This window comes from Asparagus officinalis, chromosome 1, assembly GCF_001876935.1.
Source record: "Asparagus officinalis chromosome 1, Aspof.V1, whole genome shotgun sequence".
NCBI classification, from domain to species: Eukaryota; Viridiplantae; Streptophyta; class Magnoliopsida; order Asparagales; family Asparagaceae; genus Asparagus; species Asparagus officinalis.
In genome coordinates, this window is record NC_033794.1 from 104,949,820 (window position 1) to 105,021,908 (window position 72,089).

A 72,089-nucleotide genomic window follows, 5' to 3' on the forward strand; every position below is an offset into this window, starting at 1 on the left:
AGAAACTGTAGACAATATCATAGTATTATACTGATTACAAGACAAACACAAGGACATAAGAAACTGCAGGAGGAATTGAAGGGTAAAGAGCAGACATTGTCATTGCCTACCCGACAAAACCTCTAAAGTAACAAGAACAGAAACTGTTCAACATCATAAAGAAGCAAAGAAATAAGAAACCAAAATAAGACAATATCATAGTATTATACTGATTACAAGACAAACACAAGGACATAAGAAACTGCAGGAGGAATTGAAGGGTAAAGAGCAGACATTGTCATTGCCTACCCGACAAAACCTCTAAAGTAACAAGAACAGAAACTGTTCAACATCATAAAGAAGCAAAGAAATAAGAAACCAAAATAATTGTTTTTGATAGTATCACACAAGATAAGACCGCAATCCAAAAGAACCAGCAAAAGGGCATATTAAAGCAGTGGAGGTGCTAATTTGCTGAGAAATTCTCTCCCACAGCATATGTCGCTTTCTTCCTAGCGATCTCTTCAAACTTCAAATTTATCGCTGCTCTACGAATCCTTCTGGTCATCTTATCTTCTTGAGCTCCTGTCCATAAAAGAGAGTATCTGGCTACATTAGCTACAATATGTTCAGGAAGAGACTATACATCTTTAACAATAAGATAGTTTCGATTGTTCCAAATGCACCAACAGCAGCATGGCAGTAAGACTTTCCAAATAGTTATGATATCGCAGCTTATGGAATGAGTATCACAAAAGGAGATCATCTTACTTATGACTTGAGGCCAATTATATGCATTTTTGGCTAGGGAGAAGAGTAGACGAGACTACGGATGCAAAAGAACATTTGATAAAGAGTTGGTCCTGATTTTTCACTTCCATGTTGTAAAATGGACATCTAGGATCCCCATTCCAACCCTTAGAGACTAAATTAGCCCTAGTGTTAAGCTTACATTTGCTGACAATCCAAAAAAAAACTTTAACTTTCAGAGGGATGGGGAATTTCCAAATGAATTTATAATAACTACATGTAGGCTGTCTAAAAATCATAATGGATAGCTGATCCCCATCAGGCTATAACAAAGAAAGCTACAATCGAGGGACACCCCTATGGACCATGAAGAAATCGAGAGGTATAATTCATCCCTACAGTCGAAACACAAGTGGCTACGATCCAAAAGATGAAGCACTGCAATAGTTGCACCCTCAGTTATCAATACAGTTCCATGTTTGAGATTATTGATCTTGATGACTACGACAACAACATGACTAACGTTATATTAGCAACTATTAGAGATGCTGATGAGCAGTGTAATGATTTTAGAAAAGCAGGAAGATCTAGAGAACTGTGGGCAAATATTCGACATGCTGAGAAGTGCATGATTAAAAGCCATGCAAAGAGGTCTTAGTAGAGATCGTGATCCGCGGTTAGTAGAACGTTATTGTGGTGTCTCGAGTGTCACAAATAGCCTCCTCTACTTTGTAGTGGTGTCATCCATATATAAAGACAGACAAAACGCAGCTCAAATCAACCGCTGAACGCAGCTTAAATCGCCACCAGACGCAACTCTACTCGCTGCTCAACGCGGCTCTATTCGCTGCCCGATCCCGCTGCCAGACGCAGCTCTATACCGCTGCCTAACGCAGCTCCAACCGACGTCGAACGCAGTTCTATGCTACTGCCAAACGCACCTTCAAACATCGAAGAACGCAGCTTCACGTCGCTACAGAACGCAGCTTCACGTCGCTGCAGAACGCATCTCAACATCGTTGCACAACGCAGCTCAGCATTGCTGCACAACGCAGCTCAGCATCGCTGCACAACGCAGCTTGATATCGCTGCACAACGCAGCTCGATATCGCTGCAGAACGCACTTCCAGATGCTGCGTTCAAGAGCAGAATCTATGCCAGAACGCAAGTCAAAGTTCTGACCTGTTCAAACACGATCAAACTGCTCTTCACCCACGATTTGAGGAGTGGCTTACGTGGGTTGTTATAACCGATTAATGAGGCAACTAAACCCTCATTTAGGAGCGGATTATGGGGGCAGTTACACCCCTAATCTCCCTATAAATATCAACAAACTCAACAGAGTTCGAGGTTGGACTTTTGGAGATCAGATTCAGATAGTGAGAGTTGAAGGATCAGCCCCTTACACAGTCTGGGGAATCATCATCAACAGAGAATTCCAGGCACTCAATACTTGGCTTATTAACCGAATTATTTTCGGTTCTGTTAACTCTTTTTATATTAGAGTTTGTTACTCATTCTGAGCTACAATACTCGTCAAGGGTTATCAACCAGACAAGTCAGTTGTTCCAGTGAATTGAAGTTTTCGGATCGTCAAAATACTCGTCAAGGGTTATCAACCAGACAAGTCAGTTGTTCCAGTGAATTGAAGTTTTCGGATCGTCAATGAGAAGCAAACTCGACGCGAGCATTCAAGGGAAGCATCTCATCGCCGCCGTGAAGAACCCAGTTTTAAACAAAAGAGAGAATTTAGATCATTCTCTTCTCTTTTGTATTCAGGAAATCTAATTGTAATCGAGAGTTGAGAGATTTGTAAACATTCTTTTTCTAAGCAGTTAGAGAGAATAAAATCAAATACATTTCTTTCATTCATTTTTGTTACTATAAATTTTCCAACAAACAAAAGATGGCGACTCCGCTGGGGACCAGCTTCTCTGACGAGGAAGTGGTGACGCAATCCGACGTTCACCTCACTGGAACCACCGTCGAAACTCTGGTGGTAGAGTTTGACCAAGCCAAGTACGAGGAGGCCCTCTCCTCTAGAACGCTTAGCCCTAAAGCTAGGCGAGATGCCTGTAAGAGCTCTAAAGAGGTCTTAACTGCTGTTGAGACGCCAATGAAAGCCCTATCCTTTGGCCAAAGCCTCAAACCCGCTCTGCAAACTGAAGATCCCACGCCCATTTCGACACGGCGTGTACTGGGTTGTAAGAGGCCCATGACAGAGAAAGGCACAATCAACGCCGATGACACTGCTGCTAAGGCCTTGAAACAAGCCAAGAAAAACGCCGCTCGAAGACGAAGAAGATCCATCCGACGAGCACATCTCCGAGAAAATCAATCCCTGGTCTAACACAAGGATTGTGTTTCCGAAGCTCTGCCCAAGCATTGCGTTCATACTCCAGAACACACACTTCGAGGTAATGAATCCAATTATGAACCTCGGGTGATTCAACTTAAACGCGACCATCAGTGGTGCGTTGTCCAATCAAACACAGCCCTGTTAAGGGAAAACAGACACCTCACGAGTGCGTCCAAACAAAACAATACCCTAAGGGGTCTATTTCATCAACTAAACGCAGGCCAAGGCCTGGTGTTTATAGATCACAACGCAACCATCGCACTTCGACTCCCGAATGCGATGTGGTCCGCCAAGTTCAAGAGAGTCGACGTGGGTTTAAGATTCACATCCAACAAGAACCAGTTTTGTCCACTCAAGGACAGAGGGTCTCATCCCCGACAAAGAATTATCCCCAAGTCTTTGATTTGCGAGAGTTACTCTCCAGAGAAAAGCCAATGCAACGAGCGGCTCATTCATGTCATTGTGAGCGGCTTATTTCAACAGTCCTTTCCGAATGTCATTATTGTATGCCTGAGCCTCACAGGTCTGTATTGGATAGACTGTCTGATGTCGTAAGACCCACCAAACGACGACGTCAAAAGAAGAAAGTTTCTGAAGCCGAATACCCTCAGGTTACCATCAACATGACCAGCAGAGGAAAGGTCCCGTGTCCTAGTTCTGATGAATCAGAAAGAAGTTATTCCCCGACTGTTCGAGAAATTTGCGATGAGTTCGAAGGGGTATATCGACATACTCGGTCACGGACCGGAGCTATCCGCTCAGTAGACTATCGAAAGTTGGCCAAAGGGATTACGACAAGTGATGAACATTCGGCAATAGCTGAATCTCAATCTTCAAGCTCTGTCGGAGCACAAAAGGTTTCTGTTTACATGACGGGAAACCCCGAGGACATAGCCAAAAGAGTGGACGAACATCATGTCATGCTCCAGGCGCAACAGGAAACACTTCTCCAATTGAAGGACATGTTGGCCCAGTTTCTCGCTGAAAAGGGGTCAAAACCCGAGTCTTCCCGGAGGACAACGTCAAAGGGAAAGCAAAAAGCACACGAACATGCAGATCGTGAGACTCACAACTTGGACTCTTCTTCTGACAATGAGAAAGAGATGGAAAAAGAGCTGTATCCTCAGTCAACCAAAGTGGATGAGCTAGAAGCCCGCCTTAACGCAATGACCAACAGAAGCGAGCTTCGCGAGGAAGGAGTGATATGGCCTTACCCTGCAGAGTGGGATATAGCTCCCTATCCACCAAAGTTTAAGGCTCCAACGCTACAACCTTTTGATGGTACAGGATCACCAAATCAGCATATCTACTATTTTAAGTCTCAGACTGGAGATGTGGTAGCAAATGATGTCATCCTTACACGCTTGTTCATTAGCACCCTTAAAGGAGTGGCCTTTGAATGGTTTATAAAACTGCCTGCTGGATCTATCCAGAAATGGGTAGATCTGGAAAGGCTTTTCTTAGCCAGATTCTTCGAAGATGACACAGAAGTCTCGGTCCCTACCCTTCTCGCCACAAAGCAAAAGAAGGAAGAATCTATTAAGGCTTATGTGGAGAGGTTCCGCAGTATGGCATTGCGATGCTCATCAGGTATGACTCAATCAACTCTAGTTGAAACTTGCAGGCACAATCTGCAGACTCAGCTCCTCGCTCAGATGGGAGTAGCAGAATGTCGTTCCTGGAGACAGTTGGTTTCGCAAGGGGAGCAAGCTGAAGAGATTGTCGCTCGGGTCAAAGCTGAAGAAGAGCCACAACCCAATCCGCAGCAACAACGCAATCAGAATAACGCCCAGCAGTCTAAGGGAAAAGAGACTTTAGCAGCTGACTACACGTAAGTACCACCGCCTACTAAGCAAGGCAAGATACCCAATCAGCAAAGAGCACCCAAGCAGTATTCGTTCAAAGAAGAGCATGTGGACACTCTGTTCCAACTACTACGGAAGAACAATAAATTGCAGCTCCCCGAAATCAGAAAGCCAGATGAGGCAAGGAAGGTAGATGACCCCAATTACTGTCGCTATCATAGGTTCTTGGGACATCCTACCAGAAAATGTTATGTGTTCAAAGACATCTTGCAAAATTTGGTGAATGCTAATGTACTTACTCTGAAGCCGGAGCAGAAGACTGTATCCACTAACCTGATTGCGGTCCAGTTCGGTGACTTTCCCCCTGTAGCTGCTGCAGACGGTGTCATTCCCGTCCATAAAGGGGAAATGCACTTGAAAAATACCGACTTACACAATCAGAAGGGCAGGGGGTTAGTACCCCTCGCTATCCCAAAATGAGAGATCATGTGGGTCCATCCGGACCTAATTGAAGATCAGCAATGGACGAACACTGCATTCAAGCAGAAAAGAAGCAAGGCTAAGTCATCCAACATGATTAGCCCCTCTGTTAATGAGAATAATGACCATCTCAAACCTCTCACCGACTCAGAAGAAGAGAGGATCATCCTAGCGGCGTACCCAGAAGGCAACCCCGATACCCGGTCGGGGAAAGCTTATTTGAGGAATTATGACCAGAATGCTCAAGAAGCTGAAGAGCAGCCCAAGACACTGGGGGTTCTTTGCCAAAGAAGCTGGTTGATAAAGGGAAACAAAAAGAGCTTAGGTTCAACAAACATCTCCACCAAGATCTTGGCGAAACCAGCGCCCCTTACCAATTTAATGTGATGGCGCAGTTGGCCAACATACCAGCCAGGATCACCTTATATGAGCTCTTGAAGTTGTCCAAAGCCACCAAAGAAGCTCTGAGTTGCTCCAATTCCTAAAGCGTCTGAAGATCATTCCTGCCTGCAATGTATACAAGCAACCAGGAGCCTGCCCTGCATATCATTCACTCCGGAAGATATGCAAGTGAAACATAAACATGACAGACCCTTGTATTACACAGGATACATCGGGTCATCAGAAATCAGCCGTGTTCAGGTTAACCCAGACTCGGCGCTCAGCATCATGTCATACAGAGTTATGCAAGTTTTAAGGATTCCCATGCATCGGTTGCATGCTACCCAAACTACTATCTTCGGATTCAATGCTAACAGCACTCGGCCCATGGGAAAGATCAAACTCAGATGTCAGATCGGAGATCTCAGATCCGAAGTGACTTGTTATATCATAGATGCGGACACGTCCTATAATCTGTTATTAGGACGACCATGGATTCATGCGAATCGCATTGTCCCATCCACCCTACATCAAGTTATGAAGTATGTTAATGACGAAGACGAAGTTCGAATCCTGATTGTGGAGAAATACCCCTTCAGAGGAGTAGAAAACTTCCATACCGATTCAGTCTTCTACTCGGAATCGCAAGAGGAAGAAGATGTCGACAGCGGTAATGAGGCAGACATCGAACCGGATCCGGAAGGGAATTGTCCATAGGAGTTGAACTTTAATGTAATTGGTTCAGTCGAAAACAATAATGATGTACCGAGTGGGGGCGAGTAGTGCATTAATGAAGATTTTATTTTGGCGTACTTGTCTGGTGAATCTTTTAAAGTTGGACAAATAGAGAATGATCATGATGCAGGTACCCGCTCGTGGCACACATTGTGTACGGAAGCATATCTTACACTGCCAATTAAGTCATCATTCGCTTCCGATGAAGAAGTAGAAGATGCACAAAAGGCTTTCTTCCAAGTCCCGTCTAAAAAGAAAGGCCAAAGGCCAATCCGCCTCGGTAAAGTTAAACCCACACCTCTTCGACGGGGAAGCTCGGAAGAAGATGATGGAGTTCCTCAATTTCATTACCATGAACCCAATTCTGTACATTTAATGAAACGAATGGGGTATAACTTTAATGAAAAGCAGGGTTTAAACTTTGGGAGAGGAAGGCGAACACCGATTTGGATGTCTCTCACCCCCGAAGGAAAACCTCCGGACTATTATCAAAAAACCGGAAGAGGCGTGGGCTACGTTACAACCCCGTCAGCCTCAGAAAATGAAGTTAGTAATTACCTGCATCAGGACCATTCATCCGGAACATCCTCTTGGGAATCCGACGTCAGTGTCGGGCCTTTCTTTAAAAGCTTAACTGTGAACATGGTTTCAATTAATCATCCAGATGAAGACGCAAAGGGTGATGAAGGATTAATCGAATCCACCGACGATTCTTGGATCAAACGCCTCAATATCTTGTGGGATATGTGCTTTGAACAGCGCGAACCACCCACTGAAGATAAAGTGATCCAGGTCAACATGGGAGATGAATCTAACCCCAAGCCTATCTTTATAGCTGAGAATTTATCATCATCCGAAAAAAAAGATCTTATATCTCTCATCCGAGAATATATAGATGTCTTCACTTGGAACTACGAAGATATGCCCAGTCTTGACCCGAAGGTTGCCATGCACCGTCTCAACATCGATCCGGATGCCAAACTCGTCAAGCAACAGGAACGCCGGTTTCGTCCAGAGATCATGGAATCAATTGAGTCAGAAGTTAAAAAGCTCCTAGACTCAGGTTTTGTTAGGGAAGAGCAACACCCCGATTGGGTGGCTAATATTGTCCCAGTGCCTAAGAAAAACGGTAAGGTCCGGATATGCATCGACTTTCACGATCTTAACGCAGCTTGTCCAAAAGATGAGTTCCCGTTGCCTATCACCGACGTTATGATCGATAACACCTGTGGGTATGAAAGGATGTCTTTCATGGACGAGTTTTCCGGGTACAATCAGATCAAGATGCACCCAGAAGACGAAAAGCATACCGCTTTTAGAACACTACTGGGAGTATATTACTATACAGTGATGCCATTCGGCCTGAAAAACGCGGGTGCAACTTATCAACGTGCAATGAATGCCATCTTTCACGAGCACCTACGTAAGAAGATCGAGTGCTATGTTGACGATATAGCAGTAAAAAGCCAATATAAAGGTGATCATCTTACAGACTTGAAGACAATTTTCGATATCATGCGAGCACATCAATTGAAGATGAACCCGACAAAATCATTCCTCGGAGTATCAAGCGGAAAATTCCTGGGATTTATCGTTACTTCCAAGGGAATTTCTCTTGACCCGGAGAAAGTGCGTGCTATCCAAGACATGCCACCGCCTAAGAATCTCAAAGAGCTCAGGGGTTTGCAAGGGAGATTGGCCTATATTCGTAGATTTATATCAAATCTTTCAGGGCGTTGCCAGCCTTTCTCTAAGCTCATGAAGAAAGGAGTATCCTTTGTTTGGGATAAAGATTGTCAAAGAGCCTTTGAAGAAATTAAGGAGTATCTTACGCAACCACCGGTTCTTGTGGCCCCAAAATCAGGAAAGCCATTCCTACTATATGTGAGAGCCATGGAACATTCTAAGAAAGGAGCCCCACCCGTGCATCACAATGGAGAAAGCTTGCCTCACCAGATTTTCTAAACGTCTAGAAAGAAAAAGAGCAGAATGGGGTAACAGACGAACAGTCTCATCACACACCCGTTCGAAGTCCTCGTGCGGGAAGATCATGGAGATGGGAGGAATGAGAGGAGAATCTTCGGGAATAATGAGAGGATCAGCAGCAGAAGTCCCGCCTTGCAGACAAGCCAAAAGTAAAGTCAGAAATGCAGATAAATGTAAACGCAGCGGTCTAGGCATGCGTCAAGATCAGCCTGAACGCAAGGAAACTAGACCCGCGTCGGACCGTTATGAACGCAAGACTTCTTCCTGCGTTCAAGATTAAGGGATCAATCCTTCATCTTATCAATAAACACGGAAGCTCTCTTCCGCATTCAAGATCAAAGAATGAAGGAATGTTGTTCGTATCTAAGATGAATAGTTTTCGTCGACGAACACATAAACTTTTCCGTGTGTTCAACGACAAGGGTTCGATTCTTCATTATTACAATGGACACGGGAAATTCTTTGAGGGTCCAAAGTCAAGAAGATAAACAGTTTTCGTCAAGAGACATTGAAATTCTTTTCACTTTCAAGATTGAAGAGACGAATGATATTCATCATCATCAACCAGAACCCATCTAAGGAATTTCAAGAAGATCAATCAAAGGAAAATGCTTAAGTGAAGAAGACAGCGGGACTTACTTCGATGTCCAGGTGTCGGAGGCACCGACGACGGTCCAGAGGTAGACCCAAAAGCATCCTTCGACGGCGGTGGAAGGTGCGCCATCTGTTCGTCTCCACCCGAGCAAGATTTCTGGGAAGCCATGGCCAGAGGACGAGACGAAATAGTGGAAGAACTAATGAGAAGAAACTCGTTTGGGAGTTCAAGAACGAAGTTTAAACGTTAAGGCTGTTGACATGACTAATCAAGCCTATTTATAAATAATTAACGATATAGATTTCCAAGACTCCCGACGGGTGAGGTCTCTTCGTCATCATTACAGTCGCTCGGACTTCCGATTAGACGCGAGACAAAGCCCTGTGTCCATAAAGCTAGACCAAATGCAATAGTCTGGAGATGCGTTCTTCCAATAATACGCAGCCCAATTAAAGAGCATGAACGCAGGGGGTACCCCTGTTTCTAGAATCTGATTATTTGGAAAATATGCTGCTTGAGTTTAAAATTTCTACAGAATTTAAAAAAAATAGTGGACAAAGTCTTTCCAATCCTAACATTAAACCCATGATGGGATTTATTCCTACAGAATTTCAACTCTATCTTCCTCAAAGTTGCTCCGATCGCAACACTTCTAGCTTATCGACTCTCGTCAATAGAGTGATAAGTCCTCAAAGTTGCTCCGATCGCAACACTCATAGCTTATCAACTCTCGTTAATAGAGCGATAGGTCCTCAAAGTTACTCCAAACGCAACACCCCTAACTTATCGACTCTCACCAATAGAGCGATAAGTCCTTAAAGTTGCTCCAATTACAACACTTTTAACTTATCGACTCTCACCAATAGAGCGATAAGTCCTCAAAGTTGTTCCAATCGCAACACTTCTAACTTATCGACTCTCACCAATAGAGCGATAGGTCCCCAAAGTTACTCCAAACGCAACACTTCTAGCTTATCGACTCTCGTCACTAGAGCGATAGGTCCCCAAAGTTACTCCAAACGTAATTCTTCTAGCTTATCGACTCTCGTCAATAGAGCGATAAGTCCTCAAAGTTGCTCCGATCACAACACCTCTAACTTATCGACTCTCGTCAATGGAGCGATAGGTCCTCAAAGTTGCTCCAAACGCAACACCCCTAACTTATCAACTCTCGTCAATAGAGCGATAAGTCCTCAAAGTTGCTCCGATCGCAACACTCATAGCTTATCGACTCTCGTCAATAGAGCGATAAGTCCTCAAAGTTGCTCTGATCGCAACACTCATAGCTTATCGACTCTCGTCAATAGAGCGATAGGTCCTCAAAGTTGCTCCAATCGCAACACTTCTAACTTATCGACTCTTACCAATAGGGCGATGGGTCCCCAAAGTTACACCGATCGCAACACCTTCCACTTGTCGACTCTTAAACAATAGAGCGACGAAATCACAAAGCGTGCCACGTTAATATTACATTCCTGGCACCTATAGGATTCTTCCAGTATTTAAGACAAAAGCACAATACAGGAGGAATAAATAGTTGTTGTCGCAATATCAAACTGATGTTTCATAGTTCCATGTCAAAACATGATATGAAAAAGAAACAATGAAAAGACAAAAGGAAGCACTATCCTTATTCAAAAGAAGACAAGGTGACCTAAGATAAGTGTTGTTCCTACCAAAAGAACGATACAAGAGTAGGCTCATCAATTCATCAGACTGAATGAAGCTAACTGAGACTTAATATCAGAAAGTTTTCCTTCATGGTCAGCCCGAACCAGCATCTCGGCCCGTTTCTGAAGCTCGTCCTCACTAGACAGCATAGCATCTACCTCCTTCTTAGCCTCGTCCAGAGCACTAGCCTTTTTGCGATAATTCACCAGAGAGGTAGCACTTTTGACGTTGAGCTCAGTGACGATGGCTTCTTCTCGCTTGAATTGAGCCTTCATCCTAGTCAACTCTGCTTCAGCGGCACTGATCTTCTCCCGTAAATTCTCCAAAGAAGTGTTGGAGAGTGTTAGCTCAGCTTGCTTTTGAGCATACAGTTGCTGCAGATGCTCCACCTCGACCTCTTGCTCTGCTATATGACGTCGAGCGACTTCATACTTATTAACTTCTTCGGCCCGAATATCCTCGAATGTAGATGCAATCTGCGCCTGGATATCAGCACGACCTAAAGCCTCCAAGAACCTTAGTTGTGCCTCTAGGCGCAAAATAGCTTCTGAGCAACGCTGGACGACGTGGGCTTCACCCACGAACTTGAGGTTGTTTAAACTATTTGTGAGCATAGGCTTGAAGGTTTCAAAAGTATCTCCAAGAGAAATCTTGAGAAAATCTGGCACGTCCGTGGGACTCGAAATAGCTATGGGAGACGGCACAGAAACTTCTGAAGATACAGAGCCAAGTAAAAGACCAGCAGGTGACTTCGGCGTAGTGGCTTGAGAAGGAACACTGATATCCAGCTGAGATGGACTTGATTGCAGAGACATCAGTTCCCCCATGTTAGATGACCTTGGTATGTCTACCACTTCTGTAGAGGCTAGAGAAATTGTCAATAAAGTCATCGGTGGGAGGGTAGTCGTTGAGACCTCCAAGCGAGGTGGCTCTGACACCTGAGCTGGTGGTGGTATAAGCTGTTGCGTCGGGGGAGGGGTGACAGTACTCGCCTCATGTATCATAGGATCTGTATAAGAAAACTATTTAAATACAGAGCAAGATTTGTCGCGAGTTGAAACAAACTACACTTACCAGTGAGAGGTAGAGGAATGTAGGCTGACGCCTTGTCGGAAGACGATGGTGGTGGAATATCCCAGTCATCGGGATCATCGCTGTCATCACCCAGGTTGTCATTGTTCCCACTCTGGTCTCCATCATCATCTGTGGCGTTCGCACCATCGCTGAACAAGGATGTTATATACATATAGGTCCTGTTACAATATACAATAATTACCTGCAGGGAACCTATATCTAACACCTCCTACAGGGGGTAGTAACACAGAAGCAGAAGGAGACTTGTCCGTTACTGGATCCTGCTGGGCAGTATCAGTAGGCTCTTGGACAGGAGGTATATCTTCTTCACCACGAGGGGCAGTGGAGGCAGAATCATGAAGCATGTCTTCAGGGGCAAACTCTATACCCCCTGCAAATGATTCATCTCCACGTTCTTCTTCATTCAATGAATGTGCAGAAGAGGCAGGGCCTCTTAAAGCTGGACCAACGGTGGGGAGACCAGGCCGAGGCGAGAGTTCCATAGCAGGTGATTCTTGCTCTTCTTCTTCGGTATGCCATGCTTTCTGAGCATCCGACATAAGTTTAGAAGCAGGAGGCTCGAGCGTTAACTTCCGACGAGCTCTTTTATCATACTTGGCTTCTTCAACCGGCCCCAGCGCTCGTTTTCCAGTGGCACTCTTACTCCGAGTCTGAACTCTTGAAGGTTCCACCTCGCGGGTATCCGGCATCCTGACCTCTTCCTGAACTTGCTCTGGTGATTGTTGCCGTTCGTCCTCTGGAATCGACTTCTCATATGATAAATATTCGTTAGCACCACGGGCGCCTACCACTTCTGTAGAGGCTAGAGAAATTGTCAATAAAGTCGTCGGTGGGAGAGCAGTCGTTGAGACCTCCAAGCGAGGTGGCTCTGACACCTGAGCTGGTGGTGGTATAAGCTGTTGCGTCGGAGGAGGGGTGACAGTACTCGCCTCATGTATCATAGGATCTGTATAAGAAAACTATTTAAATACAGAGCAAGATTAGTCGCGAGTTGAAACAAACTACACTTACCAGTGAGAGGTAGAGGAATGTAGGCTGACGCTTTGTCGGAAGACGATGGTGGTGGAATATCCCAGTCATCGGGATCATCGCTGTCATCACCCAGGTTGTCATTGTCCCCACTCTGGTCTCCATCATCATCTGTGGCGTCCGCACCATTGCTATGGTCTATAGGCTCATCTTCGTCTACAGAAGGAAATGCTGGTGGATCCTCGGTGATAGTAGGTTTTGATATAACTCCAGTCGTAGGGCTTGGCTGCGTACCTCCTACAGGGGGTAGTAACACAGAAGCAGAAGGAGACTTGTCCGTTACTGGATCCTGCCGGGAAGTATCAGTAGGCTCTTAGACAGGAGGTACATCTTCTTCACCATGAGGGGCAGTGGAGGCAGAATCATGAAGCATGTCTTCAGGGGCAAACTCTATACCCCCTGCAAATGATTCATCTCCACGTTCTTCTTCATTCAATGAATGTGCAGAAGAGGCAGGGCCTCTTAAAGCTGGACCAACGGTGGGGAGACCAGGCCGAGGCGAGAGATCCATAGCAGTTGATTCTTGCTCTTCTTCTTCGGTATGCCATGCTTTCTGAGCATCCGACATAAGTTTAGAAGCAGGAGGCTCGAGCGCTAACTTCCGACGAGCTCTTTTATCATACTTGGCTTCTTCAACCGGCCCCAGCGCTCGTTTTCCAGTGGCACTCTTACTCCGAGTCTGAACTCTTGAAGGTTCCACCTCGCGGGTATCCGGCATCCTGACCTCTTCCTGAACTTGCTCTGGTGATTGTTGCCGTTCGTCCTCTGGAATCGACTTCTCATATGATAAATATTCGTTAGCACTACGGGCGCGAAACCTTTTGGCGGTCTTCTTTGAGGTATACCATTTGCGGATGGCTCTCAAGCAAGAGGTATTCATGTTGTAAGATGAAATTTGAGAGGCAGCTTGATACCACGTGCAAAAGCTCAAAGAAGTACGAATGTTGGGCATCTTGTACGGCAGCCGGAATTTCGCTCCTGTTCATCCCGCTACCGAGTAATACCAAGCTCTTGCCCCTTCATACACATTACCAGTGAACGCAAGAGTAGGGTTTGGATTCCCGACATAAATCTGATCATAGCCAAATTGCCGAGAAAAGCGAAAAGGTTGATAGGGTTCAATAAAGCACTTCCTCCCTTGTCGAAAGATAAGATAACCTGGACGAATGTTTATGAGCCGCCAAAAGGCACCTCTGCTGAGTTTGGTGAAAGAATTCGGTCCCGGAGTGTCTTGATGAAGTTCTCCGTACGCACCACCCTCGAAAGCGGGAAACTTGCAAGCAATTTCGTAATTATAGTCCCGCCTAAATATTTCACGAAATCTAACCTGATACCAACCAATCCATTGAGAGGTTTCTAACTGCTGAACAAGAGGAGCTGAAGTACCACTTGATTCAGGAGTCGACATTATCGAAGGGCAGTGCAATACAAACCAAGACACCAAATAGATGTACGGCATCGGCACCCGAGGAGTTGGGGTCTGAATGATAGTCTTCCTGTCAGAGTCCAACTTCTTGACGGCAATAAACTCGGAAGATAGTTCCTGCAAACCACTTTGTAAACAGCACACCATGGCTGAAAGAAGGTTCAAGGGCCGTCCATAAGCCAAAAGAACAGCGGGGTATAAGACCTCTACCGTAATGGCATCCACCGGTCTTGTGGGTACCACACAACGCTTCAATCAAAGAGTCAGAAAACCAGCAAACAAAGCCATGTCAGAGATTGGGACTTCTGCCTGATAGTGGAAGCTTTCAAACGTGGTGAACGCTGGGAAGACATCCTCCTCTACCTCGCAAGTATAATGAGAGGTTGTGTCATTGATGCGTTCTGTGATCTCCTCGAGAGTACTGGCGGCTAAACGAGTCACCTTAGCCTCCTTGTCCCATAGGTTTCAGAAAAGATACTCCGCCCACTGCCCTTGTTTTACGCCGCTTGCTCTCTTCCCAGTAGTTTGCGCACATATCTGGAAATGGCACATCAATTCCCAGTAAGTGTTGTAGATTTCGGGAGCACCATTTTTCAGGATCTCTAATTCCCTGCTTCCAGGAACAAATTCCTCATAAGACAATTCTCCAAAAGACAGTCCAGAAATTTCAAACATTTCGTGAAGAGCAAAGCCCAATTCACCAACTGGGGTGAAAAAAGTGCCGGTGTGAGGGTTGTAGAATTCCAACATAGCGAAGAGTCCGCTGTAATCTGGAGAAATCCCATAGCGAGTGGCCATTATCGGAACCTTTAGCTCCGAAATCCTCAAAGGTTCTTCTAGCTCCTCCAAGACGAAATTTATCATCCGGACCCACCAGTCTGTATCACTGGAGTGAACCCATGTAGGAGCCCTGAAATCCTGAGCAGGGAACTCTCCTTTGACAGAGATAAATGTTCTAATGAACACCTCCGCCAACTTAGCAGACTCTCCAACATGATGCTCTTTTTGGAATAAACCTGGTTTTAAAGCCATAAAATTATTGAAACCAGCCGGATGAGTGCCCCGATGAGTAATGTGCCCCGTAGCAACACCGTCTTGGTCCTGAAAGAGCTCCCAATTCATCGACCATGGGATAGAAGCACACTGATAATAAGAGATCGGCCACATCCGCTCCAAATTGGGAAGGAAGAGACGACGGTTGTTGACGACCTTCAGCCATTTGTAGTTCTCCTCGGACATCCTCTTAGGATCCATTTTTACAGAATCCCCGAAAAGGAAGGATGGCTTCTTTAAAATCTCACGCTCTATGGTTTCAAATTTAGCATCCGTAACTAAAGACCTAAGAGTCTCGGGAAAAGCATGAGTAATAAGTTTCGCCCGCTCTTTGTGGGTGTCCTGGAATATTGGATATTCGAATGCAAAGCTGAAGAGTGTATTCTTCACCGCACCTCCCGCGTGACCGAAGTAGTAGTTGAACGAAAGAGGCTCGTTGGAGTAGCACACTTCGAATAGGAAAAAAAATCAGTCAAGAGAAGTCTAACACAAGAATGCAAAGTTTAGACCTGCGTTCAGATCCTTAAACACAGGGTCTCAACCCGCATTTAAAATTTTAAATGTAAAGTTTAGATCTGCGTTCAGATCCTTAAACGCAGGGTCTCAACCCGCATCCAAAATTCCAAACGCAAGGTTCAGACCTACGTCCAAAATTTTAAACGCAGGGTCTGAACCTGCGTTGAAATTTTAGGAACGATGGAGCTAGCCATACGTTTTTTTAAAATTGATAAGCACTGAGAATTATCTCTCGAGTTTAAAGATGGAATACAGATCGCCAATCAAGGGTGGAAGATGAGAGATCTGTCAAATCGACTTACAATGGCTCAATCTTACCATTAGTGGAGGAAACTGGAGACGAAGGCGTAGTGATTTGATCGTCCCTGGAGGTTCTAGCCGAAGGAACACCCTGAGCTTCGGCAATCTTTGATTTAGAAGCCATTTTCTTCTTGGGGCCCATTCCAATCGAGGCGAGGAAGATGAAGATGGGCGAACGAGGTCCTTTCCTCTGTCGAACTGCCAGAGAAGATGAACAGGAGCCCTGTTAGGAAATCGGTGGAAGAGCAAGAAGGGGAAAAGTCGAATGACTTTTTGATTTGACCTCAGTGGCCTATTTATACACAGCTATAACTATCAAATCAATGCGGGATTCTAGGCAAAAATCTCACCCGAAACGTGATTCTCGCGTTTTCAAAAAAGGGGGTTTCAACTTCTGAACGCACCCTCACATGCAGATAGCTAAACGCATGATTTAGACATGCGTTCTGGTGACCAACCTCCGCCTATCACGTAACTAACTCCTTCAAAGGGGTTAATATTCCAAGCAATAACCAGACGGCTGAGATCATTTTACCCCAGGTGAGCTGATCAAGAAGATTCTTTCGAAGCTGTCTTCCTGACTAAGCTGGGGATGAAAGCCCGTTCGTACAAGCTGAAGTCCAAGTCATTATTGGCAAACTAAACAAGAAAGAGGATGTCAACAAATTCGTCTAAGACCCTGAGATGCTCCACTCAGTCTGTGTTGAGATGCATTCAATTAGCAAAATTTTGGGATCCAAAGTATTCCGAAAATTCGTCCCAGTCAACCGCGAACTTTCGAAAACTTTGGAGGGGGTTCTGTAGGCTGTCTAAAAATCACAATGGATAGCTGATCCCCATCAGGCTATAACAAAGAAAGCTACAATCGAGGGACACCCCTATGGACCATGAAGAAATCGAGAGGTAGAATTCATCCCTACAGTCGAAACACAAGTGGCTACGCTCCAAAAGATGAAGCACTGCAATAGTTGCACCCTCAGTTATCAATACAGTTCCATGTTTGAGATGATTGATCTTGATGGCTGCGACAACAACATGACTAACGTTATATTAGCAACTATTAGAGATGCTGATGAGCAGTGTAATGATTTTAGAAAAGCAGGAAGATCTAGAGAACTGTGGGCAAATATTCGACATGCTGAGAAGTGCATGATTAAAAGCCATGCAAAGAGGTCTTAGTAGAGATCGTGATCCGTGGTTAGTAGAACGTTATTGTGGTGTCTCGAGTGTCACAAATAGACTCCTCTACTTTGCAGTGGTGTCATCCATATATAAAGACAGACAAAACGCAGCTCAAATCAACCGCTGAACGCAGCTTAAATCGCCACCAGACACAACTCTACTCGCTGCTCAACGCGGCTCTATTCGCTGCCCGACGCAGCTCTATACCGCTGCCAGACGTAGCTCTATACCGCTACCTAACGCAGCTCCAACCGACGTCGAACGCAGTTCTATGCTACTACCAAACGCACCTTCAAACATCGAAGAACGCAGCTCTACATCGCTGCAGAACGCAGCTTCACGTCGCTGCACAACGCAGCTCAACATCGCTGCACAACGCAACTCAACATCGCTGCAGAACGCAGCTCAACATCGCTGCACAACGCAGCTCAACATCGCTGCACAACGCAGCTCGATATCACTGCAGAACGCACTTCCAGATGCTGCGTTCAAGAGCAGAATCTATGCCAGAACGCAAGTCAAAGTTCTGACCTGTTCAAACACGATCAATGCAGTTTCGACCCACGATTTGAGGAGTGACTTACGTGGGTTGTTACAACCGATTAATGAGGCAACTAAACCCTCATTTAGGAGCGGATTATGAGGGCAGTTACACCCCTAATCTCCTTATAAATATCAACAAACTCAACAGAGTTCGAGGTTGGGCTTTTGGAGATCAGATTCAGATAGTGAGAGTTGATGGATCAGCTCCTTACACAGTCTAGGGAATCATCATCAACAGAGGATTCCAGACACTCAATAGTTGGCTTATTAACCGAATTATTTTCGGTTCTGTTAACTCTTTTTATATTAGAGTTTGTTACTCATTCTGAGCTACAATACTCGTCAAGGGTTATCAACCAGACAAGTCAGTTGTTCCAGTGAATTGAAGTTTTCGGATCGTCAACAAGAAGCAAACTCGACGCGAGCATTCGAGGAAAGCATCTCATCGCCGCCGTGAAGAACCCAGTTTTAAACAAAGGAGAGAATTTAGATCATTCTCTTCTCTTTTGTATTCAAAAAATCTAATTGTAATCGAGAGTTGAGAGATTTGTAAACATTCTTTTTCTAAGCAGTTAGAGAGAATAAAATCAAATACATTTCTTTCATTCATTTTTGTTACTACAAATTTTCCAACAAACACTACATCTCAAGCCTCCAAAATGAAAAACAGAATAAAAAGAGAATTAAGGTAGGTTGAACATTTGCTTCTACAAAAAAAAGTTATAAAACTAGAATGTGAGTGTCAAATGGAGATTTTTGGAAGAACATTCTCACACATGCATAACATAAGATATCAAAATATGAATTTTAATAGGGTATACATTTGTTGCTAAAAGCAAGCAAGGGTATATAAGTGCTCACGGGTGGAAACTATGTGGTATTTAAGTGATAATTAGCCATGGGGTAAAGAAAAATGAAAATTTTACGCAACCCCCAAACTTTATGGTGTTTCCACCAAAACACTTTGAGTTTTTTTTTCCTCCACTAAACCGAAGAAATTTTGTAGAAAACCTCAAAAACTCCAAAATGTGTCAAATAACCCTCAAAACTTCTACTTTTTCCCTCAAAAACCACCAGAGAAGGTAAGGCCACATCATCTGCGAACTTTGTTGTTTCCTTACTTTAGAGAGGCACTAGGGGCACACCATGAACCACACCTCATCTCTTGCTATAGTGCACCGGGCCCCCAAATGAGATTTAATTTTTAAATCTCATTTGGGGCCCGGTGCACTGTAGCAAGAGATGAGGTATGGTTGGAGGTGTGGTTCATGGTGTGCCCCTATCATTTTCCCTTACTTTATTGAGGCTCATCTGCTCCACGTCCTTGCTTTTTGGATGGTTTTGGGAAAGTTATATAAGGCATTTGAAATTTGGGAGTTTTTTAGGAAAAAATTTATGTCTTTAGTATGAACTTTTTTTGGTTGGGATGGGGTCGGGGTGGGGGGGTTTGATAAACACATAAAATTTTTACGGAGTTTTGTGAGATTTGTCATTAAGGAAATGCTAATAGCACTTAAATATCTTATAGTTTTCTTACTTTGCACTTATAGATCCTCACTTGTTTTTAGCAACACCTATATACTCTGAACATTATAAAAGCTATAGTTTAACACTTTATCATACTTCCTTTAAAAGTACGAGTTCGGGAAAAAAATTCATTGTATTCTTAATATTTTTAAATGTTATATTGTTATCCTAATTTATATTCTAATTATCATTTCTTCTTTGAATTGGTAATTAAATGATATATCCTATTCATAATGAGACTTAACATGTCGTTGAATAAAAAAGATACGTCTGATATAATTTAAATCCTTTACTTATTTTAATTTACAGATAAATCTAAAAAATATCATCCAAATTTTTTAAATTGCAAAAACATCCCTATAAAATTTAAAATTTTATTAAAACATATTGAAAATTATAAATTTTACTTATTTTAATTTAGTGAGAAATCTGAAAAAAACATATGCTAGCTAGAAACTAAAAGTTTTTTTGACTTGGACAAGATGTCTTGTAAGTTTTGAAAATTGCACAAGAACCCCTAAAATTTAAAATTTGTAAAAAACACCTTAAAAATTCCAAACATACAAACACAAAAAAAATGTACAAATAACACAAAAAAAACCTTAGAAAATTTATGAAATTTTCAAACACTCTGAACTTTTTATAAATTATAAAATAAAACCCTAAAATTATAAATTTATAAAAATACTGATAATTTCTAACCTAACGGTACATTTAAAATATAAGAATTTTAAATATTCCCTACATAATTTATAATTTATAGAAAACACCTCTTAAAGTTTTAAAAATTATAAACAAAAATTCAAAGTTCAAATTTTACAAAAAAATACCCTAAGAATTTCAAACTCATTAGTAAATTGAAAACATAGGAATTATAAATAGTCTATAAATATTTTACAATTTGTAGAAAAGGCCTAAAAGTGTTAAAAATTGTAAAAAAAACCCTACCATGAGAATTTCTAACTTATAGATAGTAAAATGAATATACAAAAGTACTAACAATCTTTAGAAAATTAAAATTTGTAAAAATATCATACTCCATTTAAAAGTATAGGTTTAGGAAAAAAATCCCATGGTCAATATTACTCATAATTTTTTAAAAAAAGAAAATAACTAACTAAAAATCTATTAAATTTAAAATTTACAAAAAAACACCCTTAAAGTTTAGTATATTGCAAATTATCCCTCCAAAATTTGAAAATTTTCAATAATTTTTTTGTAATTCCTTGATTTCAATGTAATATTTAATAGTTTTGTATATTTACAAATTACACATTTTAGGGTTTTTTACAATTTTTGAAACTTTTGAGGGTGTTTCTTTTGTAGTTTTCTAAATTTTATTGTGTTTTTTAGTGTAATGCATATATACATTAATTAATAATGATATTGAAGAGTAAGTCGTTCTTAAGATGTATTAGGCCATAGTTAGGTATGTACATCACTATTCCTAGACATTATAGTTTATATATGTAAAAAATTTCAGACAATCTATATAATGGTTAAAATAATTTTGACTTTAATGTACTATGTTTTATAAATTATATTTAATATGAACCCACCATTTAATTCTGACTGTGGTCGTCATAATTTTAATACGTTTGATTGATTAACTAAATATGTATATAGACCATAGATTACTTTACTTTCTCACATGAACTAATATTTGGTGCTTAATAATTTAAATTATTATTTTTAAATTTAATACAAAGAGGATCTCTAATAACATTTATTTATTTACCTACATGATAATACAATCTCAATTCCTATTTTTTGCTTGAGATTTATTCCATAATTATACGTATCAAATTAGTAACTAAAATAATAATTATTTATACTTAAATTATGATGATTATAGTTGGTCACTCACTATGCAATTTTTATGAAGATATACACCTTACTTTCTATAGCTATTTGCATAACTCATGTATATTTTATTTTATAAATTAGTTGTTAATTTGACATGTTAAATTACTTTTCCTTTATAAAAATTTTTTCTTTAACTTTTGGATTGTGTAATCACTATATCACAATTGTAGTGTAACAAGGATCTCACTCTAAATGGTTTCAAGCCAATGATTTAGTTGAACTGAAGTATATAGTATTGCTACTATGTGTATATATTTTTTAAGAAAATCATGTCAACACTTTTTAAATAGAAGAAAATATTCTAACCTTTGATATTATAAAAACTAAATATAGCCAATTGAGTGATTAGAAAAAGAGAACTTACATCAGAAAAACGTGAATAATAAGATAAAAAGAAAAAGTAATAACATTGACAACAGTACCACCAATAGCAAACTACAATGTAAAGTTAACATATTTTTTGGAGCCCAACTACTGGCTCTGAGCATCTACTTTATAATTTATTAAAAAGGGTCATATAATCTTATATAATAACATTAATTTAATACTAAATAGTAGTATTGTTGTAATAATATCGTTATTAAGGAAAATTCTTCATGAACCAGTATGTTCATTACGATATATAATCTATACACTCCAAATTCTTATGTCTTTTATGAAGCCAAAAAGTTTAAATATAAGCCTCTAACATGTTGCTCTCACAATAGCAAAATCCATTTAGTAGATGTGGATATTCTAGATGAGTTATATGTTCTTTATACAAAATAATTACCCTAAGCAAGTGAGTTATAATAGTATTTTTTATTCACATCGTTTGGGGCAAGATTTGATAAGGTCCTTGCTTAAAAAAATAATTTTTTATATTTACAACACATGATGAAATATATCATAATCTCTCTGCTCTAATTTCGTAAGAAAATAATTCTTCATACTTTCAGTTTTACTTCTAGAGAACGAGCTATAAAATTGAATGAGAATGTTAGATAATGTAAATATGAGTCAAACTGCAACTAAAAGTTAATGTGAATATGAGTCAACTTTGTATTTTTATTTTTATTCTATTTTATCAATTTAAATAATCATGATATTTAGCCATGTACATTGCACGTGTATATCAAATAGTCATACTCCCTTTAATATGAGTTTAAAAAAATCTTTCGGTAGAGAAAAATACCCTTAGAATTCAAATATTAATCCATTAAGTAAGAGTAACTTGATAAATTAATAATTTTTTTATTCGATATACATAGTATAAAGATAATGATATAGTTTAAATTGAAATGTAAATATAAATAAAATTACTAAATGCCAAATTTACAAATTTATACAAGATGAAGAGTGTATATGCAAAAACCAAACAAATTAACAAGACAAATAATATCTGCCCCAAAGGTCGAACACAGGAACATCGCAGACCTACAAATGTACATAATGTGGATTGTATATTTGCAAAATCTAACAAACAAATTAAAGAGATAAAAGTTATTCTTAAAATTATAAAAAAGGAAAATTAAAACAAACGGCTGAGATCTAAGGACACAACGTGGCGATCTCTCACCAACTAAAATTCAAGTAGTTTACGGTACTACAAAATTAGTTTCAAAGTTTAATTATACTATTATTATTTAAATAGAACTCTATTTATAATTGATATCCTCTCACATGCAACATCACAGATTAATATATGTAAGCTAAGAAATTATAATAATTTCCATAGTACTTTCATCTCCTTCTATAGGTATGTGCTTTCATATTTTCTTCTTATTAAATTATATTAGATTATTTTAAAGCAATTAATTATATTGTGTATTTAATTTTTTATATCAAAAAATAGGAACAATTTTCACGGCACTTTCATCTATTTTTTTCATATTAGATTAGATTATATTCCTTTAAAATAATTAATTATATTGTATGTTTGGTCTTTTTTAGATTAAAAATTCTAACAATTTTCATAGCATTTTTATCTCCTCCAGTAAATATATGTCTTTGTTATTTTCTTCTTATTAGATTAGATTGTTTAAAAATTATAAATTATAAATTATAAAATTGCAACAATTTGTACATCACTTTCATCTATTTTTTCTTATTAGATTAGATTAGATTATTTTGAAGGAATCAATTATATTGTTTATTTGATCTTTTTTCAAATCACAAAGTTTAATTATATTATTATTATTTAAATAGATGCTATTTATATAAAAGTCAAAGAGAATCTCACACGTATCTTAGATCTCAATATCAATTGTAATAATTACATATGAGTGTTGGTTAAAATAAATTTTATGTATGAGCTTAACTTATATGATCCTACTTAACCGGATTAGATAATTTATTTTTTATACCCAAACTCTTCCATAAAACCAAAAGAGAGTAGAAATGCTATAGGTATATATGCACAAGACCATAAATATCTTAAAAATGAACGAAGGAAACCACACAAATAAAAATAATATTAATTATTCCCACACACCCACTGTTTTCTAAACCACCCTTCTACATCTCCATCTATAATATATTCACATACCCAAATTAAGGTGTTGGAGTTTCCTCCTCACTAGCTACACTATTGATCAGGCCCTCTTTTTTTCTTTGTTCTTAAATTGTATAACATTCATTTTGATGAGGACTCACATGGGTCTTCTGCCTACATTGAACACCTAATAAAATAAATAATGTTCTAGACCTTGTTGTTAATTAATAATGAGATACTGTCATTATAAACAAATTAAGTAAATATTAATAATTCTTAAGAATATATTAAGTTCTCCTACCTTCCACTACAAACTTGTTAATTATTTATTCCTATCCCCAAGAGATTTTCAAAATTAATCTTGAGGGTTGATTGCATTTAAAAAGTTATGCCAGAGGGCTTATACAGTCTGTTTTATAGTTTAAGGTTGTCAGCATATTTTGTGTCTCTGATATATATCTATTATGAGTAATAATATAATTTGATTGATTCAAGTATATCCTAATATATTTCTGGACTCTTGTCTTGCATTTTGCTCTTTATTATGTACTAACTTGATACCATAATTGATATAGACGATGAAAACATTATTGTAGAATTGCCTAGGAAAAAGATAAAGGTGGAGAAGAATTGATTTTGGCTCAATTAAATATGGAAATAAGAAAGAATAAAGGATAATATTAATATTTTTTGAATATTTTATAGTAAAACTTAATTTTTTTAAGTAAAACTATATTAGAGTCACCATTATGAAATTACCCTAGAGGAGGGTGAATAGGATATTTTTTAATCTAATCCAATTTAATGCCAATCTAAAAACTAATTAACAATTATCCTAGTAATTATGATATACAACAACTTATAAGCAAGGATATGTAATTAAAACAATGACGATATCAACATGAGACAAATAATATGCCAAGGCAAACTCAAACACACAAAATAATCATGAAGTTTGGTCATCCTCGACCTACGTCTCCGCTCCTCACTCACGAGGAGAATCTCCACTATCACAACAGATTTTTAACGTTCACCGAAAACGTTTACAACTCACATAATTATAACCACACAATACACCCTCTAAATGTTGGCCTGACCCGTGTCGACTTTCTCAAGTGCTCGGATTTACTATCTCTCCCTAGGCTTTACTACCGATGTCACTCCTCTTGGAATGAACTCCGTCTCTCATCACACACTCCTCTTAGCGTACTTATGCATTACAATGTGATCTCAGAAATTAAGCACAAATAAAAATATTTGTTCTCTAAACAAGATAAGAACTCAATTAACCTCACTCTCAATGTTTCAACTCCCACAACTCAAATATACAATATGTGAAAATACTAAAAGCTCAAGTGAGTTGTGTGTGTAAACAATGAGTATAATGAAATGCAAAATCAATATAAAAACTAGCTTAATAAAATTAATAATCAACAAATAAATATATAAAACTAGAATTGAGTTAGCAAAAACTTCTCTACAACAAAAGTGATGGAGATGAGAAATTGAAGACCAAACAAGAACGAATAATCTCCTCTTCCTCTTGTGAAAACTATTCACATAAACACTTAGAAAACACAATTAAACACAATTAAACCCTTGTAAACTTGTTTTAAAACTTTTCTTGGATAGTTCAGAAGTTGAGTCCAAAGAGGTATATATAGGTTCTCAAAACAAAGCTAAAAACCCAAAGAAAACGAAAAAAAACCTAAAAATTCAGTAACCTGAAAATATAGTCGTTACAGTGTCATCAATCGATTGATATTGTTTAGCAGTCGACTGGTGAGCTGACCGTTACAGTCCGTTCATCCGCTATCGGTCAACTGATGAACTCATCAGTCGACTAATAACCTGCATCAATCAACTGATGGTTCATTAGTTGACTGAGCAGAAACTAAACACACATTCCAGCCACTTTCATCGGTCGACTAATAATGTTCATCAGTCAACTGATAAGGTGCACACTGCATATAATGAACAGTAAAAATTAATTTTAAAGCCCTTTTAAAAATAGCAAATAAATTTTAAAAATTATAAAACTTTAGGGATGTTTATAAATATGAATATAAACATGTTTCAAAAAGAATTTTTCAAATTAAACTTCACAAATGTGAAAACTCACCATTTTACAAAATAGTCCAAAATATAAAAACTCAATACACTTGAAATTTTGACAAACAAACTTGCATATTCATTTTGAATGGATTAATGAACTTAGGAAAAGATGTAACATGTTGTAATTGAGTATTTAATTCATAAACACATAATTTTACAAATAAACATGATTTCATTGATTTTAAACTTGTTAATTAATGAAATCATTTTAAGCACATATAAACATGAAACGAATATGTGTGTATGTAATTATTTTCATGTGTTTCATATTTATATAGCTAAACACATTATTTTCCAAAACAAAATCAATAAATAGGAAACTAGTATATATGTATATGTATATAACTATTAGTTTCATATTTATACGATTTAAATTCAAAAGCTATAAAACAAAAATGTGTATGTGTGTATAATGTTTGAGCTTTAAGTATCAACACACAAAGTATAAACCTAAAATATTATACCCAAGATTGATCTTCAATAAAGCTCATCTTGGTTGTAGATGAAGTTTGATCTTAAATTTTACTTTGAATTACAAATGACTTCATTCCGATATTCCGCCAACCTCCATTGAATATAATTATTAAGGCGCAATCCATCCAACCTCTAACAGGAGGATCTTTGTATAGAGTTCCTAACAAGCAAATACAAAACACTCGACAAATCGATGTTAGGAATTATTTATTAATCATCAAAACTAGATTAGATAGTAGGCTCATAAACATGAGACCTAGCACATTAATCTTTAGTATTGATTTTTTTATTTTAAGTCTATCAATAACTAAGATGTTTTTCAGTCTTGTGAAAGTATGTGTTCTGTACTGAGCTTCTACAAATCATCTTAATATTAAATACTTTGTTATATTTTTATTAACACATCAGTAATATATTATTGTATTTTTTTCAAACTTAACACTACATTTAATGACTAAGATAAACAAATTAGAGATCGATGATTTGATCCGATAAACAAATATGTTACATAAAATTTAATATATACAAATTTGAAAAAATAATAATGTGTATGCAAGTATATAAAAGTATATTGATCTCAGTTTACACACAAATCTATTTCATAATTTTTTAAAAAATGTTTAAATAAAATTTATGGCAAATATAATAAACCATGTTTATAGATTTTAACTCAAAATGAATCTGACTTATTTTATAGTAAGAAAATAAACAAGAAATAAATAATTTTGATATTTAACCACGTGTATTGCACATGCACAGGAACTAGTCATACTCCGTTTAAAAGTACGAGTTCTGGAAAATCTTTCCGTAGACAAAAATAACCCTATAAAGTTTGAACTATCCTATCACTAATCAAATTCTAATTTTTAAATTGTGTTTAATGATTTATTCTAATCCTAATCAAATTACTTCAAAGTTTAAACTATCCTAATCCTAATTAAATTCTAAATTTTAAATTGTATAACTATTCTAATCATAATCAAATTCTAATTATTTTTAGTTTGGTCCGCTAGAGTTTGTACTGGACATCATATTTATTTTTTTGCACCAACCTTATCACAGTTAGTATAAATAAATAAATAGTATAGAGAAAACTCTTGGGATTCTATATTTTTATTAGCTCTCCACTACAATCCTTTGTTCTTTCTCCAGAGTTCTCAGAGACCCAGGAGAGATTCCCACTTACTTGCTTCATCTTTTGAGCTTCTAAAGTATTGATCTTGGAGTGTTTTTGGGCTCCTCTTGCAAGAGAAAGTCTTGAATGAGGTGTTTTTTTTTCTTCTAATATTTTTGCTATCATTTCTAGCATTTGTGGGTTGTTGATGTTTTAAGTGATTACCTTATGAGTTTTGCTCCATTTTGTTTGTTGTTTGTGAAAGTGGGTAGATTTGAGGAAACTTCAAATTTTTCTTTTTAATTTAATTTCTTTTACTCATTTTTAATTTAGATTTATAGCTTACCTTGACACTGTATTTAGATTTAAGATTCAAAGATGTCATCTTTAGATCAAATTTGTTGTGTATCTTGTATTTGGGGGTTATGCATGTTTTTTGGACCCATAGGTTTAAGGCGTTCCTTGCCTTTTTGTTGATGTATCAATTTTAGCTTTAAATGGTCTATAAGTTACAATATGTTAATGGATTCTATTGGTGTTTGAGATAAACTACACCCCATATACAAAGTTTGTAACTTTAGGTTCTCTCAAGATAGAAGTTGTAGCTTGGGCAAAGTTAATAATCATACTACATTTGTAAGTTTAGGCAAACAACAGAGAAACCACAACATATATTAAATGATTTTATATACGTTAAATATTATAATATTACTAGGTTTTCCTTCTAAGTGATCTTTCTTTTTGGGAAAATCCAGGTTAAGATTTCTATTTAGTGGTCAAGAGTGTCGAACGTTGGGTGTTGGGTACCTATTCTCTCAAAGCATATATATTTTTTATAAACAAAAGTTCTTAGTTCTTACATTACCCGATTCTTGTTTCCTCAAGTCAAAAATTCTTTTGAGTTTCTCATCTTCTATTTTGCTAAGGTCTTCATAAATACTTTCAGCAATGTTTATATTAAGTACTTTCAGCAGTGATCTTTCTATACTCTTGCCTTGTCTTTTGGTCTTTATTATATACCAACCTGATATCACAATTAATGTAGATGATGAAGACACTACTGTAAATTTGTCTAGGAAAAAGATAAAGGTGGAGAAAATTGATCTCGGCTAAATTAAATATAAAAAAGGAGAAAAGGATAATTTGTTTGAATATTTTATAGTAAAACTTAAATTTTTTAGTAAAATTAGGATTCTTTAGAAGGGATTTTCACGCATATTTTTAAATATGCTTTAATCTTTAGTATTTTTTTAAATCTATCAATAATTAAGATATATTGTATTCTTGTGAAAAGTTTGTGCTCTATGCTGAGCTTATACAAACCATCTTAATATTAAGTATTTGGTTATATTTTTATTAACACATCAATAATATATTATTGCATTTTTTTTCAAACTTAACACTACATTTAATGATTAAAATAAACAAGTTGGAGATCGATGATTTGATTCAACAAATAAATGTTACATGAAGTTTGATATATACAAATTTAAAAAAATAATGTTGTGTATACAAGTTTATAAAAGTATATTGATTCCAATTTAACACACAAATCTATTTCATAATTTTTTTAAATGTTTAAATAAATTTTATGGCAAATATAATAATCCATGTTTATAGATTTTAATTCAAAATGAATCTGACTTATTTTATAGTAAAAAAATAAATTTAAAAAATAAATAATTTTGATATTTATATTCAGCAAACATTAAAACTAGTATTACATAAACGTGACAAATTTTTTTCTCGAATTTTCACATGTGACATTCAAAAAATAATTTTAACCGTTAATGTTTGCTGAATTTAATGTTAAACAGGCTTATTTATATTTTTTAATACTATTGTAACTATATTTTAAAGTTGAATTATTGTAGCTTCACCATTGAATTCTACAAACACTAAGGGGGTGTTTGTTTGCGTGCAAGTGAAAGATGAAAGTAAAAAAGTTATTTTCATTTAATAATTAATGTGTTTGTTTTCATGTAAATGGTTATGAAAGTGAGATACAAGAAAGTTGCCACATATGATTTAATGCAATTTTGACTTCCCCTAAAAAAGTGGTGAAGTCACATGAAAGTGATAAAAAGTTAACTAATCTAATTAAATGATTTTAATTATACTTTCTAATTAATCTTATTTTGCCACGTCATCTTCACATTGCACTTTCGATAATAATTTAATTTTTCAAACAAACACTGTATTTCACTTGCGTGCTGACATAGATGTAAAAGTCATTTGCAAAAAAAAATAACTTACATATTTTAAATTCACTTTCAAATTACCAAATACCCCCTAAATGCTACAATTATTAAAGTTAAGCTCGCGTGAATCGGCGTGAGAATAAAAACTCTCTCGCTCGAGAGGCAAACTCGGTATTTTAATCGTCCCATTCTTCCCCCGTTCTCTTTTAACCCTCTCTTTCTCTCTCTCTCTCTCTCTTCTCTTTCAAACTCCTGCCGCCATTACAAGTGAGAGAGAGACTGAGAGTGCAGGGCTCCTAGTCTCATCCTCTCTCTCATTTCCATTATCATTGATCTCATCTGGGTCTCTCAAATACATATAGAAACAGAACTCTATACATCGAAATCATAAGAGAGAGATGAAGTACGTTCTGGTAACTGGGGGTGTTGTTAGCGGGCTGGGCAAAGGTGTGACGGCCAGCAGCATCGGCGTCGTCCTCAAAGCCTGCGGTCTCCGCGTCACCTCCATTAAGATTGGTACAAATATTTGATTCAGTTTTTTTTGAGAAAACGTAGAAAGCTCTCTTCTTTTTGAATCCGGGCATTGTAAATTTTGGGTCTTTTTTATTTTAGTCCAAAGAAACTGTCATTTTAGCTAATGGGTTGTTTTCCTTTTTGCAAGTATAGGGTTCTTTCATTGTTATGTTATAGTTCATTTTGTGTGGATTAATGGGCGAAAATTTTGTTGAACAGAGGGTTAGAAGTTCATTTGTGAGTCATTTGTAGGCTACAAGGGAATGTTTTGGGGGAATTTTGATGTTGGGGTTTACTTACTGACTTTTCTTTATATGTCATTTGGTTGGAACAAAGTACAGTTTTGATTTAGTAATAGGCTGTAATGATATGATACTTTGGAAGTACCCTTTTTTTCTTTCTTCTTTTTAATTTTTCTTGAGCATTTGTTCTCCTTTTAACCTCATGTCAAACAATTGTAGTATGTTTTATCTGTTTCTTCTGTATGAAACTTTGTAAGGAGGGTAAGAAATAGTCTTATCTCAAGCTGAGGAGAACAAAAGGGATGTGAATTGAGTTACAGGGACCCACAGTACCCAATCGTGCTTGCCAATCTTGACTAGAATTCAAGTGGAAGTCGTTAGTTGCTTGTATTTGTATTCATATTTTTTGTTTTCAATCACTTTCAGCCCATTTGGATGCTTCGAGTCATTCTTTGGTGAATGATGATTATGCAGTTTTTAAAAAAAAAAAAATTAACTTTTGACATTAACCAAGACGTTCTTATTTACTGTAATCGAAATTTACAGATCCATATCTTAATACTGATGCTGGAACTATGTCTCCTTTCGAGCATGGTGAAGTTTTTGTCTTAGATGATGGTGGCGAGGTAAGGAATCTCAAACTTGTTCTTATTTCACTCATTTGTTTTGCTTTTGGTTCCTTCTTAAAAAAAATAAAAAAATAAAAAAAAATTCTGTCAGGTGTTTTCTTGATTTCTAGTGTTTGGTTATTGCCTTTTGCCACAATAATTAATTAGTTAATTATTTATTTTGAGTATCATGGCTTGATTGATACTTGAATACCTTGCTTCTGAGTTTTCTGTGATTGTTTTCTTTCATTGTCAAAATTTTTTAACAAATATTCCAAAGTCCTTTATTGTTTTCTCATGGTCATTTTCCTTGTCATTTTTATTGGTGAACTGAGATTACTCCTCTCAACTGGTTTATTGTATATGGAAGGTGGACTTGGACCTTGGAAACTACGAAAGGTTTTTAGATCTCAAATTAACCCGTGACAACAACATTACTACAGGGAAAATATACCGGGTAATTGTTCTTTCGCCTACATATATTCACGTCACTTGACATAATATTTAAGCCAACTGATTTGTGGCATATATTAACTTGATTAATTCACAATGAATTTTCTTTGACTCAATCTATTTAAGACTCTTCTAATATTTTCTGATATCCCTTCATCTTCTTTTCATAATAGTCTGTCATTGACAAGGAAAGAAAGGGAGATTATCTGGGCAAAACAGTTCAGGTGTGCACAATATTGTCAGAATTACTTTTCATGTTAGGGGTTTTGAGGCATTGCCCCCCCTCCCCCCACCCCACCAAAGCATAAGTTATTTAAATTAGGTCCCCTGAAACTCATTATTATGAGGAAAATCTCCAAATCTCTTTGGTTATGCAGATCCCTGTAGTTTAAATCTATTAACTTAAAGCCCCCCCAAAAACTAACGTGCAATTTAGTTTCTTTAGTTGCTCTTCTTCCTCAATCAATCCTAACAGTAATATTCTAATGCTCTTCCAACACCCATTAAAAACTCACGTTTTCTTCATCAAAGAATAAGATTATCGATGAAGAAAAAGTGATCTTTTAATGAACATAGGGAGAGACCTTCGAATATTATTGTTAGGCTGGGTTGAGGAAGAAGATTATAATGGTAAATTAAAGAAGCTAACTGTCATTAGTCTTTTTGGTGGTTAAGTTAACAGCTTTAAAACTGCAGGGATCTATTTGGTATAACCAAAGAGATTTCAGGGACTTATAATAATGAGTTTCTGGGGGCCTATTTCAAATAACTTAAGATTTGAGGGAGCAAACTTCTTGTTATGAGGATTATGTGGGTCACTCATTCTTCTATTATATTATGAATCATTATCCTTTCTCTTCCAAGGTTGTACCACATATTACAGATGCCATACAAGAGTGCATCGAGCGCGTGGCCATGATACCTGTTGATGGGAAAGAAGGACCAGCTAATGTTTGTGTTATTGAACTTGGTGGAACTATAGGTGATAATATATTAATATAGTAATAAATACTCTTGATACATGCTTGATATTGAAAGTACTTATGTTTATGCATTTGGATATAATGTTTGCTTGATACAATTATTCATATAATACAGGGGACATAGAGTCAATGCCCTTCATTGAGGCTCTGGGTCAATTCTCTCATCGCGTAGGTGAGTTGGTTGTTACTCTGCTATTATCCGCCTAATGCAAGGTTTGAAAGGTCAACTTCCATTCTTAGTCTACTGGATAATGATATTTCATGAGCACTTTCTGAAACTTTTAGGCCCAGGAAACTTTTGTCTGGTTCATGTCAGTCTCGTGCCGGTTCTTAATGTTGTTGGTGAGCAGGTAAATGGTTTAGGGTCACTGTTTGTTGCTTTCTTTAGATAACAGCTGTTTGTTGGTAAATCCTTTGAACATGGTATCTGACTTTGATAGGTGTTGTTCTTGCATTGTCTTGCTTGTAGAAAACAAAACCTACCCAACACAGTGTTCGAGGATTAAGAGGACTTGGATTGACACCAAATATATTGGCCTGTCGCAGTGTGAAAGTATCCTCTGCCTCCTTTTCTTTCATTTTCATTATCATGGTGTTCTATCTTTGCTCTCTGATTTCACTAAATGTTATTGCAGCCCCTGGATGAAAATGTTAAAGAAAAACTATCACAATTCTGTCATGTTCAGGTATTCTCTCTAAACCAGTAATGTATTGTGAAACTTTTCTCAAAGATTGTGACATCCCTGACATGAATTTGAATAACAATACACTTACAGGCAGCAAATATCATCACTCTGTATGATGTCACAAACATATGGCATATCCCTTTACTATTAAGAGTATGTAACTGTCATGTTCTTTCTTATTTGCGGTGAATTAAGGGAGTAACAACGCTATACTTTCTTTAGGTGTATTCTTTCCTTGTGCTAGATATCTTACAGAAATTCCTTCTTGTCACTATCTTAGGACCAGAAGGCGCATGAGGCTCTCTTAAGAGGACTGAATCTCCATGGGTCTGTCTGATGAATTGTACCAAACTATATTAACTTGTTGAATTCGGAAGTTTGAAGAATTTATTCATAGTTTCTTTATTACTCTTAATTGTCGAGCTATTTCATTATTTGCAGTGTGGCTGTGGAGCCCATGTTAGAAGAATGGACTGCAAGGGCTGAAATCTGTGACACATTGCAGAATCCTGTATGTTCCAAGCATATGAAATATTTCTACCTGATGAGGCCTTAGTTTCTATGCCCTTTAGTATATGGCCTTAACATAACCAGATGCTGCGTAACTTACAGGTCAGAATTGCAATGGTCGGGAAGTATACTGGCCTTTCTGATTCTTACCTTTCAGTTTTGAAGGTGAATACATTTTCTTCTATATATCTGTCTATATGCATGTGTTGTAAGTACTACTCTTGTGTTTGCCTTTTGTTCTGTGGGATACTTTTCTTCTTATTGACACTGGTACCTGGCCATGATGTTGCTTAGTACCTTTCCTCCCCAGCATGTGACTGATTTCCCCTTTTTGATAGAATTGTATGTTTTAGCCAAGGTTGCTGATAGTGGATCGCGGCGCGTCGCAGTGAGGTACCGCTAAAGCTATATCGGGCTATTGCGGCGAAATCACGGCAAATAGCGCACAGTCAAATAGCGGTCAAATTTAAATATATTTAAATATCCTAAATAATAAGAAAATTCATAAAAAAAATCTAAAAATTCAATTAGCTGTAAATTTCTTGTATTATTTATAAATAACAATTAATAAGCTTGTTGTATGAATGAAACTATGAAGAAATTCAAGCAATATAGCATCATAATATGTGTGATAGCGGGTTTAGCGGGTTTAGCCGCTTTTAACAACAAAAATCCGCTTTTAACCGCGAAAATCAGCTTTTAACCGCGAAAACCCGCTTTTAACCCGCTAAAATCCGCTTTTACGCGCTATTCGAATGAATAGCGGATTTTCCCGCTTAAGCCAGCCGCGAAACCCCTACGGGTAGCGTTGAAGGGTCGCGACCGCTATTTGCGCCGCTATAGCCCTGCTATTGGCCGCTATTTACAACACTGGTTTTAGCTATCATCATGTTAAAACCGTCAGTGTCACTTGTTAAACATATTCTTACAATTTGCATCATCGTTTGTGATGTTATCAGCATCGACATTTGTTTTTGGGAGAAAATAGTATTGCTGTGGCCTGTGGGAATCAGGGCTTTGAGTGGGAGAAATCATGGCTAGGATTTTATTGATGATTCATTAAGTAAAAAGATCAGATCAAACACTTCACATCCTCTTCTTGCCTTCACAAAAGGCTTGTTTCCTACCATTGACAACTCTTGAAATTATCAAAATTTCAATTATCAATCAAAAGAAGTCATACAATGATGTATGTTTATAAACTCGAAAGATCTAGCATTGTACATGGCTGTACGAAGATTCAAAAAGGGTTGTCTTTCTTGGGTGTTCTAGGACAAACATCAGACGTGTTACCAAACGGCTGTTCGGAGATATTTTTTAACTACATGCACTGCTAATCCGAACCCTTTAAGATCTTTTCTTTCGTGTGAAATGACTTATGAGCCAATCCCTTGGAATAGTGGGCAGAACAGTACTCAAGTCCATCCACCTTGTAGTGGTTCCTATTGACCAATATCTTAATATTTGATTGTGTGCTAAGGGGAACATCCTTTACCTTTTACAACCTTCTTCCTTATAAATAAGAGCCACTGCCTGTCTCCATGCCCTTTGAAAAATGATCCTATGTATGAAACATCATTAAACAACTTACTCTTCAAGCCACCCATATTTTCTGAAATCCTCTCATCAATTTTGCCAAGCTTGTCCTCCATCGTCCTAATCCTTAAAACTGTCACCTCGATTATTTCATGATGATCCTTACTCCTTGTTGAACTCGTTACTGGTTCTGTCTGTTCTTTGACTATTTCTTAATATTTTGTCATGTGTCTTTCAAGACATAAATGGTGAAAGCATTGACGACACCATAGGTGTTACAATTATCATTCCTTCATTAAGCATTATGAGCAAGCATTTCTTTGTTCAAACCTATGAAGTAAGAATGTCGTGTTATTGGTGCACATGATGGTTTGTCATATTTTTTAATGAATCGGGGAGTTATCCTTCACTAGGCAGAGACAGTGAGTTTAAAAAGCATGCTCAATGAATACATCACTTTTATGATATTGCTATGGAGGCTCTGTTGTAGATCTCATTTAAGATTGTGTTTTCTAGCTCTTTAAGATCAGTACCAGAACTCTGACGCTAATGTATCTAAAGCAATTGGAACTTTTGCCAACTATATGATCTATATTAGCGGACATAGATGTATCATGTATGTAGCTTGCTTTTTCTTTTTTCGGTGTATCCGTATTGCATAGTTTCTTACGACAGATTTGTTGATGTATTAAAATTGTAGATAAATAGAAAAGGCAAAGATATTATACGTCTAACCTTAATCTCTCTTAAATAGAGATTAGGAGGATATTACAAAATAGGTATCATATAAAATCATATTTAATTTCATCTCACAATATCACAACAATATCTCATAACATGTACTAATATCTCAGACTAATAATATCCAACACTCCCACTCAAGCTGGAGCATATATACCATAGATGTCTCAGTTATAAGTGGAAATTGATCACCTAGTTACAAGAGTCTAGAGAAAGTTCATTTTTGCCTAGAATACTTAGAGACATTAGTAAGAAAAAAAGTGTAATCATAGCTAGAAGAAACTCTAGGCGGGTCAACCAGTAGTAGGCATGTAAGCTAGTAGAAATCATAGGTGGGTCAGGGTAAGTCAGTAGAAACAACGTCGAAAGAGTACCAATAGCATTTCAAATAACCACCAAATATATCAGTGCGTGAACAGTACCTGTACTGCCCATCACGCGAAAAGCACTGCTGGGTGCTTGCGTGAACAGTGTTATTCTTTACTGTTCATCATGTCAGAAGAACAGTATTGCTTTCAATTTTTAATTCTTTTTTGAGAACTAGAAAACAAGGATGTTGAACTTTGTTGTGGAAGCCGAAGATGTTGAAGCCGCCAAGGGGAGCATGAAGGCCATGCAAAACTCCCTTGATGGCCTCAAAGTATAGAAAGATGAGAGAAATTCTCTAGGATCAAGTAGGCTCTGATACCATCTTAAAGTCTCTAATCAGAATACTAAAACTTTGAAATAGAGGTGAAGGTTGTTCATCATATTTTTATATTCTAACAATTTTTTTCAAGTGAAAAAGAAATATTATACTTTCATGTAAAAGTAGTAGTTCTTCATAAGAAAGTTGACCGAAAAGTATCAGCTTCAAGAAAAAGATAATGAAAAAAATACTCTTGCGCAATATGTACCGTAGAAAGAGATAATTGAGAGAGCAAAAACCCTAACTTAATTGATTTATTCAGATACTAGAGATATATATATATATATATAGTCATACAAATAAATGTATGGTTAACGGGTCACAACCCATTAACCCAATACCCAATAGACTTAATCTAACACTCCCTCTCAAGCTGGAGCATAAATATCCACCATGCCCAGCTTGTCACATATAGTAGAAAACACCTTTGAAGAAGTAGCATTGGTAAGAATATCAGCAAGTTATTGTGAGGACGAAGTGAATGTGAGAGATATTATCTTCTTCTCCCAAACATTTTTTACAAAATTACAGTCAACTTTAATATGTTTTGTCCTCTCATGAAACACATGCTTCTGTACAATATAAATGACAGACTGGTTGTCACAATGCATTGGCATGGGTCCAGACTGAATAAAAGCAAGCTCTGTCATAAACTTTCTTAGCCACACCATCTCACAAGTAGTGTGAGCTATTGCTCTATATTCGACCTCTGCACTAGATCGTGATACTACATTTTGTTTCTTACTTTTCCAAGTCACAAGATTACCTCCAACAAAAGTACAAAATCCTGAGGTTGACTTTCGGTCTCCCATGTCTCCTGGGTAGCCAGTATCAGAGAAAGCCGAAATGTGAGTATGCCCATGCTTCTTATATAACAATCCCTTGTCAGGACAACTTTTGACATATGCCAAAATCTTCAGAGCTGCTGTCCAATGAACCTCTCTAGGTTTGTGCATAAACCTGCTCAGTACACCTACTGTAAAAGTAATATCAGGTCTGATAACTGTCAAATATATTAGCTTCTCAATTAGTCTCCTATATCGTGCAGCATCATCTAGTAGAGAGGTATCATCACGCCACAAATCAACATTTACCTCCATTGGAGTGCTTGCAGGTTTGCATTCCAAGAGACCTGCTTCTTCTAGTAAATCTAGCACATACTTCCTTTGGGACAACAACAGGCCATGTTTTTTATATGCAACTTCAATCCTAAGAAAATACTTTGACTTTCCCATGTCCTTAGTGACAAAATGACGGTTTAGATACTCCTTAGTCTCAGCTAAGACAACAGAGTCACTCCCAGTCAGCAGAATATCAACATATACGGCTAAAATAATCAAACCAGTTGTTGTGCGTCGAAGAAAGACAGAGTGATCAGACTGACAACATTGAAAACCAACATTAGAAATAACCTTGCTGAACTTATCAAACCAAGCTCGAGGACTCTGCTTTAACCCATAGATGGCCTTTCTCAGTCTGCAGATAAGATTCTCCCCCTGAACAACATACCCAGGAGGTTGCTCCATATAAACCTCCTCGTCCAAATCACCATAAATGAAAGCATTCTTCACATCTAGTTGGTGCATCACCCAATCCATATTAATAGCCAGAGAGAAAAGAATTCTGATGGAGTTAAGACGAGCAACGAGAGAAAATGTTTCAAAATAGTCAATACCATATGTCTGGGTATATCCTTTAGCAACCAGACGAGCTTTATATCTATCAACAGACCCATCAGGATGATATTTCAAGGTATACATCCATCTGCAGTCAACCACAGTCGCTCCAGCAGGTAGAGAGACCAAATCCCAAGTCCCTCTAGAAAATAGTGCATTCATCTCCTCATCCATAGCCTGTTTCCAGGCGGGTACTAACAAAGCTTCCTCATGTGACCTGAGTAAAGGTATAGTGGACAATGACAAAACAAACTGACGAAATGATGAGGTGAGACGGTCATAAGAGATAAAAAAAGAGATAGGATATTTTGGACAAGATCGTTTACCTTTACGAAGAGCAATAGGAACATCTAAGTCAGAAGAGATATGAGGCTCGATATGAGATGGACCTACAGCTGGAGAAGAAGAGTCAGCAGGAGCAGAGACAGGTGTATGTACTTTAGGACGGCGAGAGTATGTCAGTAGAGGCTTTGGTGCAGTAGCCACATGAGTAGATACCGGAATAGTAGTGGGAGCCGTAGAAGATAGTGGCACCTGTGGATTGACAGAGGTAGTGGAACCAGAGGAAAAATATGGGACAGACTCAAAAAAGGTAACATCAGCAGAAACAAAATATCTCCTGGTGGTCGGATGATAGCACCTATACCCTTTTTGAGTACGTAAATATCCAACAAACACACTTAATGGACCTAAGAGACAATTTATCCAAACCAACAGTCAAATCCTGAACAAAACACGTACAACCAAAAACTCGAGGAATCACAGAAAAACGTTTTTTTAGCAAGATAAAGACAGTGGAATGGTATCAAACCATCAAGAACAGAGGAAGGCATGCGATTAATCAAATAACAGGCAGTGAGGACAGCATCCGACCACAAGTACTTTGGAATATTCATATGTATCATCAGTGTTCTAACAACATCGAGAATATGTCTATGCTTCCTCTCAGCAACTCCATTTTGTTGTGAAGTGTGAGAGCATGAAGTTTGATGAATAATACCATTAAGAGCATAAAATTTTGAAACGTCATTTTTTATATATTTCAAAGCATTATCAGTACGAAGAATATAAACAGAATTAAAGAACTGGGTTTTTATTTCATTATAAAAAAGTTCAATAACATGCGGGACTTCAGACCTCTCTTTCAACAAATATAGCCAAGTCATGCGAGAGAAATCATCAACAAAAACAATGAAATATCAAAAACCCTTCACAGAGGGAACACGACAAGGACCCCAGACATCAGAATGAACTAACTCAAACACAAAACTACTGCGCTTATCGACACGACTCTGAAAAGAAGCACGATGGTGCTTACCCAGTTCACATGACTCACAACCTAAAGAAGAAAGGGAAGACTGAACAGTAACTACCGATCTAAGTTTCTATAGTGAAGGATGACCCAGACGCCAGTGCGACAGTAAGGTAGAATCAGGCTGTGCTGCAACAAAACCATCACCCGGCACACTGTCGTCCAAATAGTACATACCTCCTCTCTCATGCCCCGAACCAATCGTCATCCCAGTTGCTAGGTCCTGAAAAACACAATAAGAAGGAAAGAAAGTGACTTTACAGTTATTGTGCTTTATAAACTTGCTAATGGATAATAAGCTAACAGGGAATTTAGGAGCATATAACACATCAGTGAGTTTCAAAGAGGAAGTAGCATGAACTACTCCAGCATCAAGAACCAGAGAAAGTGTACCATCAGCGATGCGAATAGAGAAAAACTTATCAGAAAGATGTAAAGAGACAACACGATCCTTTATACCTGTCATATGGGATGAGGCTCCAGAATCTAGTACCCATGGTTCATGAGGAGAAGCTATGTAAGCATCCATACCTGAAGAGGATGCATGAGTAGCCGAATGACTGTTCTGAGAGAGCTCTAGCTGGCGTAATCTCTCATAATCTGCCTGAGAAATCTGAACAGTAGGAACAGTAATAGCTGGATTACTAGCATCGGCTACTTGGGCCTATTGGGGACGATCAAACTTCTCCCAGCACTTCTCAGAAATATGATTGGTCCTCCCACAGTGACCACATTAACGTGAACCCCTATCAGAATCACCCTGTCTCCCACTAAAAGAGCCACGTCCTCCCAAAGAATCACGACCACGATCACGACCACGACCGCGACCTCTGCCTCTACTAGAGAACATGGCAGACTGATCCACTGAAGGTGGAGATGGTGCAGAAGTATCAGAAGAAACATCAGTAGAGACCTGCATAACTCTGGAGAATGTAACAGTCAGTGAGGGGATGGTATCTCCACCCAATATCTGTCCTCTCACCTGAGACTGCAAGTTAGGGTGCAATCCAGAAAGAAACTTGGACACTGCCAAGTCACGGCGATATCCTAACAGCGTCGCCACATCAGCTACTGCAGGCTGATGCATCTCCAGTTCGTCTACCAGTCCCTTTAACTCACCAAAGAACTCCGGAACTGATCTATCTCCCTGTTTGAGCGTAAACAGTCGCTCATAAATCTCAAATACACGGGAAGCATTCTTCTCATTTCCGTACATAATCTTCAGGATGTCCCACATCTCCTTCGCAGTGGTTAAGAACATAACACTGCTACTAATCTGTGGTTCCGTGCTGTTGAGGAGCCACGTCATAACACAATAATCAGACGAGAGCCAGAAACTATAGGTGAGATTTGTGGTGGGTGGAGGAGAGGCCAAAAGATGTGAAAGTTTGCTCTGAGCGCCAATGAAGATGCGGAAAGCCTGAGCCCAGAGCAGATAGTTTGTACCATTCAATTTTATTGTAGTCCCCAAGACTACATTGGGCACAGAAGTCTGACCAGCAGCAACAGAGGGAGATGTAGAAGAGGAGAGATCTGTTTCCGATATTGTTGCATAATATTGGTAGGCAGGTAGTAGTTAAATAATCAGGGCAGTAGTAGAGATCTGTTCTTTAAATATAGACTAAGAGTAGATCAAAAAATAGACAGTAGTAGATGACCGGATCGGGTCATGTGTGGCCTCGAATCACCTATTCAAGGCGGCTAGGGTTTTTGAATGAGGATTTGTGACGGCTAGGGTTTCAAGCTCTGATACCATGTAGAAAGAGATAATTGAGAGAGTAAAAACCCTAACTTAATTGATTTATTCAGATACTAGAGAGATATATATAGTCATACAAATAGGGGTATGGTTAACGGGTCACAGCCCATTAATCCAATACTCAATAGACTTAATCTAACATGTACGAGACCTCATAACACCTTATCTAATTTGCTTTAATTATGAACTCATTATTTTTCTGTGACATGCTATTGAGAGATGATCTAGTTGTTGTGTGATATGTACTAGAGGGTCTTTAAGATGGTATCAAAGCAACCCACGTTTAAATCTCACCAACTACGAATTTAAAACGGATTTTAAAAAAATTAACACTGATGCAAGAATGCATGTTTCGGCCCCTAAAAAAAGTGTGCTCTACTTGTGGGGGCATGTTAGAATATAAAAATATAACGCTCAACCCTCACCACAACTTTAGAGTTTTGGTGTAATGGTCAAAGATAGTAAGACACTTTAAGAAGAATGTCACATAGCATATTTTGGGGCAGTTGAGTTGAATATTTATTAAGATACCAATTCACAAAATCAACCTCTTTGCAGGCTCTTTTGCATGCTTCTATAGCTTGTTGTCAGAAACTTGTAGTGGACTGGGTTCCTGCTACCGATCTTGAAGATACTACAGCAAAAGAGGTTTAATTATTGAGAAAACTCTAACCTTTTTCTTCTGTTTCATTTTCTTTGTCTCTAGTTAACGTGCATCTTGTTCCTTGTGCAGGAACCTAATATCTATGAAGCAGCATGGAATTTGCTGAAGGTAAGCATGTCTCTTCTGTATTTTGTACTCATTATCATTTCCTCTTCGAGTTTTTTTATGGCGATTTTTATTTTCAGGGTGCAGATGGTATCTTAGTTCCAGGAGGGTTTGGGGACAGAGGGGTACAAGGAAAAATTCTTGCTGCTAAATATGCTCGAGAAAATAGTATTCCATACCTTGGCATTTGCCTGGGCATGCAGATTGCTGTGATTGAGTTTGCCCGTTCTGTTCTTAAGCTGGAGGATGCAAATAGCACAGAGTTTGACCCAGACACCTCTAACCCTTGTGTTATTTTTATGCCAGAGGTTGAAAAGGATTTCTCTCCATTTTATTTTAGTGCCATTTTTTTCTTGACTGACTTGATTCTATTGTTTTTCTTTGCATGACTGTTGATTGTCCTTTACAGGGTTCAAAGACTCATATGGGGGGAACAATGCGACTTGGATCAAGGAGGACTTATTTTCAGGTTGCTGATTGCAAATCTGCTAAGTTGTGAGGGTCATAATCCTTGAAACTTTATTAAATGGTTAATAATTTTTAACCTTCTGTCAGAAAAGTCTGATGTGCTTTGAGTTTTATTAGATATGGCAATGTCAGTTATGTGGATGAAAGACATCGACATAGATATGAGGTATGTTCCGTTGCAAATTATTCTACTTCAGTTGGTTAGTTGCAATCACATGATTCACATATGATGAAATTTGTTACTCTGGGTACTACTGTTCTACATTGTGGGACCTCTTCTGTGGTGGGAATCTTAGCTCAAACTCAAAGACCAAGCTTTACAATTTAACTTTCAGAAAAATAAATGGCTCTTGATGTCCCATATTGGGCTGTACAACCAACATACCTATCTAAGTTAAATATTTATCCATTTATATACATGCTTTCGTGTGATTTGTAAGTATGTTAGTATGTATTTTTGAGTGTGTATGTGTGTGTATAATATGTTTGCATCTATATGTTTGCGTGTATATTTGCCTTTGTGTGTATAATATGTTTACATCTATATACTTGTGTGTATGTTTGTTTTTCTTAGAAGTGCTAAGAACTAGATTATGATTCTTAAAATAACCCTAAAAAAATTTACCAATATCTAAGATGAAAATAATAAAAAGGAAGTACACTGGATATATGGAATAAAGATCCCCAACCAACACTTAACAAAAAATTCATTTTAATTTAATAAAATTAAAAGATCGTCACATATTTGAGATTAGTTACCTTACTGTTTGATGCTCCCATGAAGTGCTCAATTTATGCTTGACCGCATAAGTCTACCTAGCAACCATTACTGGGTTATTCATCTTAGTGTTTTGTTCTTATGGAGATTTCTATGCTTGATCTAGGTGGAGATTCTATGCTTAATCAAACCTAGGCCTTCCATAATGAAGGTTTCATGTTGGATTGTCATGACTACAATGTTTATGTGCTTGAAAATTTTGAAGTTTATAAATATATATACTTTCAAATCTTTCCTTGGATTCTACGATTTACTAAATGCAACTTCAACTTCCCCTCTTTGACTAGTAAGCATTTATTGTGGGATTGTGTGCGTTGGATTTGATGCAAGTCTTACTATAGCAACTTGATGCACGAAAGAGGGAGACCTTACAATCAACAAAACTAGCATCCAAAAAGTCAAAACATTTGTTTAGAAGTAGTGTTGGCATAGATCATTGTAGTGTCTGACAGTGAATCTCAGTTGATATGTACCATAGATGACCATGGGTATAGCAGGCAATAAAGCATGCACGTAATCCCAAATTTGAAGTTTCAACACATCTAATGATTAGCAGATCTGAACTCTTCAGAACCTGGTAAAGAAATTGGATCATTACCAATATTTTATCCATTTTACAGGGTTCGCTATGCTACATTAGGCAAAAATTTACTCACCATTTGGGAAACTTTAGTCGGTTTAAAATGCTAGACCTTAATGTTACTAATTTTGCAGGTTAATCCTGACTTGATCTCCGACTTTGAAGATGCTGGCCTTGCATTTGTTGGTAAAGATGAAAGTGGGAAGCGAATGGAGGTGTGATTTTTTTGTAATACAATATTGGTTTTCATGCTTTGATTGATATTGATGCATAAAATTTTGATATTTGATTGATATTGATGCATAAAATTTTGATATTGCAGGTAATTGAACTGCCTACGCATCCATATTATGTAGGAGTTCAGTTTCATCCAGAATTCAAGTCACGACCCGGAAAACCTTCTGCACTTTTCTTAGGTGACATTAGGACAGAGTCATGGCTACTATTTTCTAATGCTCTAGTTGCTCTTAATTCACTCTAATTTGGAAGAAATTTTTTATTCAAATACAACTCTTTTTCTCCTTGGCCTTACCTGTAACAGTGCATGAAATGCATGCCAATCACTTACTATTCATTCCATTATTTTCATCTTCATCATAATCATCATCCCAGCCAGCCATGAAGCAAGAGTCTGAAGGTGAGAAAGCTCACAAAAGAATTAACCAATATCACAATTAGCCATCAAAGAGGCATACAGTCTTCTGAGTCGGTCTCAGAATCTTAGCCAAGTAAATGCGGTGTAGTACACCTACCTTTTCTTGGCTACTAATAATATTTAGCTTACATTACGATTAAACTAAGGCCCATGTTATCTGTGATTAGTCTCTTATTTGGCAGAAAACTAGAAGTGTACCAAGTTGTTGATGGATACCCATCGAACATACTAAATGAGACAAACAAAAAACATAAGATTACAGAAGTAGAGAAGGGGGGAAAACAGAAAAAGAAAAAGACAGCAAAGTAATGTGGTTTAGCATTATGCCGGAGAGTTTCTAAAGATGTTGTAGGCCCTAGGTGGTCAAACTTGAATCCTATTTACGTAAGAATGTTACGCAGACATATTTATAGGAAATAAAAAAAGTTATGTTGAGAAAGAGAAAAGCTTCTAAGACAAGGAAGAAGGAAGCAGAGAGAAGAGGGACAAAGAGGGGTTTTAGCAACATATGGAGATGGAACATTTGGATAGAAAGAATGTTTATACCAGATGACTGGAAGATCCAAGTTTTGAGATGCAACACTATACTTGATAATTACCCGAAAATCTCAGTTCCATTTATCATATTGAAATCAGGAGCCTTAATCAGAACACAGTAAAATTTTTATTTGGACTGATTAGCACATAAGTATATACAATTTACTGGTTCATATAAATCCAAGACGTCCAACTGGGTTGTTATTCACCATTTCACATATATTAGAAAAGGTTGGGCTTCACTGTGACTAATATGGCTTCTACATGTATCCACTTTTCATAATCCTACTTTCTTGACTATAAGCTGGGCTTCAAGGACATGATTCTAATATGCCACTCCATGGAGAGGGAGAGTAAACTCTAGGCCTCAAGCCTGGAAACTATAGCACGGTTCGGGTGATTAAAATTACCAGCCTTAACGGGAAATGACGGCACAGATTTGGCAAGAAAGTGACTTCTGTCCCACTCTAAGGATGATGAGGTAGCACTGCAGCAACATCTGTTCTTAAACGCCAAACCTGTGCGTCTTTGCCATTGTAGATCACAATCCTTACAACCTCTTCGTTAATTTGAATGGTCTATGACCACATAGATCAACAATCTAACAATGGACAAGAACCTAGCATCACTTGAACACCGCCACAGCTTTGAACTCCATGCATGCATTCATGCTCTTGTTGCCCATCCTGTACTTGTGAATGACATTAAACGCTATGGATGTCACAATTGCATACTGGCGAACTAACATTTAGCCCAGGATGTACAATAAGAGCATCCATTCATGGTGTTCAAAGTTGTAGCAATCTCAAGTGCTGACAGAGTCTTGATTGTTTTTAGGTCATTGATCTGTGTGGTCCTCGACCATTAGCTGTGACAAATAAGGCTGTCAGGTTATTGATATGTGATGCCAAAAAAGTGGTTGGGTTAGTATTAAACAATAATTACTTCTGCACGAAGAAGTTCCCTCATGATCCTTTGAGTGGAACTGGAGTTGCCCACTCTGGAGCCCCTTCTGTTGGTCATGTGCAACAACAGCTGTCTCGGATGATCAGAGGCCTGTGATATTTATTCTCCATGCACCTGGGTTCGTAATAGCCAGCGCAAATCTGCTGCCGTGCACCATTGCTTCCGGGCTCAGACCCCAGGCCCTTGAGTTTCCTATTGAACCTCCCGAGGTAGTTTTCTCAGTGAAGGAAATGCCTATAGCAGTATGTATCATTCTCGATATATCATTCAATGCTTCATTTGTACCACAACGCTTGACAACAGACTGATACTAAGCTATCATGAGCATTCGTTTAATAAGCTTAAGTAAGCAAGATTAGGACCCTTTTCCACAGGAATTGAGGCTTTGTTATCTCTTTGAGCATCTTGGATGGAATACGAAATATAGAATGTAAAATTTGATGTAAATCTGTTCTACAACTCATTTGAGATGTAGATCGGAGTGAATATCTTATGTGACCAGACTGTTTCAGTGCAGTTTGTTGGTGATTTTAGCTTAGGAATATCACTCTTTCTAGTTATAATCTTGAGACTTTATGCTTTAGGATATAGATGGATTTTCAGCCAATACGTAAGGTATGTCAAGACAAACCTATTTGTTAACCTTCCTGTGTGCAAGAAACTCATTCAATGTCTTTGTTATTCTCTCTCCATATTGTCCTCCTAAAAGAACTTGGATCCTTTCGTAGACATTAAATAAGATGATTCTTTATTTAAGCTTTTGTTTTGAGTGGACTCCCCATAAACCATGTAGTCCCTTGGGAAGATGCCATGAATTCAAAATGATAATTGACTCATCGCCACATGTGTTATCTACCTTGGTGAGGTATCACACATGTTTTATCTACCTTAGGTGAGGTATCACAATCCATGATGAAGACTTTGTATATTATAGAATTCAGGATCAGTTTATAGAATTTTCTATTTGATTTTCTCAAACTCTTTTATTCAATTGGTACATTTAGGCATCTGCAATCAGTTTACTGTCCCCTCAATTTGTTGAAGCACTTCATATAACATTGCCGGTTTAAGGATTTCTAGAAAGCTCAAGACCACGTTTTTTAATTCAAACTTCCAATAATTTTTTACTGTTGTTTTTCACATCTATTTCAGTTCATGCATACCTATCCATGGTGCATTCCCATATTAGATCATAGAAATCAATGACATGAAAAATGAAAGAAGAAGTTCAATGCGTTCTTGATATAATTAGACAATAAGCTTTTCATACAAGATCAGTATTTAACCTTTTTGTAATAGACTAATGAGGCTCTTGAGACATACTTTGATCTCAACTTTTTAATATGTAATGTGAACTTTGATTAGTTAGCATAATGAGATAGATTTTCAATATGTCCCTTACATACCAGTGCCAACATATGTTTAGATAATATATTAATATCAATATATGCATATTATAGAACTGAAGCGCAAAAATCAATGCGATTAAGCTTTCCCTCTTGATAATGTCCCTCTTAAAGCAGTGTACCTCGTTTCATTAACAGACATCTAGTAATGCTGGGCCGTATTCCATCTTTGTGAAGAAGGTATTGTATAGAAGATGGTAGTATCCTCAAGTTATGTGACTCCTAACATATGGCATTGTAAAGATTCCACCTTGCTAGAATATTCTGCGCTCATATCACATTTTTTGTACACAATTATCTGCACACATGAAGATGCCTGAATCCCATTATTGCTGTTGTGAGCTCCATCAAAATCATCAATCTGAAAGGGCCTTTGGATTTGTTGCTCTAGATGGTTGATGTGACATACTAAGGTCAAAAGAGTCAGGCTACCTTGCACATGCAAATAGAATGAGCTGCATGCTGCTTGCATTGATGTTCAATGCTCTCCATTGTATCTGGACATGTTCAAATTTATCTAATGCGTATATACTTTCTATAAAGTTGATAATATCTGTTCTTGGTTTAATGAGATCTTCATTGTAAAATAACGACAGGGCTCATAGCTGCTTCGTGTGGTCAATTAGATATGTGGCTGCAAACTCCTAGCTATCTGAACAAGCCAACTCCAAGAGATGTTTTGGGCAATGGCACGTCAGCGTCAAAGATTTGCCAGAACGGAAGTGGAAACATACTCGCTAATGGCAATGGCTTGCACGTCTAACTGAAATAAGTCTACTAGTTTCTATAAGCTTTTTGAGATACGAGTATGAGTGCAAGTTTTGTCTTTGTGGTTGCATATGTACAGTTAGCGGTAAGAGAGTATTTATTAGCTTTCAGGGGTTTAACAAGCGACGTTTGTATACACATGTGATCAGGATTAGCAGTGTTTTTGGTTAGACAGACAGCAAGTATTCTGTCTTTTTATGGGCATGTAATTGTAAAGTTTGAGCAATCTTATTTTGTGTTTCGAGAAATGATGAAGGCATGCTTTAGTTCCTTGGAAGGAAATGTCTGCGTTTGTAATTTTGTTCAAGTTGTCTTTCTCACATATTATCGCCTAGTTTTCTATTTCTAACTGATGTCCAGTAGCCTGTCTGAGGATTTATTTTCAGTGTTAACGATGTCTTTCTATCAAGTACTCTGTTACTGTAAATTTGCATTCCTTGGAAAGAAACTGATATTGAAATCCACTTCCTTATCTGTTCCCTTCTTAAGTTCACATCAGACCTTGATCTTTTGGAAAGCAACATCATTTCCAGGAAAAATCCCGCTCGGTATGCCAACGGTATTGTTTCACAGTATCTCTCTCAGCTCCTCTACTTTCTTATCTCTTATTCTAACTTCCTTCTCCATCACATTCTTCAAATAAAAACTCAAGTGGGAACTTGTCATCCTAACACGTGAATGTTTCCAACCCCTTTCGTTCTCTGCTTTCTTCTCTGGCCGTTGAAGGAAAGGATTCTTTCGAGATAGCTCCCACAGTTTCCTTCCTTAAAGTGGCAATGCTTTCCCTTCAAGCAACCTTGTTTCGGTTTGAAGACGGGCATGTCTTCTTCCATTCTTTCCGACCATAAAGTGTGATACGTGACCAATAATTCCAACACCAACTCCTCTCTAGCTCCATGAAATTATTGGGGGTTGCTATCCTACTCAATCCTGTGGTTCAGCAAGGCCAGGGCGATGCGCGCTAGTGGCGAACCAACCAGACAAACAAAGCCACTGTAACATCGGGTTTCCTCAGTGATCTCGAACCTAAAACTGTGCAAGCTGATGAGGAACCTATCCAAATTTGTCTCAACAGGACGTGACTCCACCATTTCTGGCATTGGTCTGAGCCAGTTCTTGGTCTTGCACACAAACACAAAGGAGGAAGGGTGATGCCTTCCCTTTCCTCGTTTGGGGCTACAAAAGATAAAAGAGACCTTCAAAACTTTGTGACCAGAAACCAGAAAGGAAAATAGATTCTAGCTAAAGCTAAGCACATGGCCAAACAACAAGGCAAGTGCATGAACCCCGAGGGATATAAATAGGGATTCAGTCGTAACATTTTCCATCCAAAATAGCCAACCAGTCGTCAAACCTCTTACGCCTCTCCTTTGTCCCCTTAAACCCCCTCTCCGATCTAGTCAGGTGTTTAGCAAAAATGAGCAGGGATCCTTTGGTTGTGGGCAGGGTTGTTGGAGATGTTTTGGACCCCTTCACAAGGACTACTACCACCCTTAAGGTGACGTATGGGTCCAAAGATGTTAGCAATGGGAAAGCGTTTAAGCCTTCGCAAGTGTGCATCCAGCCTACGGTAGAAGTCGGAGGGAATGATCTGAGAACCTTTTACACACTTGTAAGGCCGAACCCAAAAAATTAAAAAAAAAAACAAAAACAAAAAACAAAATAAAATACAAAGCTTGCGAGTTGCGATCGAAAAACAAGTGTCATTACCATGAGTTGCGTGCACAAGCATGAGATGTTTATATATGTGTACATATATGTTTGCAGGTGATGGTAGACCCAGATGCTCCTAGTCCAAGTGACCCTACCTTAAGGGAATACCTTCACTGGTAGGCCATTATATTTTTCTCCACCTCTTATTTCTTTAGAGTCCAAAAAATAGTATAGTCTTTTATGCTTGTTCACCCTAGGGATAATTGCACACATTAGACCTGCAGTCTTTTATCCTTGTTCATCCTAGGGATAACTGCACATTGACCCCACGTACTGTCGCTGTTTTGCACGCAGTATCGACGTAGTTTCATTGTTGCGGATAGGCTGTTACAAGAACAAAAGAACTTAAACCGGGCGGTCTATCTGCAACAATGAAATTATAGGGTTAGTAAGTCCGAAAAGACGAGAATACAGAGAGTCTGTGTGCAATCAACCCCTTCATCATAAGTAACCTACTTAAGATAAAACTATATGTTAAGTTACTGACTAATTATATTGATCTTAGGCTGGTGACTGATATCCCAGGAACCACAGAAGCGAAATATGGTGAGGCTTCAAAACTCTAAGATTGATAACTGCCAAAGATTTCTGCAATTAACTAGTACTGAATATATATCTATTTTGGGCTACCTCTGAGTGCAGGGCAAGAGGTGGTGTGCTACGAGAACCCACGGCCATCTCTTGGCATCCATCGCATCGTATTTGTGCTGTTTCAGCAGCTGGGAAGGCAGATTGTCTATGCACCAGGCTGGCGTCAGAACTTCAACACCAGAGACTTTGCAGAGCTCTACAATCTCGGTTCTCCAGTGGCTGCTGTGTATTACAATTGCCAGAGAGAGTCTGGATCAGGCGGACGAAGGATGTACCTGTAATTATCAGCATATGCTTCCTTCTGGAACTAATATGTGTTTATACGATTCATATAAATAAAGAACTAGGGGCAAGGGGGTTATGTATGGGTAACTGCGCGCAGGCCCTTTATACAGTCATTAGGTACTATAAGTATGTTGGTTAGTCAAGAATTGTCATGATAGTTTAGATATATAAGTTAATTTGGTATTACTTGGCCTTGTTCTTTGTGAAGTGGTGCTTGTTGCCGAATTTCAACCATGTTTTATTTAATAAGCATGCCGACTAGCCAAGGCTGATACAATGTTTTGAAGAATCAATTGTTTGTAGGCATAATTTCGAAAATTACAGGGAACTCCTACTATGCGCTCATGTATAAATTGCGATGCATGCAACCATTTATGTGAATTTATGAGCCGATATACATTAAACATGTATTGCATTAAATCAGAAACTAGTTTTATACTCGTATATGTCAATGGTCCCTCCCGCTGCACGAGAGCATTCTGCACCATAATGATGGTCGAGGTTTATATATTATGAGCGCCCTTTTTTGCGGCTAGTAGGATTTGAAGTTTGGTTGCTCTGATGCCTTGTCAAAAGACATGTCATTGCACCAAACCTCCGAAGTTATGATAAGGGTTAAGGGTTTTATATTCTATACGATCTAAGGTCTTATATTAGGCGTTGCGACAAGTATTGTAGATATCTACACTGATACAATTAGAGCCATGATGAAGTGATGGTCAAATAGGGCCAAAAAAAAAAATCATCTATAGGCAACATAGGAGAACAAGTCACTACCCGCTCTCATTTTCTCCCAAGTCCTGACTCTTGAATTGTTGGAAGAGGTCGCAGGCAAGATGCTGAAGATTGATGATAAAGGTTTAGTACCTGTAGTGGAATCAAGAAGCAGATAAGGATCTGAGATGACATAGGATTTAATCTCTAAAGGAAGAAAAAATAAAAGGAGAAAAAGAAAAAGAGCACAAGTATCTGATCTGATGCCACTATCAGAGAGTATGTGCGCTACCTTTGCCAGGCTTCTTGAAGCCAATGACATTGCGGGAAAAGATATACACCAGAACTTTAAAGTGCTGAAAAAGCACAAGAATAACTCCGAAGACTTCAACCGGTAGCTGGAGAACTAAGAAAAGCAGATTCTTGCAGTGATAATGCACAACTTTCAGTCTAGTTAGGTGCCAGCTTATTTGTGGTCCTCAGCATACAAATGTGGATGCTTAGCTTCCGTTGGTTTATTTCACTGTCTTTGTATTTGCCGTGCTGAGCTCACTTGTATGGGGGAAGATGAGCTCACTCGTGCGCAGAGGGACTTTTTTGGTCCTAGGATTCTTGGAGACGCACACTTTAAACATAAAAATTGTTGGGAATTTAACGCCTAAACCCCTAATGCAACAGAAACACAGAATAGAAAAAGTACACCAAGTTTTAACGAGGTTCGACAACTGCCTACGTCCTCGGGAGCCACACAGATAATTTCTTATTAATTAAACAAGAAATTACAAATCAAGAGCAAATCCCAAAACTGAGATTTCTCGAATAAACACTGTAGCTACAGTGTTAATAATTAAAGGGTATGAACCCTTTTCAAGTCTCACTTGAGAATAAAGAATAACCCCACAATTTAAAACCCTCTTTAATTTTCTCTCTCTTCTTAAATCCCCCTTCAATCACTGTTGGAGCTGGGGATTAAAAACAAAACCGCAGCAGCGATTTTAGGGCAGCCGCCAGAGAGAAAAAATCGGAGGAAGGAAAAACCCTAGGCGATGGGGGGTTATATAGGCGGAGATGAGAGGGCTGGCGACAGCCTGTCGCCAGCGAATAACCCTGACGCAAAGGTCGGGTTTGCCAAAAAAGAACGCAGAGCTCGGGGAAGGCGAACGCAGAGCTCGAGGAAGGCGAACGCAGAGTTCGGGGGAGGCTCGAACGCAGAGCTGTGCGAACGCAGAGCTCGCCTGTGCTGCCGAAGATCGCCTGGACCTCGCCGCCTGTGGCTTCGCCTGTGACTACCGGAGCTCGCCTGCGCCATCCTGGAGCTCGTCGGAGCTCCTCCGTCGCCGGAGGTTGGTATCCACCCCCAACCTAACAATCTCCCACTTGGAGACCAAACCGACGTCAATCAGCAGTCTTCTTACCTCGGGTAATTGTCATTGCGCCCTTTGAGATCTTCCAATCATCTCCATGGAAGGTTGTGGTGTATCCTTCGCCAGCCAACTGGCCTACGGATATTAAATTCTTTCTCAGGTCGGGAATATGCCTGACATCCTTCAGCTCCCATACTGACCCGTTCAACTTAATTTTCACTACGCCTTTGCCCACAATAGCACATGGTTGATCATCACCAAGATATACGTATCCAAGATTTCCGGGGGTATACTTCTTGAAGAATTCTTTCTGAGAGGTAGCATGGAACGACGCTCCTGAATCTAACACCCAAGATTCCTCCTTGCTCTCCAAAGAGCATATCAATGCGTCGTCTCCTCCTGAAGTGGATGTGACATTCACCTCTGCCTTTGCCTCCTTCTCTTTCTGTGCACTCTTGCACTGATTCTTGTAATGCCCGGTCTTTCCACAATTCCAACACTCGATAGCCTTCGAGCTGTTGCTTGGATTCCTTGATTTGGACCTCCTGTCCTTTGATCTACCTCTGAAGTTTGATTTTCCTCGTCCGTTTCCTCTGGTTGAATTTCTACCTCTTGACTCTGTATGCAATACTGAAGAGGTTGTAGCTTCACCCGTTTCTCTCCGTCGGATCTCCTCACTGAGAACCAAATCACGAACGTCATCGAACTTTAACTTTTTGTTTCCCGACGAGCTACTCACAGCTGTGACTGTAGCGTTCCAACTCTCTGGTAGGGAAGACAAAAGTATCAACGCCCGAACTTCCTCATCAAACTCAATCTCAACTGAACTCAATTGGGTTGTAACCGTATTAAGTTCATTGAGGTGTTGTGCTACTGACGCGCCTTCGCCATTTTCAGATTGAATAATCGCCGCATCAAATGAACTTTGTTCGCGGCTGATGGCTTCTCATACATATTTGAGAGAGCTGCCATAAGACCTGCCGTGGTCTTCTCCTTTGCTATGTTGAACGCAACATTGCGAGTCAGCGTCAATCTGATAACTCCGAGGGCTTGTCTATCTAGAAGGTTCCACTCTTCTTCCTTCATAGAATCTGGCTTCTTCCCCGATAGTGGTTGATACAGATTTTTCTGATACAGATAATCATCTATCTGCATTTTCCAGAATCCGAAATCTGTTCTATCAAATTTCTCAAGTCTCATTTTTGCCTCATCTGCGGCCATGGCTCTCACTTGAATCTGACTTTCTCTAGATCGTTTCACGCTCTGATACCAGTTGTTGGAAATTTAACGCCTAAATCCCTAATGCAACAGAAACGCAGAATAGAAAAAGTACACCAAGTTTTAACGAGGTTCGGTAACTGCCTACGTCCTCGGGAGCCACACAGATAATTTCTTATTAATCAAACAAGAAATTACAAATCAAGAGCAAATCCCAAAACTGAGATTTCTCAAATAAACACTGTAGCTACAGTGTTAATAATTAAAGGGTATGAACCCTTTTCAAGTCTCACTTGAGAATAAAGAATAACCCCACAATTTAAAACCCTCTTTAATTTTCTCTCTCTTCTTAAATCCCCCTTCAATCACAGTTGGAGCTGGGGATTAAAAACAAAATCGCAGCAGCGATTTTAGGGCAGCCGCCAGAGAGAAAAAATCAGAGGAAGGAAGAAAAATCGCAGCAACAAAACCCTAGGCGATGGGGGGTTATATAGGCGGAGATGAGAGGGCTGGCGACAGCCTATCGCCAGCGAATAACCCTGACGCAAAGGTCGGGTTCGCCAAAAAGAACGCAGAGCTCGGGGAAGGCGAAAGCAGAGCTCGGGGAAGGCGAACGCAGAGTTCGGGGGAGACTCGAACGCAGAGCTGTGCGAACGCAGACCTCGCCTGTGCTGCCGAAGATCGCCTGGACCTCGCCGCCTGTGGCTTCGCCTGTGACTACCGGAGCTCGCCTGCGTCATCCTGGAGCTCGTCGGAGCTCCTCCGTCGCCGGAGGTTGGTATCCACCCCCAACCTAACAATCTCCCACTTGGAGACCAAACCGACGTCAATCAGGCTATCTCATCAAGCTCCTCTCCTGTGTGGCTCCGCCCTCATCATCTATGCATGAATGCCAACTGAAGTTGCGCACAACTCCAGTTTCTGAACTGTCACCGTCTTTGTTAACATGTCTGCTGGATTCTTACTTCCTGGAATCTTTTCCAGTTTCAACACGTCATCTTCCAACATGGATCTGATGAAGTGGTACCGAAGCGCAATATGTTTCGTTCTAGAATGAAATGCTGAATTCTTCGCCAAGTGTATCGCACTCTGACTATCACTGTGCAAAACATTCTTCTCCTGTTTGAATCCCAGCTCTGTCAACAAACCCTGAAGTCATATCATCTCTTTACTGGCTTCAGTCACTGCAACATACTCAGCTTCTGTAGTGGATAGGGTAACGATCTTCTGTACCTGTGACATCCAACTAATAGCTGTAGTTCCAACGGTGAATACATAGCCTGTGGTGCTTCTTCGGTGATTGACTTCACCGCCGAAGTCTGCATCTACATACCCTTACACTTATACCTCTCCCTTAACAAAGTGCAAACACTTCTGTGTGGTGCCTCGTAGATATCTCAGAATCCACTTGACCGCTTCCCAATGAGCTTTTCCTGGATTCGACATAAACTTGCTGACCACTCCCACTGCATGGCCAATATCTGGTCTTGTACAGACCATTGCGTACATCAAGCTTCCGATAGCTGAGGCGTAAGGAACCTGAGCCATACTCTCTTTCTCTTCTTCTGATTGAGGAGACTGATCCTTCGACAGACGAAAATGGCTGGCCAAGAGTGTGCTCACAGGCTTGGCGTTGCCCATGTTAAATCTCTGCAAAACACGGTTGATGTACTCCGTCTGAGATAACTGCAAAAGACTTCTCTTCTTCTCTCTCGTTATTTGCATTCCAAGGATCTTCTTCGCTGGACCCAAGTCCTTCATGTCAAACTCCTTTGACAGCTGCTGCTTCAAACTCTTGATATCCTCCATATCTGTTCCTGCAACCAACATATCATCAACATACAGCAGTAGGATGATATAGCTGGACTGATATCTTTTGAAGTAGCAACAGTGGTCGGCGTTGCACTTCTGGAAACCTTCCTTATGCATAAAGCCGTCAAACTTTCTGTACCACTGCATTGGGGCTTGTTTCAGGCCATACAAGCTCTTCTTGAGTCTGCACCCCAGGTTCTTCTTCTTTTCTTCTGAGAAACCTTCTGGCTGGTGCATGTATATCTCCTCTTCTAGATCTCCGTGAAGAAACGCTGTCTTCACGTCTAACTGCTCGAGATGAAGATATTCAATTGCTACAATACTCATCACGGTCCTGATAGTATTTAGCTTCACCACGGGAGCAAAAATATCGGTGTAGTCAATTCCTTCCTTCTGTTGGAAACCTTTGATAACCAATCGGGCTTTATATCTCCTGGAACCATCCTGCTCCTCTTTCACCCGGTACACCCATTTGTTGTGGAGTGCCTTCTTACCCGTGGGCAACTCAGCTAGTTCCCACGTCTGGTTTGATATGAGAGACTTCATCTCATCTTTCATTGCAAGCTCCCACTTGCTCGCATCTCCACACTGACAAGCTTCATCAAAGCTTTCAGGCTCCCCACCATCTGTCAACAACAGATAGTTCATGTATCTCCTGTTGGGTACAGGAGGACGAGAAGATCTTCTTAATATCGGAGCTGGTGCGTCGGGCTCCTGCGCACCATCTTGTCCAACAGGCTCTTCTTGCTGAGGACCCTCTGCATTGGGTTCTTCCGAGAGGTTACTCGGGACATCATCTGCATCTACAAATATTGACTCGCTCTCTGAGTCATCTGTCTTGTGCATGTCCTTGTACATCACCTTCTCGTTGAATATCACATCTCTGCTCCTGATCACCTTCTTGTTTTCGTTGTCCCAAATGCGGTAGCCGAACTCATCTTCACCATAGCCGATGAAAGTGCATTTCTTTGACTTGGGATCAAGCTTATTCCTGCCTTGATCACTAATATGCACGTAAGCTACACAACCGAAAACTTTAAGATGTGAGAGTTTTACCTCCTTTCCGCACCATACCTCCTCTGGTATTCTGTGCTCCAATGGAACCGATGGACCTCGGTTGATCAAGTAAGCTGCTGTGTTGACCGCTTCTGCCCAGAACTGCTTCGGTAGGCCTGATTGTACTCGAATGCTTCTGGCTCTCTCTGTCAACGTTCGGTTCATCCGCTCAGCTACACCATTTTGCTGAGGCGTGCCGGGAACGGTTCTCTCCATTCTGATCCCGTGCTCATAGCAGAACTTCTTGAATCCGGTGTCTTCATACTCACCGCCATTGTCGGTCCTGAGCTTCTTTATTCTCAGACCGGTCTCATTCTCGACCATAGCTTTCCATCTCCTGAAAGCCTCAAATACTTCTGACTTATGTTTCAGAAAGTAGACACATACTTTCCGAGAGTGATCATCGATAAAAGTCACGAAGTAGTGTTTTCCACCAATGGACGTGGTGGTTGTTGGTCCCCACACATCTGAGTGAACGAGCTCTAGCTTCTCTTTCCTGGGGGTTCTGCCACTTGTCTGAAAGTTGACTCTCTTCTGCTTTCCGAGTATGCATTCTTCACACATATCCATCTCCACTGACTGCAGTCCTGGAGTTTTCCCTTTGTGTGCATGATTTTCATCCCCTTCTCACTCATATGACCGAGTCTCTGGTGCCACAGCTTTGAAGTCTCATTGCCTGCTGCAACTGAGATCAAACAATGTGCACCTGCTGTCATATACAGTGTACCTGTCTTCCTGCCTCGGGCAATCGTCATTGCGCCCTTTGAGATCTTCCAATCATCTCCATGGAAGGTTTTGGTGTATCCTTCGCTAGCCAACTGGCCTACGGATATTAAATTCTTTCTCAGGTCGGGAATATGCCTGACATCCTTCAGCTCCCATACTGACCCGTTCAACTTAATTTTCACCACGCCTTTGCCCACAATAGCACATGGTTGATCATCACCAAGATATACGTATCCAAGATTTCCGGGGGTATACTTCTCGAAGAATTCTTTCTGAGAGGTAGCATGGAACGACGCTCCTGAATCTAACACCCAAGATTTCTCCTTGCTCTCCAAAGAGCATATCAATTCGTCGTCTCCTCCTGAAGTGGAAGTGACATTCACCTCTGCCTTCGCCTCCTTCTCCTTCTGTGCACTTTTGCACTGATTCTTGTAATGCCCGGTCTTTCCATAATTCCAACACTCGATAGCCTTCGAGCTGTTGCTTGGATTCCTTGACTTGGACCTCCTGTCCTTTGACCTACCTCTGAAGTTTGATTTTCCTCGTCCGTTTCCTCTGGTTGAATTTCTACCTCTTGACTCTGTATGCAATACTGAAGAGGTTGTAGCTTCACCCGTCTCTCTCCGTCGGATCTCCTCACTGAGAACCAAATCACGAACGTCATCGAACTTTAACTTTTTCTTTCCCGATGAGCTACTCACTACCGTGACTGTAGCGTTCCAACTCTCTGGTAGGGAAGACAAAAGTATCAACGCCCGAACTTCCTCATCAAACTCAATCTCAACTGAACTCAATTGGGTTGTAACCGTATTAAGTTCATTGAGGTGTTGTGCTACTGACGCGCCTTCCGCCATTTTCAGATTGAATAACCGTCGCATCAAATGAACTTTGTTCGCGGCTGGTGGCTTCTCATACATGTTTGAGAATGCTGCCATAAGACCCGCCGTGGTCTTCTCCTTCGCTATGTTGAACGCAACATTGCGAGTCAACGTCAATCTGATAACTCCGAGGGCTTGTCTATCTAGAAGGTTCCACTCATCTGCCTTCATAGAATCTGGCTTCTTCCCCGATAGTGGTTGATACAGATTTTTCTGATACAGATAATCCTCTATCTGCATTTTCCAGAATCCGAAATCTGTTCCATCAAATTTCTCAAGTCTCATTTTTGCCTCATCTGTGGCCATGGCTCCCACTTGAATCTGACTTGTTCTAGATCGTTTCACGCTCTGATACCAGTTGTTGGGAATTTAACGCCTAAACCCCTAATGCAACAGAAACGCAGAATAGAGAACAGTACACAAGATTTAACGAGGTTCGGCAACTGCCTACGTCTCTTAAATCCCCCTTCAATCACTGTTGGAGCTGGGGATTAAAAACAAAATCGCAGCAGCGATTTTAGGGCAGCCGCCAGAGAGAAAAACGGAGGAAGGGGGAGAATCGCAGCGACAAAACCCTAGGCGATGGGGGGTTATATAGGCGGAGATGAGAGGGCTGGCGACAGCCTGTCGCCAGCGAATAACCCTGACGCAAAGGTCGGGTTCGCCAAAAAGAACGCAGAGCTCGGGGAAGGCGAACGCAGAGCTCGGGGGAGGCGAACGCAGAGTTCGGGGGAGGCTCGAACGCAGAGCTGTGCGAACGCAGAGCTCGCCTGTGCTGCCGAAGATCGCCTGGACCTCGCCGCCTGTGGCTTCGCCTGTGACTACCGGAGCTCGCCTGCGTCATCCTGGAGCTCGTCGGAGCTCCTCCGCCGCCGGAGGTTGGTATCCACCCCCAACCTAACAAAAATCAATTGTGAGTGACTTTAGTTTGGAGAAGGCAACCAATATCGTAACTGGTGCTTGTAAGCTTGTTGCAAGTGTGATGACATTACACATATCACAAAATTTCATACTGATCTGTTTGTGGAAAAAAAAAGGAGCCTTCGGAATTTGGTAGGGGATTTCAAATAAAAGAGGGAGGAAAATCTAATGCCTTTGTAATTGAACTAAACAAGCTAATGCAACTACTACTATTGTTGTTGCAGGTGTCGTTGAACGCAGCCCGATTGTATCGCAAATTCAGTGCGAAAAAAAAATATAGTCACAGCATAAGGATGGAGGTTAGGTTAAGGTGCAACCCTTATCAAATTAGGTCAGATTCGTCAGAAGACTCTTGAACTGACAGTGCACCTCATCACACGTGAACAATAAGTTACAATGACAGAAAACGCATATGCATATAAGAGAGAATCATAGCGGCCCCAAAGCTTCCGCATGGGACAAAGTTTCGAGTTAGACCTATTACCAAAAATATTTATCAAAATAGATTTATTTCCAAAAAAAATTATCAAAATAGACCTAGTTAATTTCTGCCAAGTTGGCTAAAACTGGGTCGATTTTGATAAACATTTGGGGAATTAGGTCAATTTCGGAAAATAATTCGTAAATTCTACGGGATTGGGAATCCTAGCTATAGGTACCGTTTGGCAAAGGGTTAAGGAGACTTAACCCCTTCTTAACCCACCAAACACAAAAAATCTATACAAGGGTTAAAGTGAGTTAACCCTCCATAATTTGCCAAACATAAAAAATATAGAAGGGTTAAGTTAACCCCTCTAGAGGGATTAAAATGAGTTAACCCCTCAAAATGAGGGGTTTACTAATACTCCTATTAAGAAGTATTAAGAGTTAGCCCTTCTAATTATAAAGAAAAGAGTCAAAATCATTGTTATTCCCAAACACTAAAACTGATCACAATAGCTAAAATAAAACTTATTTAATGGGTTAATAATTTAGTCCTTCATATTATCGAATGGGCTAAGTACATTAATCCTTCTCTTTAACCCCTCTTCCTTAACCCTTTGCCAAACGGGGCCATAGGGTTTAGCACAGGATTTAATTCTACGGGATCGCCAATCCCCGTGTAGTTCAAAAAAAAAAAAATCGACCTAGTTCTGCTAACGTGGTTGAAATTAGGTAGATTTTTAATAAATATTTTGCAAGTAGGTTGAAATTGATAAATTATTTTTTGAAAATATCCATTTCAAAAATTTGTCCTCTTAAAAAAAAATAAAGAAAGTAACTAACTACATCCAAAATTGGACATTACAATAGCAATATGATCTTCGACCCTTAACCCACTTACGCAAGAAAAATGAATAATGCCAAAAGATCACCACAAGGTATAAAACCTCTCTCCGTGTAGAGGAAGATACACATAACCAACCTAGAAACCCTTTTTCTACTTTCTCTTTGAGACAATATTTTAGTATTGGTGTAGAGATGCTAAACAGCTGGGTGGGATGGTTAGAGCAACTCCAATGGGGCTGCAAAACTGCATTTTGCAGCCCCATGGAGCTCCAACCGTGCTCCAAATCCTACTGCAAAATGCAGCCGGATGGAATGAGGCTGCAAATATGCAGCCTCTTCTCCAAATTTGCAGTTGACCTGCAAATTTATTTAAATCCCCACTTTGCCCCTTTACTTATTCTATAAACAATTAAGAATTACCTCCATATCCTTTTTAATTAGTAACTAGTAATTTAAAATTAACATAAGTTTATTTCTACTAATTATTTTTAAATAAAAGTTTTACAGTTAGAAATGTCTTGTCGATACCTTCAAAATGAGACTAATATTGAATAATATTAATTAAAATATAAAATTCCAAGAACTAAGTAATTAAAAATGAAAATGTATTAGAAAAATGAAAATATATTATAATTTTAGTATTAATTTATCATATATTTTATATTTTAAATTAATTCATATAATTTTTTATATATATTATAATTTTAGTATTAATTTATCATATATTTTATATTTTAAATTAATTCATATAATTTTTTATCATTTTATATTTTTTTATTTTCAAAATCATTTAAAGTATTATGCACATAATCATTTAATTATACATCTTTTAAGAATAAAGTTTGATATAGAGGGGAGTGGTTGGAGTGCCCCCCCTCTAAAAAAGAATATACTTGAGTATATTCTTTGGGGAGACTGCATTTTCCAGCCTCCCCATTGGAGTTGCTCTTAGGAGCGGGCAATCATTGCCCATTTGCCTCTATATGTCACGTTGTCAATATAAAAACTATGAAAACTACGAACAGTCCATGGTCTTCCTCTTTCATAACTTAACAACTATCCTTGACTCAAAACTTAGATTCTTAGTCGCCCTATTGATACCTTCAGGCTTCATATTAGACTTCGCTTTTATCTAGATCACGACATTAGCTCTGATGCCCGTTGCTGGGGGAGAAATCGAACCCAACAAGGGGTTAATGGGCCTTGAATAAAAGCAACGAATTAACCAATTTTAAACCCAAAAATTATGAATAATGATAACTACATTATTCTTGTCTATATTATTTCTATAATACAAGAGGGAGAAGTGTAAGCTCCCTTAGTGAGTCATCACTTTTGAAAAAGTTGAAGAGAATTAACTCCCACCCTTTTCTGTCTTGTAGCGTGAGAATAGTGCAGAAGCAATAATGCAGTTATCACTACTAGGTATTGGCTCAAACTCCTATCTAAATTCATCACTTTTTTTTATCCTTTCCAATACGGAGATAAAAAACAATTAGGACAACAAATTGAAATCCAAATCGTTTTTTTATCACTAAAATATTCTCCTGGAATAATAAGCAGTATTTGATTATAAAGGCGATGACTTATTTACCCTTCAACATTTTTCTTCTTCAACTAATTACGACGAGATAAAACAAGATAAAAATTACTTTTTGATCAAATAAGCAATTTCTTCTCTTTACTTTTACAGCCTTACCTCAGAAATTTTGGTTGGTTAGGATTGGGCCTCAGTAATGGATATCCAATAGCTACGATCCAGTTGTGAAAGCCCATACCGCCCAACTACAAGTGACGAAGCCCAAAGTATGTACATTAATACATTTAATAAATTCCATGGTCGCATTCTTTTTGGTCAGTCGTTTTAGTGGGTCGGGTCAAGTTTGAGGAAGATGATGTTACACGAGCTAAAATATTGTTCTTTCAATTAAGGGGTTTTAATTTGCCCACTCCAGAGGATCTGGACGGTTAAGAGGTTTAAGTATAGCTTTCACAGTTCTCAATTCGATTCCAGACTGGATTATAAAAAAAAAAGGCTTATTTTTAATTTTCAGGATAAATTGCACAGAATCTCCCACGTCTATACTTTTATAGTTAATCCTTATAAAAATGAGAATTCAAGGGTGTTAAATGCCCATAAAATAATTGAAAGATGTTTAAAAAGCTACTAGAAGTAGAAGTAATGGACAATTTATTCTAGATTTATTGTCTGCAATCAGGTCATCATAAAGAATTCTGTATTTTATGAATATTTTAACTTGTTAAGTTCATGAAACAAAGTAGAAGTAGTACCATAGAGGGATGTATTTTCGAAAAAATACCATGTATTGACATTATTTGGCAAGTAAAAAAACCATAGTAGAGATATGAAATTTACCATTTTTGACAATGACTTCCATAGTTGCTAAAAAAAATTAGCAAACACGACTACTTGTCGGAATCTCAATAGAATTGTCATCGACGATCTTGCGGAAGTGTGAAGATCATGTTAGAAATTTTGGAGAGGTTACTTTGGCGGCCTAAGCGTATTGAAGGAACTGATGAAATTGCAGAGGAATAGTGAGAATAGTATGAAGAAAAACTTTGTATTAGAAAATTTTTGACAACTTATCTCTCTACAAATTGCTTCTCTTCAACATGTTTTTACAACTCCAACAGATCAACAGGACAACCAACTAGGTCTACTCCGGTTTGTTTAATTAATAACTTAAATATTTAAGGGGTCTTTCGATTTTTTTCATATTACGATTAAAAAAACTTTATTTCTTAAAAAGGTTTAAAATTTGATGGTGCTATTACATGCTTATCTTTGATCATATCTTCAAGAATTGACCCTTCGTTGATAGTCATATCCCCAAATTAAATTATATGTAGAGTCATGCCACTTTATAGGAAAAAGAAAAATGTTGATTTTATTTTTTTACTTGAGCTATCGTAAATAAGTATCACGTGTATTCCTTTTGTCCGCTATAGCGATTTCCCTCCTCTTATCTGGCTGTTATATCTTGCAACATAGTTGATCAATGACTTCACTATAGTTTCTATTGAAAGATTATTTGTACGTAATTATTTGTACGTGATTTTATATTAAGTTTATGATTCCTTTAGTATTTGAAGAATAAAGTATAAAAATTTATATATACTTACTAATTTTTCTTGTATTTATTCTGAAGAATACTTCTTTGATTGTGATAAAGTTGTTCAATATGTTCTTCAAGAAGAACTCAGTTAGTGCTTCTTTGATGGGTACATCTTTTATCGATGTCAATTCAAGTGATTCGTGAATATTTTTAAATTTTGGATTCATTTCCTTCACTTCTCCATTTGAAATAAAAACGGCTTGATTCTTTTGAATGACATCTCTAAACTTTATGATAGTTTACTCATACATAACTCCTTACATTTTGTACCCTATAAATATTATTAACATCAGAGATCAATATTTATACATTATAATCAATTAATGCTAAGCTATTATATCATAGTGTTTTATTAGTTTTATGTAATTAGTCTTCTATCAATTATATTATTAGTAAAATTATATGCAGTTCCTTTAATTTATTCAGTGATGTTACTTTTTAATCTGTCATATATTTTTAAGTTGTTATTCCTTAATTGAGTATTTTTAATTTATTAGTATTGTTATTTTTTACCAGCATCAACTTAAACTATTTATAGACGCTGAAAAGGGATAGTAAACTTTAAATTGGAGGTTAAATTTATATATTTTAATGAAAGAATATCAAACAATTACTCTTTTATTGCCAAGATAAGAAATTTCATCCTTTTTTGTGATTTTGAAAATTTGAGGGTGTGTTTTTTTGAAAATTTGGTAGTGTATTTTTGAAAATTTTAAATTTTAAGGTTGGCATTTGTAATTTCCATATTTCGTGTGTTTGTGGTAAGTTTTCAAATGTTAGGATATTTCTTATAGCTCTGAAATTTTGAGGGTGTTTTTTATAATTATTAAAACCTTGGATTATTTTTTGCAAAATTCAAAAATTTAGCGGTCTATTGATAATATCGAGATTTGATGTGTGCTGGTTATAAGTTTTAAAGTTTTATTTTTATTTTATTTTATTTTTTTTTACGATTTTTAGCTTTTGAGAGAGTTTTTATAATTTTTTATTACTTTGAGGTTTTTTGTAAATTTTAAAATTTCAAGTGCTTGGGGGCAATCTCTTGAATTCATCTATATTGTTTGTAAGTTTTGAAATTTCAAAATTTTAGGGTGCTTTTTTGTTTCTATAACTTTTAAAATGTTAAGGGTGTTAATATAAAATTTATTATTAATTTTAAGTTTTGAAAAGTCATGATGTTTTGTGTAATTTTAAACTTTTGAAGATATTTTATGTAATTTTAAACTTTTGAAGATATTTTGTGTAATTTTAATTTTAAAATATTTAGTGTATTATAATATGTTATCTATGTATGATTTCTATATCTTATTTTTTTAGATTGTTAAGTTATAGGTAGTTCACATTGGATTAGTGTAGGATATAATTAATACTACGATAGATTAAGATTTAAATAAAATATTCAAAATAATATTTTTCATATATTATTAATCTTATTTTTTTAAAATTATAGGTAGTTCACGTGAGATTAGTACAAGATATAATTAGTATTAGGATAAATTACGATTTAAATGAAATATTCAAAATAATGAAGGATAATATTAACATGAAAAACTTTTCCCAAACTCGTGCTTTTAAAAGGGTTTAAAGGGAGTATGATATGATATGATTATTATGATACTTTTCACATAATTTTGACTCTAGAGTATTCTATAGCTCCCTAAATTGTTCTCTCTGGAAACTTCTACTAGGCAACTATTACATATATTTGCAAAATTAAATTTAAACTCCTAACGGATCAACCGGACAGCCAACTAGTTCTACTCCGCTAATAGAACAATCAGGCTCGATGCAAAAAAGAAAACTTGAAGGGCACATTTGAACTACACAAACAAAAACAATATCTACAATCCAGTATAAAAGTAAACTAGATGCAAAAAAAAAAAAAGAATTTAACGTGGACCAGACTACGCCCTAGACGTACACACAGGGAGAGAAAGGAGTCAAATTTATTAGCGGAGATTGCAAAATCTTCACCTTAATTTCTTGTGTTTGTTCCAGAACCCAACGAGATTTCTTCATGTTCCGAGGATCATCCGGGATTGGAGTGGCAAAGGTATCAATATTAATCATAGCTAAATTCAAAAGCACCTGATCTTGTACTTGTTTCTTGTACATGAACAATAAATACGGTACGCTAGAACTACGTACCTTGGCGCTAGATATCTACAAACTGAGCTTGAGAAATTAGTACTGCGAGCTAACGTACGTATTTCTGAAAACCCAACTGTTCAATATGAATACATTAACCCCTGAGAACAGACAATGATCGAGACGTCAGCTTTTGTATTCATCCTCTGTTCCTTACCAGAGCGGGTGGAGTTAGAGGGAGATAAAATGAGTCTTTTCTAGTTTTTTTTTTGTTTTCTTCGGTTTAGATGTCATGCCTGTCTAGAGTGAGAGGGAACAGCTGAGTCGAGTCTTCTGCTTTTGTGTCTGCTCCGCTTTCCTTATTTGGATGCTAGCCTTCACGCCCGGGGAAAAAAAAAGGAACATTAATTGCTATTAATTTCCAGCCTTCTTGCTAATGATCTCCATAAGCTCTCTAAATTTATTAACAAAAATAGTGAATAGGGACTAGGACTTTGATCGAAACCGTCACCTTATATTTATTGGATGATTGTAATTAGTCTTTGAGTGAAAATTAAAAATGAGCCCGATTTAAAATGGACATCACCGACGGGTGTTAGATTTAGAAGGAACGAAAATTGCTCACTAGATAAATTAACGACACTGATAAAAGTAAAAGCAATGGCCTTCCCAGTACACATATGCTTCTTCCCATAGGAAAAACCTGCATCAGTTTCTTGAACGATTGAGAATCTAAGTGTATACGTCCTGGGGTTCTTGTATGTCATGATATTTCCAGGTTGTCAGCAGGCAAAGCCAAAGGTAGCAGCAAATGTTTGAAAAAACAATTAAGGTGGGCCCTACGAAATATTTTATTCACCGAAAGAAGCCGAATTCTTTGAAAATCAAAAAGATGCACAGTGAACGTACAATAAAATATTATATTTTATTAGTGCATAGTATTTTTCCAGACCCTATAAATAGGCTCCAAATCCTTAAGGAAAAATTCATCCCAGAAATAACTTCTCTTGTAGAAGAGTGAGAGAGAATAAATAGAGAGAGAGAGAGAGAGAGAGTATCTCATTGTTAAGAGAGATTGTAACTCCAGAGTTTTCTCCTCACAGTGGATTCTTCTATCCTTGCCCGTGGACGTAGACAATCAAGTGCCGAACCACGTAAATCTATGTGTCTATCATTTTATCTCTAAATTTGCTCTACTATTGCCATGACCCTGCTCTATTAGGTCCCGGGTTTGTCCCAACAAGTGGTATCAGAGCCAACTTAGGGTACTTGTATATATCTACTTATCGTATACTCTGTGGTTACCACCAACGGTGGATCCTCTACATCAGAAAATAAATTAGGTTATCATTTACCCTTTGAAGGTGACTGGTACTATTCACGAGTACGATACTGTTCATAAATATAATACTATTCACAAGTATGATACTATTCACAAATATGATTATTGTTCATAAATATAATTAGTTTATGTGAGATAGTAAGAAGTTACTGTTCGTGGTAGAAGCAATAATGACAAAGTTCAAGATCGAGAAATTCAACGGGAGTAATTTCTCACTGTGGAAGTTAAAGATAAAGGCTATCTTGAGAAAAGATAATTGTCTGGCGGCCATCGGTGCAAGGCCGGACGACATCACAGAAGATAAAGGCTATCTTGAGAAAAGATAATTGTCTGGCGGCCATCGGTGCAAGGCCGGACGACATCACAGATGATAAGAAGTGGAACGAGATGGGGCCATCGGTGCAAGGCCGGACGACATCACAGATGATAAGAAGTGGAACGAGATGGACGAAAATGCTATTATAAATCTCCATCTGGCATTAGCAGACGGAGTGCTGTCAAGCATAGAGGAGAAGAAGACAGCAAAAAAGATATGAGATACTCTAACAAAGTTATATGAGGTAAAATCCATGCACAATAAAATCTTTTTAAAAAGAGATTTTACACTCTGAGGATGACGGAATCTACATCAATGATCGACCACATCAACACCCTAAACACACTGTTCTCCCAACTCACAATGTTGGGGTATACAGTTGGTGCGAATGAACGTGCAAAACTTCTACTTCAGAGTCTACCTGACTCGTATGATCAACTCATCATCAACCTGACGAACAACATCCTCACAGACAATCTAGTCTTCGATGATGTTGCAGCCGTTGTTCTAGAGGAAGAAAATCAGCGCCAAGAACAAGGAAGACAGGCATGCAAGTTCACAACAAGTGGAGGCTTTAACGGTGACGAGAGGAAGATCAACGGAACGTGGCTCTAATGGGAGTCATACCCATAGTAGATCAAAATCACGAAGTAAGAAGAATATCAAATGCTACAACTGTAGCAAAAGAGGGCACGTCAAATTGGAGTGTTTGCACAATAAGAAGAGTGGAGATAAAAAATCTTCAGAGTCATCAACATCTCAAGGATGCGTTGTAAGCACATCAGACGATGGTGAAATTCTATTCAGTAGAGCAACCACTCTTGATGAAGGCAGAAAGAGGTTTGCTGATGTCCGGCTTCTGGATCTAGCAGCCTCCTGGCACATGACCTCCCAGAGAGAATGATTTCACAAATATGAACCTATCTCAGGATGATCTGTATTCATGGGGAATGATCATGCCTTGGAGATTTCTGGTATTGGTACTACCAAAATCAAAATGTTTGATGGTACAATACGCACCATTCAAGATGTGCGACATGTGAAAGGCTTGAAGAAGAATCTATTGTCTTTGGGACAATTAGATGAGCTCGGGTGCAAGACCCATATAGAAAATGAGATCATAAAGATTGTTAGAGGGGCGCTTGTGGTAATAAAAGGAGAAAAGATAGCTGTAAATCTATATATACTCAAGGGAGAAACCCTGTAGGAAGCTGATTCATGTGTGACATTAACCAGCCATGGAGAAGAAAAAATCATGATATGACATTGCAAACTAGGCCACATGTCAGAACGATGCTTGAAGATTCTCTCCGATCAGAAGCTGCTTCCTGGAATTAATTCGATAGTTCTTCCATTCTGTGAGCATTGTATTGCGAGTAAGTAGCATTGGCCGAAGTTCAACACTTTGAGTTCTAGAAGCAAGGCTATTCTGGAACTGGTTCATTCTGATGTATGGCAAGCACTGGTTACATATTTGGGAGGAGCAAAGTATTTTGTGTCCTTTATTGATGACTACTCCAGGAGATGTTGGGTGTATCCTATCAAGAAGAAGACGGATGTGTTCTCAGTCTTTAAAGCCTACAAAGCACGGGTCAAGCTTGAATTTGAGAAGAAGATCAAGTGCTTGAGGTCAGATAATGGAGGAGAATACACAGATGGTGAATTCCTAGCATTCTGTAAATATGAAGGCATCAAAAGATAATTCAGTACGTCTTATACTCCTCAAATAAGGAGATATGGACTGGCAAGCCAGCTGATTATTCTAACTTCGATATATTTGGAAGTCCAGTGTACGTAATGTACAATGCCCAAGAAATTACAAAGCTGGATTCAAAATCCAAAAAATACTTATTCTTGGGGTATGTTGATGGAGTAAAGGGGTATCGCCTGTGGGATCCCACTGCCCACAAGGTTATAATCAGCAGAGATATTATCTTTGTAGAGAATCAACTACAATGTGAAGAAAAAGGAAGCAGTTCGAGGAAGGACTCAGAGACTGTAGCTGTTCAGATAGAAGATAATCTGAATTTTTCTGAAGCAACACAGGAGCATGATGTACAAGAATCAGTCGAGTCCGAGGCTCCAGAAGCTCGAAGGTCAACTCGTGAGAGAAGCCACCGACTTGGCACTCGAAGTATATTATGGAGAGTAATGTTGCGTACTGTCTTCTAACAGAAGATGAGAGCCATCAACTTTTCATGAAGCTATAAATGGAACATATGCATCTTTGTGGATGTTAGCAATGTAGGAAGAAATTGAAGCTCTCCATAAGAACAAGACTTGGGAATTTGTGTCACTGCCACAAGGAAGAAAGACCATTGAAAACAAATGGGTCTACAAGATCAAGCGAAATGGCGATGATTAAGTGGAGCGATATCATGCTAGATTGGTGGTAAAAGGATATGCTCAGAAAGAAGTTATTAATTTTAATAAAATATTTTCCCCTGTAGTTCGACTTACAACAGTCCAAATAGTCATGGCTATGAGTGCTATATTTGACTTACATCTAGACCAGCTAGATGTGAAAACAATATTTCTTCATGGAGATCTTGAAGAAAAAACTTATATGCTCCAACCAGAAGGTTTTGAAGAAAAAGAAAGAGAAAACTTGGTTTGCAGATTAAACAAATCTCTGTACGGTCTAAAGCAAGTGCCGATGTGTTGGTACAAGAGATTTGATTCATTCATCATGAGCCTTGGATACAACAGACTTAATTCAGACCCTTGTACATATTTCAAGAGGTTTGGTAAAAATAACTTTATTATCTTATTGTTATATATTGACGACATGTTGGCTATAGGCCCCAACAAAGATCGTATCAAAGAATTAAAGACTCAGTTGGCTAGGGAATTTGAAATGAAGGATTTAGGATCTGCAAATAAGATTCTAAGGATGCAAATTTACCGAGACAGAGTTAATAGGAAGATTTGACTTTCTCAGAAGAACTATTTGAAGAAAATCTTATAGCGCTTTAACATGCAAGATTGTAAGTTAATTTCTACCCCACTTCCTGTTAATTTTAAGTTATCCTCCAGTATGAGTCCTAACAGTGAAGAAGAGAGGATGAAGATGTCTCGAGTACCGTATGCATCAACAGTGGGAAGCTTAATGTTCGCGATGATTTGTACAATACCAGATATTACACAAGCAGTGGGAGTGGTTAGTCGATACATGACAAATCCTGGTAATGTGCATTGGAATGCTGTAAAGAGGGTTCTAAGATATATTAAGATAAACTCAAATGTTGCATTATGTTATGAGGGATCTGATCTTATTGTCAGTGGAAATGTTGATTTTGATTATGCAGGTGATCGTGATAATAGCAAATCCACCACAGGTTATGTGTTTGTACTTGCTGGCGGAGCTATAAGCTGGGTTTCAAAACTACAGTCAGTTGTGGCTATTTCAACAACAAAAGCAGAATATGTAGCAGCTACACAAGCTAGTAAAGAAGCGATATAGTTGAAGATGGTGCTGAAGGAGCTCGGCTATGAACAAAAGAAGGTATCTTTATTTTGTGACAGTCAGAGTGCTTTGCATTTGGTAAGAAATCCAGCCTTTCATTCAAAGACCAAGCACATTCAAGTTCACTATTACTTCGTTCTTGAGAAAGTGGAAGAAGGAACAATGGATATGTAGAAAATTCACACCAAAAATAACCTAGCAGATTTTTTTAACAAAAGTAGTCAGTACTGACAAATTTATTTGGTGTCGATCCTCATGTGGTCTGTCGGAGACATGAGCAACATGAAAATGACAAGATAGAAAGAATGATATAAAGATATGATTGATACAATCAAATCTTCAAGTGGGAGATTGTCAGCAGGTAAATCCAAAGGTAGTAGCAATGTTTAAAAAACAATTGAGGTGGGCCCCACGAAATATTTCATTCACTGAAAGAAGCCAAATTCTTTGAAAATAAAAAAGATGCACAGTGAACGTATAATAAAATATTATATTTTATTAGTGTATAGTGTTTTTTCAAACCCTATAAATAGGCTCCAAATCCTTAATAAAAAATTCATCCTAGAAACAACTTCTCTTGTAGAAGAGAGAGAGAGAGAAAAAAATAGAGAGAGAGAGAGTATCTCCTTATTAAGAGAGGTTATAACTCCAAATTTTTTTTTCTCATAGTGGATTCTTCTATTCTTACCTGTGGACGTAGGCAATCAAGTGTCGAACCACGTAAATCTATATGTCTATCATTTTATCTCTATTTTTGCTCTACTATTGCTGCGACCCTATTCTATTGGGCTTCGGGTTTGTCCAAACACAGTTTGGTCTTAAACCCATGATGACACTTTGTTGCAAAGCGTGGAGGGTGAGTGCTTCAAAATCAACTTGAAAATTAAGTCCTTCATGTGCT

General features: G+C 38.4%; 2 protein-coding genes and 2 long non-coding RNA genes across 8 annotated transcripts; 2 read left to right on the plus strand and 2 right to left on the minus strand.

The window, feature by feature from the left end:
• LOC109828846 (CTP synthase-like) lies at nt 29,842-48,559 on the plus strand. Of its 5 annotated transcripts, XM_020395814.1 has the most exons (21): nt 29,842-30,171; nt 30,957-31,036; nt 31,389-31,475; nt 31,645-31,695; nt 32,336-32,453; nt 32,570-32,626; nt 32,740-32,804; nt 32,924-33,007; nt 33,090-33,140; nt 33,231-33,293; nt 33,421-33,467; nt 33,582-33,651; nt 33,753-33,815; nt 41,921-42,010; nt 42,096-42,134; nt 42,212-42,439; nt 42,541-42,626; nt 42,717-42,765; nt 44,092-44,172; nt 44,280-44,373; nt 48,118-48,559. In XM_020395814.1, the coding sequence occupies exons 1-21, from the start codon at nt 30,054-30,056 to the stop codon at nt 48,282-48,284; spliced, it is 1,788 nt and encodes a 595-aa protein (XP_020251403.1). In that variant the 5' UTR covers nt 29,842-30,053; the 3' UTR covers nt 48,285-48,559. The 5 variants fall into 5 exon arrangements, with proteins under 5 accessions (XP_020251403.1, XP_020251404.1, XP_020251407.1 ...); XM_020395815.1 differs by lacking the exon at nt 44,280-44,373 and having other exon boundaries at nt 48,118-48,253; XM_020395818.1 differs by lacking the exons at nt 44,280-44,373; nt 48,118-48,559 and having other exon boundaries at nt 42,541-42,600.
• Nucleotides 39,360-40,182, minus strand: LOC109828849. Its single transcript, XR_002243878.1, has 2 exons — nt 40,063-40,182; nt 39,360-39,826 (listed from the first exon to the last, which is right to left on the minus strand). It is a non-coding gene; the product is annotated as an uncharacterized LOC109828849 (long non-coding RNA).
• On the minus strand, nt 48,742-52,074 carry LOC109828848. Its single transcript, XR_002243877.1, has 5 exons — nt 51,885-52,074; nt 51,656-51,745; nt 50,633-50,842; nt 50,000-50,365; nt 48,742-49,465 (listed from the first exon to the last, which is right to left on the minus strand). It is a non-coding gene; the product is annotated as an uncharacterized LOC109828848 (long non-coding RNA).
• LOC109828847 (protein HEADING DATE 3A-like) lies at nt 49,486-51,064 on the plus strand. The gene is made up of 4 exons (XM_020395820.1): nt 49,486-49,901; nt 50,057-50,118; nt 50,508-50,548; nt 50,645-51,064. Exons 1-4 carry the CDS (start codon nt 49,707-49,709, stop codon nt 50,872-50,874), a joined length of 528 nt encoding a protein of 175 aa, XP_020251409.1. The 5' UTR covers nt 49,486-49,706; the 3' UTR covers nt 50,875-51,064.

Bases quoted from the DNA above. Each gene is read 5' to 3' on its own strand.
- LOC109828846 (XM_020395814.1), top strand. From the start codon at position 30,054: ATGAAGTACGTTCTGGTAACTGGGGGTGTTGTTAGCGGGCTGGGCAAA. The intron at 33,468-33,581 runs GTCTGTCTGATG...CATTATTTGCAG, and splicing joins AGAGGACTGAATCTCCATGG to TGTGGCTGTGGAGCCCATGT. The intron at 33,652-33,752 runs GTATGTTCCAAG...CGTAACTTACAG, and splicing joins GTGACACATTGCAGAATCCT to GTCAGAATTGCAATGGTCGG.
- LOC109828847 (XM_020395820.1), top strand. From the start codon at position 49,707: ATGAGCAGGGATCCTTTGGTTGTGGGCAGGGTTGTTGGAGATGTTTTG. The intron at 49,902-50,056 runs GTAAGGCCGAAC...ATATGTTTGCAG, and splicing joins TGAGAACCTTTTACACACTT to GTGATGGTAGACCCAGATGC. The intron at 50,119-50,507 runs GTAGGCCATTAT...TATTGATCTTAG, and splicing joins TTAAGGGAATACCTTCACTG to GCTGGTGACTGATATCCCAG.